Source organism: Tiliqua scincoides, chromosome 8 (assembly GCF_035046505.1).
Source record: "Tiliqua scincoides isolate rTilSci1 chromosome 8, rTilSci1.hap2, whole genome shotgun sequence".
Lineage (NCBI taxonomy): Eukaryota > Metazoa > Chordata > Lepidosauria > Squamata > Scincidae > Tiliqua > Tiliqua scincoides.
In genome coordinates, this window is record NC_089828.1 from 36,927,749 (window position 1) to 36,982,665 (window position 54,917).

At 45.6% G+C, this 54,917-nt stretch overlaps 1 protein-coding gene across 3 annotated transcripts; it reads left to right on the forward strand.

The window, feature by feature from the left end:
- The first annotated feature begins 3,102 nt into the window (after nt 1–3,102).
- On the forward strand, nt 3,103–37,272 carry MIER2 (MIER family member 2). 3 transcript variants are annotated; one of them, XM_066636370.1, is made up of 13 exons: nt 3,103–3,137; nt 9,168–9,255; nt 9,464–9,615; nt 10,655–10,780; nt 17,459–17,582; nt 19,685–19,791; nt 21,120–21,189; nt 22,163–22,314; nt 24,582–24,663; nt 28,403–28,497; nt 29,467–29,603; nt 32,011–32,147; nt 33,210–37,272. In XM_066636370.1, the coding sequence occupies exons 1-13, from the start codon at nt 3,129–3,131 to the stop codon at nt 33,668–33,670; spliced, it is 1,740 nt and encodes a 579-aa protein (XP_066492467.1). In that variant the 5' UTR covers nt 3,103–3,128; the 3' UTR covers nt 33,671–37,272. The 3 variants fall into 3 exon arrangements, with proteins under 3 accessions (XP_066492467.1, XP_066492468.1, XP_066492469.1); XM_066636371.1 differs by having other exon boundaries at nt 29,467–29,594; XM_066636372.1 differs by having other exon boundaries at nt 29,467–29,570.
- The last annotated feature ends 17,645 nt before the right edge of the window (nt 37,273–54,917 follow it).

Here is a 54,917-nt window from a genome sequence, read left to right on the forward strand (position 1 = left end):
GAGAAAATGTGACATAGGATGACACGTTTTGACATACTTACAAATCAAGACTATACATCAGTATTTGTATGATAATAGAAGTGGTTGGCATTGGCTTAATTCTGTTTATATTTTTTTTTCTGTCTTGTGAGTGAACACTGAATATTTAGTGATAATAATGGTAAATATGTAGTTTAGTGGCTTCACAAATATTTATTTTTTCACATTAAATATATTTGATTTATCTTATTAAAATTATGTTATTTAGCATGGCATATGTATTTTTATCAGTTAGTTAATTACATTTATTTTTATATCAATGTCATTAATTTGTACTTACTAAAATTAAACACTCGTTGATTGTTTTTTTCTAATTAGCCAATGAAAATCGTTCCTTTAAAACTTTGTAAATGCACACGAGCAATTACATTCTTCCATTCTTAGTCCAATTACCATGGGCACACAGGATGATTTTTTTTTTTTTAGAAGGTTATTGCCAGTTTGAGCACATTCTCTGAAAAAGGTTGGCCACCCCTCGTCTAGGCAAACCATTGGTTCTTCCAGACCTGGTTATATATATGCTTTCGGACACAGCTTGGGTCTTTGCTCGGCAAGTCAGATTCTAGTTTTCTAGTCTAAGTGGCTCCCTAATTTCTTCCTATGTGCAGAATACATGCACAGCCCTTGCTACAAGTCTATCCTCATGCAAGAAATAAGAAGAGCCCTGCTGTATCACATCAAATGTCCACTCTCTTATTTCTCACAAGTGCCAACAAGATGAATCTGGGATGTCCACAGAAAGGACATGAAGCCAATAGCTCTCTCTTGCTGTTGCGTCCAAACAACTGATATCAAGCAATGATATACTGCCTCTGAATGTTGAATTAGCACATAGCTGTCATAACTAGTTGCCACTGATAGTCTTGCCCACTCCATGAATTTGTCTAATCTCCCTGTTTGGCTATCTAAGTTAGTGGTAGCAAAGCACACAGCAACAAATTCCATAAATTATGTGCTATGCAAAGCAGCCACCTTTATAGTTCTTTACATGCATCACAAGATAATTTGCAGCTGGGGCTGCAATCCCATCCACTTTCCTCGGAAAAAGATCCATTGAACATAATGGGACGTACTTCTGAGTTGACATGCATAGGATTGTGCCATTCATGTATGAACTATCACCAAAGGAATCTCCAATGACATGAGGGGATGTGAAATTCTGTCTGGCATTTGCTTTCCAACCATTCATACATACATACAACCACCTGATTCCATATATAAATACGAAACTTGAATCTTTCCAAATTGTCAACATCCTTCCTAAGCTGTGAGACCCAGTGTTGATCACAACAGTGCAACATTTTACAGGCAGACTGCAAAGATGAAATGTCTCTGAGCATGTGCCAGGTACCATTGCTTCACCCTCAAATAACCAGTCAGTCCCCATCTGCCTTGATTAGAGAGCAGGGCATTTGTTTGTTTGTTTAGAAGAAACCATGAGGAAATTACAGGGTGACCATCTCCTTGTCATTTGTACCTCAGCCTGCTGGCCTCTCACGGCCAACAAAAAACAAACAAGCACATAAAGTGATTTTAATAAAAACCTTATATTGCCTTTCTCCATAGACATCAGGGTGGCTCCCAAAGGGAAAATAAAACAACAATGTGGAATAATGATTTTTTTAAAACCCCATAAATATTATGCATAGCCTGCATACCCCCCCATCTCTCTTTCCCCTAGTTTTTGTGTTTTGCTCTTCTGCCTCCTTTTACCTGTTGCTCCCCTCCTAGACCCTCACCTCTCTCTTCATTTATTCCTCCTCCAACTTAAGTCGCAGGGCATGGTCTGAACACACCTGATGCAACAACTGCTCTGAACCTAAGCAGGATGCAACCTGGTCAGTGCCTGGACAGGAGGTTCACTGAGGACTCTTACATATGTGGCTTTGTCTACCATGGGTGAGAGAGTCCTGCCAGCCCTTTATATCCCTACTTTTCAACCATTTTGTCACCCCAAGAGTCCATCCTCTAAATCTTCCCCCCCCCCCATTATACCGCAACTCTCTCTTCTATCACTTAGTTTCCTCTACATTTCTCTCTCTTTTCACTGGCCTTTTGGAACCATTTATTTTGCTGCTTCCACATTTTATCTCATTTCCTTTTGGCTCTCAAAGCCACCCATCTTAATGCTCTTAAGGCCCCCTATCACTTCCCATTTTACTCTTCCTCCCAATTGCTGTAGACCCCACATTTTTATCCTTACCCCTGGCTCCTTTTACCTCTCCACACATTTTGCCTCTTAGACCAGGACCTGCGGTGGGTGGTGAGGCAGGTGAGGCAGAGCCTCTCCACTGGAGTCCTTCAAAAAGCGCTGCCGCCCTGTAAGGCACCGAAGCACCCACAACCCCTGCACAGGGCACGTGGGTTGTAAGTGCTTGGGTGCCTCACACGGCAGTGGTGCTTTTTGAAGGGCTCCGGTGGGGAGGCTCTGCCTCACCTGCTTCATCTGCAGAGTGCGTGTGTTGTGGGTGCCTGGGTGCCTCACAGGGTGGTGGTGTTTTTCGAAGGACTCCGGTGGGGAGGCTCTGCCTCACCTGCTTCACCTGCAGAGTGCATATGTTGTGGGTGCCTGGGTGCCTCACAGGTGGTGGTGGTGTTTTTCGAAGGACTCCGGTGGGGAGGCTCTGCCTCACCTGCTTCACCTGCAGAGTGCGTATGTTGTGGGTGCTTGGGTGCCTCACAGGGTGGTGGCGCTTGTCAAAGGACTCAGGTGGGGAGGCTCTGCCTCACTTGTAGTGTGCGGGCTGTGGGTGCCTCACAGGACTCAGGTGGGGAGGCTCTGCCTCACCTGCCTCCCACCCACTGCACATCCCAGTCTTAGACCCATCTCTCTAAGCAGCCCACATTTCCAGCAGCCCACATTTCCTCCCACCCCACACCTCCCCCCTTCCCCTATCTCATCTGCACGCCCCTCCTTGTACCTCCACTCCCCCCACATCTCCGTCCCCTCTGCCTCTCAGCTCCCCCAGTTGCCCCCTCCCCTCTTGCCTCACTCCCCTCCCCCATCCATCGCTCGTGCGTCGCAGCCAATCAGCGGGCGGCTCCACATCCGGGGCTCTCCTCCCCCCCAGCCGTTCGCACTCTCGGCTATGGCGGAGGTAAGTGTGTGTGAGAGTGTCAAGCGGGGGGGGGGCAGAGGGGTCTCTCCTCCGTTCCCCCCCAACAGCCAAGTGGGCACTATAGCAGGGTTGGGAGGTGGGGCTTACATTTGTTGGGGGGGGGTCTTGAGGGGAGGAGGAAGTGGGGGTCTGGTTGGGGGGCCAGGTGGGACTTAGGGGGGTCTGGTTGGGGGGCCAGGTGGGACTTAGGGGGATAGGTGGTGATGGACCTGAAGCAGCTGCAGTGGTCTGGGGGGGCTTGTACTTAGCAAGAGCCAAAGGGCCACATGAGCAGTTGTGACTTTCCTGGGGTCCCCCATGATTTTAGGGGTGCCCTTGATGGGCATGCAGCAGCTGGAGTTTGGGTGGCTCAGCAGAGATGTGGGGTGCAAGAACACTAGTTACTTATGTGGGGCTGAGGAGACTTTTCTGGGAAGCCAGTGATGACTTTGGGGTGCAACTGTGGTGCTTGGAGTGGCAGGAGTTTTCTTAAAAGGTTTTGGGGCTTTTTAACTATTTAAGCTGTAGGGACGGAGCGTTGCCCATTGCGACTTCAGAGTGAGACATTTCTGGGGTTCTGCAGTGATTTAGGGGTGTACCAATGCAGCTGGAGTTTTGGGGTTCAGCAAAGATTTAGGACAAACAGAGCAATTGTTATTTTGGGGTTGGCTGGACTTTTGGGGTGCAACTTGGGGGGTGACAAAGACTTGGGGAGTTGGGTAACAGGCAAGAACCAGTTCAAATTAGGGGAGGCACAATTTACATTTGCAAGGATGTGCTGGGATGACAATGAAACTGTTATGTCTTTGTGGGGAGCAAAGTTGAAGTTGGGACTCTGGGGGGATGTTGGCCAAGGATTGAGGAATGCCATTGACAGATGATGCAGCTGGGGACTCCAGGGGATATGAGTAGGGTTAGCAAACATTTTAAGGGTGCAAGTGACAGAAGTGAAATTATTAGTCCTTTGAAGGAGTGCAGTGGGATTGTTTGGGGCCAAAGGATGCAGCTGGACTTTAGAGTTTGTGAATTTGGACTATCTTGGTTCTCCACCCTGAGATTTTTGGGATGGGCCAGCTATGAATTTAAAGAAATAGACTACATCTTTTTCTAGAAAATTGACTTTATAGGCGTGCCCATACAGCACATCTATCCGCATTCCTATTTTAAGTATTGAAATGCACAATAACTCCAATAATACATTGGGATAAAAACCTTCAGGATTCAATCCTATACACTAGGGGTGTCCAAAGTTTTTGGCAGGAGTGCCACATTGTCTCTCTGACACTGTGTCAGGGGCTGGGAAAGAAAATAATTAATTTGCATTTAAAATTTGAATAAATTTACATAAGTTTAAATAAATGAATATATTAAAGATGAACTTATATGAATGAATGAAGGTCTTGCAATAGCTCAAGGCCTATAAAAGGCTTTGCACAAAGCAAGGCTGGCCTTTCCTTTGCTGCCGCTACTGCATCACAGATGTGAAACAAAAAGCAGCGGAGTGAGCCCTTATCCCACAGCTCATGCAAGAGGTCAAACAGGCACTCTCACACTGAGAGCGGTTGCGTCGGGCCAGTGTGGGCTCCAACAAATCCCCAGAGGGCTAGAGACTCATTAAAGACTGGGGGCTCCCTGAGGGCCGCAAGTGGCCCCAGGGCCGGGGTTTGGGTACCCCTGCTATACACACTTACATCGGAGTAGGCCCAGTTTACCATAATAGGACTAATAGGACTAACTTCTGAGTAAACATGGATAGCATTACGCTTGCACTGGATCAGACACTAGATTAAACAAAAAAGATTTTGATATTGAGATAGCATGGCGTCAGGAGATCATCGCAGATCTGTTTAATCTAGTGGACCAGTTGAGATGCATGAAAATGGGCCTGCACTGTGAAGAGATGTGGTGTATGTTTTGAGATTCCACTTTGACTGAAGTTTGTATCCATAAAAACATTGATATCATGTGCTCCCAGTGGCTTGTCCCTTGTAAGAAAGGTGGTCACAAACTCTTTTCAAAGCAGCCCTCCACAGAGCACATAATGGTAATTTACTTGAAGTTACAAATACCCTGTACATAGATAATGCTTGCCAGAACTCATGTCTCCAGGAAGAAAGCGTAGTGGCCATATCTTTTTCAGTAGCTGCCATTTGTCTATTCAAGCCCGTGACAGAATCTAAGATCGGACCGAGACTCTGCACCTAACTTTTTAACAGAAGACAGGCTTCATTGGAACACAGCTGTCCTTTCTGGAGGACAAAGATAGAGCATTTTGTCCTGCTTTTTCTGGGTTCATCCTTGATTTGTTCACTTTTCTCCTTTCCATTGCTTCCAGATATTGCATAAAGGAGGTGTTTGCTGCTTCATATCCAGATCTAAATGAAAAATTGAATTGTGTATCCTCAGCATATCAGTAGTTTCGCGCACCTCATCTTTGGCTTTCCCAGTGACTTTATCAAGCTGGGATAAATTCGAACTCTCTAATGCCCCTCAAGATAAATCTCAGGAGAATAAGTACCCCAACACAATTTTGGGGTACATTCCAAAAAGAAGCTTAACACTGAGTCTGCTTTCCTTTACTTTTTCCAGTTCTTGAAGGTCATTCATTAGGCTATTATTATTATTATTATTAACAGTATTTATATACCGCTTTTCAACTAAAAGTTCACAAAGCGGTTTACAGAGAAAAATCAAATAACTAAATGGCTCCCTGTCCCAAAAGGGCTCACAATCTAAAAAGATGCCAAAAGAACACCAGCAGACAGCCACTAGAACAGACACTGCTGGGGTGAGATGGGTCAGTTACTCTCCCCCTGCTAAATAAAAGAGGAGCACCCACTTGAAAAAGTGCCTCTTACCCAATTAGCAGGGGGCTAATTGTGAATATGATCTACTGTCTCAAACACCATAGAGACACCTCTGTCCTATGGCAAGGTTGGCAGCCTTGTATTGGAATGGGCAAAAGCTGACTTGATTCCACCAATATTTATGTCATGTTGTCTCCTTTTAAGGACAATGTCAAGAGCAGTCATGAACACTGAATGATCTACATGAATGATCTCCATGTAGGACCACTTACTGATATGTGCAGGGCCTACATGTGTTTCTTTGTTCAGCTGAACCATGTGTGTGTTTTGTTTTAAAAACTTCTTAGGCTGTAATTTTATGAAACTTGCTGAATAGTGTGCAAATGTGTCTCGTACCTTTTAGCTGTTTTATAAATAATAATGTACATGTTTGTGAATGAGGAAATATAAGCTCAGTGAAGCCTCCATAATAACACTTGGTTTATTATGGAACCTCTTATTGATGGAGGTTCCATAATAAACCTCCAATAAATAAATTGAAGAATCACTGGCATCTTGTCTTTCATAGAAAATAGGAAGTTGAACTTGAGTTTTTAGTGATTGATTATTATAAAAATGTTGTATGAAGCTTGGAGCAGTCTTCTTTGTTTCTGGTAGCCGTTAGTGACTATCTGGTTTGGTGTCAAGCTTTCAGAAGAAACTTAAATTGTGCCCTAAAGTGTCTTTGGAGGGTTATGAAAACCCCTAGTCGCATCAATATCTCTTCAAATAGTTCCTGAAATTATTCTTGGATATCTCCATCAGCCAAAGTTCTTGTCAGTATCAGCTGGAATTTGAACCTTGTGATCTGCTGATTGGTTGAGATGATCAGATGTACTCCAGATTGAAAAGTTTAAGGTGTAATCCCCCCAGGTTGCATTGTGGTCTTGCAATCTCAAGAAGCATCTGCACATAAAGTTCAGTTCAACTGTAAAGTGATCCTAGTAGTGCATCCCTAAATGTAATTTTAATCATGGTAGCAAACATCAACCAGGTATTTCTAATTTGAAGAGCTGGATTTCTTGGGAGTGTCATAAGGAGATAAGAAGAGCCCTGCTGGATCAGGCCTAGGGTCCACCTAGTCCAGCTTCCTGTATCTCACAGCGCCCACCAGGGAGCACACAAGACCACAAGATACTTGCATCTTGCTGCCACTCCCCTGCATCTGCCATTCTATTTACCCTCGCACCCGCCCAATGAAGACACCAGACTGCGGCTTGGGTTTAACTTGGGCCGCTTTACTAAACCAATTTTTAAAACATGGGACCTACTGAACACACCATTCCTCCCTTGCCAGTGTGCAGTAGATGAAAAACTGCCACCCACCACCAATTCAGATGACAGAAAAAAGTTCCTACCTAGCCCTCATGTCATTTTGATTCCTTTTTTTTCTTTTCATTTGAGCATGTTCCGCATTGCATTCTGCGTTAGCAGGGCTGGAAAAAGGTTTCCAATTCCTTGAAGATGGGATCAAGAACATAAAGAGTCAGCACCTAAGTTTTGCATGCTGCCTTTGCATAGAACTGAGAAGTCATTTTAGATTCCTGTAACTGATATAACTTTTGGCCATCCCATATGTGCACACTCTTATTCCTGTGTATCTACTATATTCAAAGTATCCACCCACTGCACTGGAAATACCAGTGTATTTTTTGGCCCACTTATGGAAAGTCTTGAGTTTTATCTTGGGTTGCATTGTTCTCAATTCCTAACTTTTCGTCCTGGTATCTATTGAATTCTTCCAACAAGAGTTAAGGCAGTCTCCAATGAGAATACATCCTCCATCACTAATAAGACACTAGGGACTAGTACATTGCAGTACACATTACACTCTTGGCTTTAAGTTGAAGGCATCCTCTTTGCAAAATTTTCCTAGTAGGCAACGATCGGGTATTCCCATGGTTGACTCTTGAAATTCAGCACTCCAACTGTGCAATATCTTAGAGTATTTAACAAGGCTGTTTGGGGAGGAGGTGTAATATTTCTGGTGACGTTTTAATTCCTGATTTGTTTCCTTCAATATTAACTGCACTATTCTGTGTTATCTGTGTGCATAGTGCTCTGTGAGTGCTGAGTAACTGCTTTCTTGTGCACCTTCTAAAACTGACTGGGTTTAGAGGTGAAGAATGGGAGAGGGAAGAGAATTGAAGGGGAGGAACAAGCAAAAGGGAAAAATGAAGAAAGGATATGTAGTGGAGAGGGCTCATAGCTAAATGGAGCATAGATGGAGGACATATAAAAAGTCCCAAATTCAATCCCCAGCAACTGACCAGTACCAACTGGGGCCAAAAAAAAACTTGTGCTCTGGGTCTTGGAGAACTGATCCCGGCCATTGGTTTGTTGTTACAAGGCAGTTTCATATGAAGAGATTGCGGTATGTATTTGGGATGGGTTGTAAGGGAGGGATTTTTTAGTAAAATTGTATTTTTGCTTGCTTAGGAAACAAAAATGAAATACAGTAGGCTGCTGTTGGAGTGTGCAAGCTTTCAGACTTCAGGCAGGTGAAGAGTTCTGTGAAGTGTGGAATGGTTGTATGCTCTTCTGTATCATTTGCTGTGCTGAGGAGGATAACTTTCCTGAACGAGGAAATAATTGTCCTGAACAAGGATAACTTTTTCTTTTCCTAAAGTGGGAGTCTCACATGCAGACATTGGGCACACAGAAAGGCTGAAATGGATCCCTAGTGGTGGTGGAGTTCTGAAGGAAGACTTTTAATTGTAAATAATACCAATCCCCAGGAATGTATTGTGCCATGCATGCACAATTGGGAAATTCTGAAAACAAGCAATAGAAAGCTGACATATTGGGGGAGAAAGGCTAGAGTGCTTCTTCCTGGCACCTGCTTTTCTAGGTGGAAGGATGTTTAGGTGTGGAGAAAAGCCTGAAGTTGGTGTAGCCCGTGCACAGAGCTACCACTTCAGTGAGAACTAGATCTCAGTTTCAGTTATGCTGTGCTGAGGGGGAAATTGTAGTCTGTATGTACCCAGAAATACTTCATACCTTTTTCTTCAAATAAGGGGTGTGGCCAAAAATAGGAGGCAGTGCTATTTAATGTGCATTGCCAAAGGAAGTGAGTCTGTAAGACCATCTGTACCAGCTAGTGATTGTTTTTCTACTGATCTCACTGGTGTGGAGCGGTGTTAAGAGGAATGTGTATCTCAATAATATCTCTTCTCTTTTGAAGGCCTCAGTTGGGAGGCAGAACCCAAGGGTGGTGTCATACCCTGCCCGTAACTTATGTTCTGGAAGACCCAGCCTTCATACCACGGCAGGTACAAAGAGCTAAAATCTCCACAAACTCTCTTCTCTTTTTCCAGTTGCTGCTGACTCTTCTGTCCCTCTTCCCCACTTCCCTCCCCAACTCCCACACGTGATGTTGTTTGGGGGTATATTGCTGCTAAGTTCATGGTGGCACATGGAAGCTTATGGAGCCTTCTCTGGACTGAACCTGGCTAATGGTGCACTTTCCAATCTATGCAGTGGTGTCCATGGGCTCTGCTGATCATCGGTTCACCCTGGCTGAGATCCTATCCCAGAACTACGGGGTGCGGGAAGAAACGGAAGAGGAAGAGTGTACACAGGGGAAAGCAAAACCCTTGGAAGAGCTGGAGAAGAGCTTCAATGACTCCCAGGTAAGATTTTCTGTGAGCATGTCCCCTATTTGCCTGGACTAAGATGGAGTTTGGTCTTAAGCATGCTGAGAACTTTGGGTGTTATAAAAAAGGGGAGTTCTTAGTCTTTATGACAACAGTTCCCAACCCATACAAGTGTGCTGTACAGGAATGTTCAGTTGTGTGGTGTGGCATGATTTGAGAAATTAATACATTTTAAAAATTTAAATTAATTAGAAGGGCTACTGTGTATCTACCTTCAAATGAAGCTGTCTGCTGCATCTCTGCATGAGTCACTGTTCCAGCCTTGCAGCACTATTCCCTGCCTTCCAGAGGCAGTAAATTTTGTCCTCTCTCTGCTTTAGGTTTGTTCGTATAAATTAACCATTTGCAGAGATGTGGCCACAAAACACCTTCATCCTTAGAGGAGGCTCTTTCATCTTTGTATGAGTCACTGCTCTGAGCTTGTCTCCTTTCAATCATCATGGCAGATAGCTTTATCTCTTACCCTTTTTGTGTGTAGTAGGAATGGAGAGTACCTGCAGTTATACTTTGTTGTGCCTCACATAAGAGATGTGTGCCTTTTGAAAACATAATCTTGAAAACATGTGGCCAAAAGAACATGAGAACTGCCTTGCTGGCTCAGACCTAGAATCTACATGGCTCAACATTCTGCTTCCCACAGTAGCCAACCAAATGCATCTAGGAAGCTCACAAGCATGACATGAAGTCAGTAACTGGGTTTTCTTTCAGTATCAACTACTCAGGAGTAGACTGCTTCTAAACATGGTCCATTTAGCTATCATAACTTTAGCTATCAATAGACCTCTCGTCTGTTTGTTTAATCCATTTTGAAGGATATCTAAGCATAGTGGTCATCACAACATCGTATGACAGTGAGTTCCATAAGTAACTTTACTGTTCAGTAGGCCCTTCCTTTTGAAGCCTTGCATTTCCCCCAAAAGGCACTAGGCTGCCCTCTCTCAACAGTTCAGCATTTGTCCTGCCTGATGTCCACCTTAGGAAGTACCCTATGACACTCTACTGTCCTCTTGTTCAGAGCAGTGAAATGCCGTTTGAGGAGCTGCTGGCACTGTATGGTTATGAGGCCTCTGACCCTATTTCTGAGCAAGACAGCGAGAGCAATGATGTCACTCCCAACCTTCCAGACATGACCTTGGATAAGGTAAGTGTTTGTCCAGTGAATATTGCAGGTCGGGCAGCCCAGTCCTGAGCTGCCCGCGGGGCCCAGGTCTGGCAGGTTCCCGCCGGATCCTGCGCCTCCACGAGAGGCTCCTTGGAAGAAGAGGACATTCATCCCCTTCCTCTGAGTAAGGGAAGCAGCCCCGCAATGAGGCTACTCACTTTAGCGGCAACCTTTTAGTCACCACTAAAGTAAAGGCACTCGTGTAGGGCGAGCAGCCCTGCCCGAGTGCTTTGGATCCTGCGGAGCTTGGCTCCGCGGATCTGCCTCTCCCCAGCCCCCTGACACACCTCCCCCACACCCCTGGCCACGCCTCCCCCCAGCCACGCCCCCACCTCCTGTTCCGCAGTCTGGGAGATCGCCAAGCCACGGAACCCAGGCGCCCACCGCGTGCCAACCCAGCTCTGGCTGGCACTGGGCTAGCTCCAGCAGGAGCCCGGCAGTAAGCCCCGCAAACATGCCTTACGGCACGTTTGCAACCGGTCCATGGCGTGGAGCGCAGACCACAGGATCAGGCTCTAAGAATGCATGCTGTAGCAGATGGCTTCTAAGATAGTCTATTAGCTTTCTCTGTTTCTTGCCCTCATGGTTGTCGCCATTTGCAAGGGGAGAAGAACAAGGTACAACCTCCCTGGAGTATCCTGTTTTTTCATAGAAAAAAATTCGGAATTGAATTTCCAATTTACCATTTCTTGACTTGGTAATGAGCTCTACTGAGTCATTAATGAACACTGAAAGAGGCACAAGCATTCAGTAGTTTTACAAAGAATTGTTCTCAGCAGAGAGTCAGTTTATATGATAAAGCTTTTCCTACCCTGTATCTGTTCATCCTGTGGCATATGTGGTTTGATAGGAATAACTAAAACCTGGTGGAATGACTCTCATGATTGGAATGCACAAATGGAAGGCTATCAGTTGTTCAGGAAAAACAGATGTGGTAAAAGAGGAGGGGAGTAACATTATATGTCAAAAATGTATACAGCTGCTCAGAAGTCCAACAGAAGGTCTAGGTAGCCCTATGGAGAGCATCTGGGTGAACATTAGGGGGAAAAGTCACAAATGCAACATTGTGGTGGGCATCTACTATAGGTCGCCAGGCCAAGGGGAGGAGGTGGATGATATTTTCTTGAAACAGCTGGCAGACATTACAAGGAAACATGAGGTAGTTGTAATGGGGGACTTTAACTATCTGGATATCTGTTGGGAGACTAAGGCCCAAATCTTAACCCACTTTCCAGCACTGGCATAGCGGTGCCAATGGGACGTGTGTTGCATCCTGCAGTTGGGGGACACTCATGGAGGCCTCCTTAAAGTAGTTTGTTTCCATACCTAGGAGCTGCATTGCCCTTATGTCGGTGCTGAAAAGTGGATTAGGACTGTGCTCTGCCAAACATGGGAGCTCCAATAAATTTCTGTTGTGCCTGGAAGATAACTTCCAGAAAGTAGAGGAAGGAGCAAGGGGAGGGTCCCTCCTTGACCTGATCTTAACGAATGAGGAATTGGTTGATGAGATCAGAGTAGTAGGAACCTGAGGAAAGGTGATCACAAACTACTGGAATTCTCAATCTTATGGGAAACGAAAGGAATATGCAAGAAAGCTGTACTTTGGATTTCAGGAAGGTTGATTTCAATAAGCTCAGAGAAATGATAGGTAGGATCCCATGGGTTGATGAATGAATGGGGAAAGGGTCCCAAGATGGGTGGGAGCTCCTTAAGAAGCAGCTTCTACAGGCACAGTCAGAAACAATTCCTATGGAAAAAAAAACCTTTTGGGTCACTTCTAAGCAATGCGAAAGGCTCCATCGGATCACTCTGGGGCCACTGGAAGTGGCGCCCAGGAGGTATGCTTCCTGGAAGTGATGCTTACCTCTGTCCAGGACACCGCTTCCAGCGGCCCCAAAGCACTCCATTGAAGCCTGGGCTGTCTCCTTCCTTCCCCTTTTGTTTCAAAGGGGGGAACAGAGGCAGCAGCCACGCAGAAGTAATTGCGGTAACAATGATGTCACTGCAATTACTTCCGGGTCAGGGGCAGGGAGGGTAGCGGAGTTGACCCAGGTGGTGGAAAGCCCAGGCCTGCCTCTGGCCTGGAAGACGGTTTAGAGTGGGTTGCCCCAGGGCTCTGACTTGGGCGTGGTTCTCTTTAACATCTTCATCAGTCACTTGGATGAAGGGATAACTCATCAAATTTGTAGATGACACCAAGCCGGGAGGAGTAGCAAACACAATAAAAGACAGTAGAAGCTTTCAGGAAGCCCTAGACCAGTGGTTCTCACACATTTAGCACCAGGACCCACTTTTTAGAATGAGAATCTATCAGGACCCACCGGAAGTGATGACATGACCAGATGTGACATCATCAAGCAAGAACATTTTTAATAATCCTAGGCTGCAATCCTACCCACACTTTCCTAGGAGTAAGTCCCATTGACTTTCATTGTTAAAAGAATATTCATAGCAGCTTGTTCAAAGTACAGGCCTGTAACATTTCCCCAAATGCAGTCACATACCTCGGCAGCATCAAGTCTAAAAATAAAATACTGAAATGAATGGGGACCCACCTGAAATTGGCTCGCGACCCACCTAGTGGGTCCTGACCTACAGTTTGAGAAACACTGCCCTAGACAAAATGGAATTCTGGGCTGAAATGAATGAGATGAAGTTCAAAGGGACAAATGCAGGGAAAAATAACCAAACATGCAGGTATAGAACGGGAGATACCTGACTTGGCAGCACAACATGTGAGGGGGTCTTGGACTTGCAGTGAATCACAGGATGAACATGAGTCAGCAGTGTGATGCGGCTGCAAAGAAGGCAAATGCAATTTTAGCCTGCATTAGTAGAACCGTAGCTTCCAAGTTGTGAGAAGTCATGGTTTCATTTTACTCTGCATTGGTTAGACGTCACCTTGGGTATTGTGTCCAATTCTGGGCACCTCACCTTAAGGAAGATGCAGCCAAACTGCAGAGGAGAGCGACTAGGGTGATCAGAGGGCTGGAAAACAAGCCCCATGAGGAAAGGTTGAGGCTACGGTTTTCAAACTCTCTGGGAGTTTGAAACTCTCTGGGAGTTTGAAACCCGCAGTAAGTCTTTGTGGGGGTGGGGGGGAGGCAGCAAGGGCAGAGGGAAGGCAGCGACGCGATACCCAGGAAGCGGAGCGAGATCGCCCCACTCTCCTTTTCCCTGACCTGGGGAGCCCTGCAGGTGCTTGCACAGGGTTCCCTGCACACAGGGACAGCTGCTGCAGGGACTGGGGAATGTACCTCAGCCCCTACAGCCCCGTCAGGCGGGAAAGCAGAGTGATTGTGCTGACCTGGGGAGCTCTGCCGAAAGTTGTGCAGGGCTCCCCGCACCCCCAGGAGGCTGCAGGAGGCTTGAGCCTTCCCCCTGTCTCCTGCCTGCCCCTGCCCCTGCCCCTTAAGGGCGCAACGCCCCAGTTTGAATACCACTGGATTGAGGGAACATGGTATATTCAGCCTGGAGAAGAGAAGGCTGAGAGGGGATATGATAGCACTTTTCAAAAAACTGAAGGGCTGTCAATGGAAGAAGGGATAAACTTGTTCTGAACTGCCTCTGAAAGTAGAACTAGAACCAACAGGTACAGACTGCAAGAGAAGAGTTTCCAGTTGGAGATCAGGAAAAAATTCTGAGTTGTAAGGGCAGTTCGGCAGTTGAACAGATTGCAGAGGGAGGTGGTGAATTTTCCCTCACTAGAAATCTCAAGCAGAGTCTCCACAAGCACCTGCTGGAGATACTGTAGGAGACTTTTCTGCTACAGGCAGGGGATTGAAGGGATCTTTTAAGTCCCTTCCATCTCTATGATTCTATGATATTTGTTCATCACCAAGCAATAAAGGCTCCTTGCTCATTAGTTCAGCCTAGCTGTCTTCCTGACATACTGTGTTTCTGTGCACTAGCAGCTTTGTTCCTAAGGGTAACATTCATATAGGAAATATTACCAGAGACTGAACTGATACAATCCAGGGAAACCTTATCATTTGATTCTGCTGAATTGTATGTATTGGTCCTTAGTTCTGGTTGGCCAGGGTTTTAACATTTTAACTTTTGCTACCAGACTGAGGAACTTCATGCCAAGCTCCTTTCACTAGAAATAGGTGGAAGATTAGTTACTTTGTTATCGCCTTGGGTGCCCTTTTGGCAGAAACGCGAAATACAAATCTAATAAATAAATAAATTACTTTGCATTTAGAACAGGGGTGCTCATTATGTCGATCACGAGCTACCAGTCGATCTCCAGGCGAAATGAGTCGATCGCAGGCTTCTCTCCCGTCCACGCATCCCTAGTAGTGAGCCCCTGGCAGGCTTGTGAGCCCAGGGAGCGAGCCCTGGGAGTGAGTCCAGGGAGCCTAGGGAGTGAGTCCAGGGAGCCTAGGGAGTGAGTCTAGGGAGTGAGCCCAGGGAGCCCAGGGAGTGAGCACCTGGCAGGCTCCTCCCTGGGAGAGGAGCCGCTGGCAGGCTTTTCTCCCGTCCACGCATCCCTGGGAGTGAGCCCCATTGACTCTACTGGGGCTGACTTACCTTTCCCCTGTTTTTGCACTGGTATGTATGGAGATATGCCCCCCCCCACTTCCATCTGTTGGTTCTGTGTGCAAGGGGTTTTGCACTGGTCTTGCTGTGATGTCTATATAGAGATCTTCCCTCCCCCACACCTTTCCCCTGCTTTTGCACTGATATGTATGGAGATCTGCCCCCCACAACTTCCATCTGTTGGTTCTGTGTGCAAGGGGTTTTGCACTGGTCTTGCTGTGATGTCTATATAGAGATCTTCCCTCCCTCATTCTTTTCCCCTGTTTTTGCACTGGTCTGTATAGAGATCTGCTCCCCCCCCCCCACTTGTATTGGAATCGAGGAAGATCTGGTGAGGAGGTAGATGTGGTGTCAGCAGTGGCCCCTTTAAGGGTAAGGCCTGGGCATCCAGCAGAGTGTGCTGCACAGCTGCAGCCACTTGAAGGCAATAGGGCCCTCAGGAATATAAGAGCACCTGAGGTAGGAAGGGCTCCACTTACTTATGTGAGTCAGCCTTTTCCTACATGAAGATCATTAAGTCCAAGTACCGTTCCACCATGACTGATGAACATTTGGAAGTGTGCTTGAGGCTGGCTATCAGCAGCTACTGTCCAGACTATGCATCCTTGGCTGATTCACTTCAGTGCAAGTCATCAAAGTAAACTCAAGTAATTACAAAAAATGTTTATAGTTAATTATTTTGTGTTGTGCAATATTGGCTCATGCGGTTATGCAAGGTACACCAACATACATTGTACACATAAATGTTATATGTTATGATGGCGTGAACATTGTAAAAAAACTCTGGTAGATCTCCGGGCCTTACTGGGTTTCAAAGTAGCTCTCCAGCCAAAAAAGTGTGAGCACCCCTGATTTAGAAGATCCCAAGGTCTAATCACTGAAACATGGCCAGGGAGGTCTGGGTAGGACCCCTGCTTGAATTATTGACAGTCAGTTTAGACAGTACTGAATTTGATGAAACAGTAGTCTGACTCGGTATAAGGCACCATCCCATCTTCGTCATTCTTGTTATATGGAAAACTATGTAAACAAATGATGATACAAATGAAATATAAAATTTATGCAATTAATTATAATGACAATGCTTGTCATCTCCACCTGCTCCTCCCACAGAGTAAAACTCCACCTCTTGGGGGCTTTGGAAGCTTACGAACATCCCACAGTTGGTGCGTCATTCTCCATTTATTTTGGCCAAACCAGCAGGCCAACAGGAAGAAGGGAGAGATTGGCCTCCTCCCTTAGCATTCTGTGCTCCCTTGGGGCCCCTATGCGGTAGCTCTTCTTCTCTAAGGTCTTTGGAGATAACGTAGTCCCTAGGCCACCTGTCTTGATATGAGCTCCGCCCCAGCACCCTGAAGGATGGCTTGGGTTCCTTTGCATGTGTACCTGGCCTCTCCTCTGAGGAATTGGTCACGGGGGAGTTGGCCGCCTGTGGAGTATCTGACTGAAGGAATGCTGCTAGGCTGTTCCTGGCCAAGTCTGCAAGTTTCTCCTTGCCTCCCTTGTTCCTTGAGTCCTGTATCCACCCAAGTCAGACCAGGTCTTCCCTAGGGAAAGCTAGACCCCTCCAAGTTAGGGAGGCACCTCTCTCCTCCTCGGGTCTACTCTGTCTCTTTTGCTCTTTTGCATTTCTCTGTTCCCCTTGCTCTACTTCTTGGCCCTCTCATCTCCTTCATTGTTTCTCTTCCTCTCTGCCCTCTCTTCTTTTTCCCATGACCCTTTATAAGGCCAAGGCCAGCCCCATTCTGCTAGGTCCAGCTAACACTTATCAGCTCTTCTCTCATGCAGCTGGGAGCTGGTAGAAGTCAGTGACATCACTAGGCATCACACTTCTTTCCAACTGATTGGTGCATCCACCCATTCTCTCCTCCCCGCTTAACCAGACGAGTCCCATGCCCCACCACCTAGCTGGTCAGTGGAGATACATGCTCCATTGCCTAGCTGGCTGGCAAACCCACCCATGTACCACCTGATGGGGCCCCCTTCTCCCTGCTGGTTTTCCATGCCCTACCAGGGCCCACAATGCTAAATACTACAAACTTTCACAAAGATGAATAATTTATATGTTTAAATTATTAAAAACATTTCTTCCTTTTTTCTGGTTGTTGACAAAAGGAACAAATAGCAAAAGATTTGCTTTCTGGGGAAGAGGAAGAGGAGACACAGTCTTCAGCAGAGGATCTGACCCCTTCTGTTACTTCCCATGATGCATCAGACCTTTTCCCCAACCAGCCGGGTTGTAAGTGTGACTGATCTCTGGCTTGCTTCAAGAGAAGGGATAAAGTGCTGTTTAGATTTTTCTGAGTAAACTGAGGGGCGGTTTATACATTCCACACTATCAAGTTTTTTCTTAGCCATATCAGTACAGACTGTTGGTGAGGAGGAATTACCTATTTGGATGCTCCCCTCCACAAAAGGGGGTTATCTTTTATTGATTGATTTATATCCCGCCTTTCTATCCACTGAAGGACACTCATGGCGGCTTTAACTTAACTTTTCCAGTGCCATCTGTTTTGTGACAACAGAGTAGCATTTCTCCCAGCAGGCTTCAGCCCCCATTCCCCACCCTCCCACCCCACTGTGTAGCATTGCTTCAAGAGGCATGGGAGGGAATGATGATTGAAGGCTGCTGAAGAGAAATACTCTTTTACTGTGAAACATACAGCAGCAACTGGTAGCTCAGTCGACATGCGCTGCTGCACCAGCTTTTGAGTGATGCCATGGGAGCTGGCCACACCGGCACAACAATGTGCGCTGGCCTCCCAGCTGCAGCTCCAATCCTAGCGCAGGTGAGTGTAGCACAGGATGGCACAGGGGGTGGGAGAATGTGGAGGAAGGGCGTTCTAGGGGTGGGAAGGGGGCGTTTCTGGGCAGGGGGATGACAGAACAGCGGGGGGGGAGAATTGGGGCTAGGAGGGGTGGGATTGGTGGCAGCAGTGCACACCATATCCTAACTCCTGCTTCTAAGCCTGAAAGCCCTACATGGTCTGCTTGGATTTGCAACAGCTAAATAACTGGCACAGGTCCAAGTAGCCACATAGGGCAGGCTAAGGTGTTACACGGGGAAAAATATCCCCTTATCCTGAGGTGACCTCCAACGCTGCATTGGATACAGCACAGGTTATGTAACCTGGCTGTACCAGCGCAAGGTTAGGATTGCGCTCTAAGGGCCCAGTCCTATCCAACTTTCCAGCTCTGGTGCAACTGCAATGCAGCCCCAAGGTAAGGGAGCAAATGTTCTCATACCTTGAGGAGTCCTCTGTGATTGCCTCCCCACCACAATATGTACTGTGCACCCCAGTGGCACAGCTGTACCAGCACTGGAAAATTGGATAGGATTGGGCCCTAAGATGGCTAATTTCACTACTCATTTTGCCCTTGAACATTCCTAAATTTGGCCAAAAGTTCTCCTTGGAGAAAGAAGACTTCCTAGAATCATGCTGCAAATTTCAGACTTTGTATCAACATTTTTTATTTTATCTATTAAAAATGTTTGTTTCTTTATATCTCAGTGTATCCAGTGGGCTTGAAGGGTCGTACAGCAGGTTAGCTAAATGTTAACAGGGAGTTGCTGTCTGAAAATGCTGCTAATGGTTCTTTTGATGACCAGCTTGGTTGGGTTTTTTATTTTTATTTTTTGGTGTGTATGTGTGCATGTTTTTATTGAAAGTCAAACATGGGCATAAGTCGAATACAGGTTGAGCCTCATTATTTGCGTGGATTCCATTCCAAGCACTCATGTGGATGGCAAAAAACGCACAATAGCAAATCAATTTAAAAAACAAAGTCCCTTTGCTCTGGTGATTTACAAACAGCCTTGCTGACCTTCGTGATGTAAGATAAGAGTCATTAAGAAGACAATCCATCTATCAGTCCTCTTCCAAGAGCTTAGAAAGGTGCTTCACTCAGTCCCTCCCTTCACCAATGCAAAGTGATCACCTTTCTTTCACGTGCTCAGGGGGAAGGGAGGGGTCGCCTGGAGAGAGAAGGATTGATGGATTGTCAGCCAGCTGCTCTCTCTCTCTCTCTCTCTCTCTCTCTCTCTCTCTCTCTCATTAAGGAGGCTATTGTTAAAGGACTGCAGTTTTTTAAACTGATTTTAAAGGGATGCATTTTTCCCTTCTCCAGCGATCAGCACATTCCTTCTCATTTGCAGTGGCCATTTGTGTTGATTCAAATCCGTGTATAAAAAATCCGTGTATAACTAGGCTGGACCTGTATAATGATATTCCAGTGTTCTTGCTCATGCTTCTCTTTCAAGGATAGGAAGAGTTTGGCAATGAAACAAAACTCAGCCAGTCAGTGAATAAACCTTGGGTTTTTCTTTTCTCTTTCCAAAAGCAAACTTCCTTGCTGACGAAGACAAGGGTCCCTGCTCCTCCCCCTGTGCTTCCTTTTCGGCTGAGGACTCTGAAGAGGACTCTATCACTCCCAATGACTGCAAGAAGGTCAGTGGTTGGAAGCCACAGTGAGCATCAGTGTGGTCCTGTTCTGAGGCTATGAGAAGTCAGAATCCTTTAAGACATCTTTAACCAGGAACATCCTGTTCATGATTCTCACCATTACAGTGAGCTTTAGGATCAAGAAGGGACATAATTGCCCACCTGGATGGGCCATAGCTCAACGGTAGAGCACCTTTTGTCAGTGGAAGAGGCCAGGTTCAGTTCCCAGCATCTCCACGTAAGAGATCTTGGGTAGCAGAGTTTGGGTCCTGGGGAGCCACTGCCAGCCAGAGTAGACAGTGCTGGGCTTAAATGGGTTCAATATAATTGATATCATATAAGCCAACTTCATGTGTTCATCAGGGGCATCCATAGCCAGAGCATCCATAATGCCTGCCTTGCATGCAGAAGGTCCCAGTCCTTGGCATCCCAAATTAAAAAAGGTCCTAAGTAACAGTCCTGAGAGAGCCTCAGTTCGGAGAGCTGCCTCCAGTCAGAGTATACTGTATTGGGTTGGATGAACCAGTGATTGCTAAGGCAGTTTCACCTGTTTGTAAATTGTTGTAAGTCACCATACTTAACCACAGACATGTCACCATACATGTGAAGAAAATTTTAATTAATAGTTTATAATCATGCTAGCAGGTTTCCTAGGGTGAATCCTGTGAACATATGTATCTGCCACATACTGAACCTTTCTTGGTGCAAGTAGTTCAGTATTGTCTACACTGACTGGCAGCAGCTCTCTAAAGTTTCTTTCCTTTTCCTGTCTGAAGATGCTGACAGGGATTGAACCTGGGACTTGAACTTGCAAAGTAGTTTCTCTGCCAGTGAGCTACAGTCCTTCCCCTTGTTCATTCATATAAGCAAGAACAATGAGCCCTCCTTATCCGTGGATGAACATCTGCAGATGCAAAACCCATAGCTCAGAGGGCCTCCCAAATGCGACCAGCAGTGACTTCCGGTCATATTGGGAGGCCTTATAAGGTTGGGGAAAGCCCATGGAGTGGGCTGTAGGGCTTCCCTGACCTCAGAACATCTCCCAGACACAATCAGAACTGACTGTCAGTCATGTCCGGGAGACCTAGAGACGCTGGGGGGGGGGTAGGCGGTACAGTCTCTCTTGATGGCCCGGCGCAGCCCCCCAGGTGATCCCTGCACTGCTGCAATCCTGGCTCCCACAGATTTCATTATCTGCGGATTTTGGTATCTACAGGGGTCATGTAACCAATTCCCCACAGATACTAAAGGGCCACTGTAGTCAACAGCTGTTGTGTGTCTTTGAGAGTATGAATCGTTGGATTGTCCCAGATTTCTCCTCTTCTTATTTGCAGGAAATCATGGTTGGGTCCCAGTACCAGGCATCCATTCCCCTTCTCCACTTGAATAGGCATGGCGAAAAAGGTGGGCGCCCTTCCTCACTGGGGATTTTATTGGAGACTGTTGAGACTTATCTACATCTTTATTCTGTAAGAAGATTCAACCACATTGTGCAAACATTTGTAATTTCACTTTTATTCGTGCTGGAATGTGGATACTGTCTTTCTGGTGATATCACTTCCTCTGTGTGATAGCACTTGATATTGCCCTAGTTAGAGCCTCTGAAACTTATACTTTTATTCTGTATCTGATTGCAATATACTCATTATTGTGTAATCTGTAAGAAGTGAAAAATTCAAAAATAAACAATTTAAAGATGAAGAACCACCTTAAAGGTTTAAGGGAAGCTACATGTGGTGCCCTTTCAGAGCTACAAACCCAGACAAGGTGAGGAGAAATAAGTTACATGCATCCACAACAGTTCTGTATGGCTAAATGTAGGTCAGCTTCGGCTTCCATTTCACAGATGGAAGCTGAGGCTGTGAAATAGTGAGATGCATGCTGGTCTGGGGATGCCCTGCACTGAGGCTGTGACCAGGCAATCCAAATTATATGCCAAGAAGAACAAAATCCTGTGACCCAAGTAAATTACACAGACCCTATGATTTGTCCTGCCTTTTGCATTTGGGCGGGGGGGAGGCAGTTATTTTGCACAATTTTTATTTTGGTGGTAATAATAGAGAGCGATGGGGTAATTAAAGCCTCATTGCCAACCTCTGGATATCTTTTCTGGCCACCCTTCTGGCTTCTGAAACTTAGCAGGAATTTCCTAATTGCTTTCAAGAATACCTTCAACCATAGGGACTAGAAATATCTTTTATTTTAAAAAGGAAGAAGGGGTTCACAAAACTGTTCTGCTGATAGCACCTGCCTACAGTCCTTAATGATGAGTGTGGGTGTGTCTGAACTCTGATTTCCCAGATCCATTTCAACCTGACAAGAAATTGACTATCTGCTCAGCTAAGCCCAGTTCCGCTCACTGATGTTTCTTTTCCAGTTTATGAAAATGATGATCAGTTGCTTTGGGATCCAAACATCCTCCCTGAGAGAGAGGTGGAAGAGTTCCTATACCGCGCCATCAAAAGGAGGTGGGATGAGGTCTCCAACACTAGTCTCCCAGAGGGAGAGATGGTGAAGGACAACGAGCAAGTGAGTCTGGCAGGAAAGATTTTCCCCAAAACCATGCCACAAGGAAACTGCAAATGCATCAGAAGAAATAAATGAATTGGAAGCTCTTGTGAGCCTAAAGTAATTGCAGAGGAGGCTAACTCCTTCTCTGCATGACTGTCTGTTCTGTCCTTGCCTCCTTCTGAACCACTGCTGTGGGTTGCTAGTTTTGCCCTATCAGGTTTGACTGGATCATTCAGTCACTCCCTCTGCCTTCAGATGAGGCACACCCAGAACAGAGACTCATGCGCATGTACAGAGAGTGGGCTCCTGAGGCTGGGCGAGTACAGTAGATACTCACTTATAGTACTTTTTATTATAGTAAGTACTATAAGTACTTATAGTACTTAAGTACTTAAAGTACTATAGTAAAAAGTACTTATAGTAAAAAGGTGAAATTTTTGCCAAGTAATCAAGCTCCAATTATCACTTTGCCTGATCTCCAGGTCAATCAGAGGGCAGAGCCTCTCAACTCTGAACAGTTTCCTTTCTCAGCTGAGCTGTTGCTCAGCTCAGGCAGGCACCTTGCTATATTTACTTTCCAGGGACATTCCAGCCAAAGTTAACCTTTTATTCTCCTTCCTTCTGCTGCAGCCTGGTTCTGCTTGGCAAATGCTTGCAAAGCAGGTCTGTTTTTTGAAACACCAGGATGGGACCCTCCTTCCCAGGCTACAATTCAGTGCACCGTTACTTAAGAATAACACCCGTGGAAAGCAGTGGGTCTACTTCTAAGTAAAAAGGGCTGCAAATATCTCATCTCCCTGCTGTGAATTGAATTGCACACTCTCAGTTATGTGTTATGGGTTGTATGTTGTATGTAGAGCTTCTGGCTTAACACACCAGACACCTTAAAGGTGTCTTTGATTCATGGTTCTCCTCATGGCCACCTTAAAGGTGGATTTGATTCATGGATCTCCTGCAGTGGTTCCCAACCTTTTTCACTTGCATATCCCTTGGCAGCCCATTTCCATAAATTATACCCTTCATATTAGCAAAAGGTTTGTAATTAATAATACAAGCCCTCATCTCCTCTCAGACTTCATGTATTTATCACATATTTTCTCTTTTCATCTGTTTGAAGAGCAGAAGACTCTGCCTTTGCACTGTTATGCACCAGAAGTGTGCTGAGAAATTCTGGGTGATTGATCACTTTTCATATTATGTTTCAGTTTTTTTACTGTGATGGTTTTCAATCACTGATTCATAGATGAATTGATGACCAAAAACTAGCTATTGGTGGGGCTTTCACAGCCAACTAGCTACCTCCCTTCCTGCCTTGCTGGTCCTTGCAAGGCATTCCTGCCTTGCAAGGCATTCTGGAGCACGGCCTGCCTTTTTCTGCCATTATTTCATTCTTTTTCAATTACCCCTAAAGGTCCTGTTGAGTGTCCCTGGGAGTACATGAATACCAGGTTGGGAACTACTGTTTTACTGGTATGTAGTTTACAGTGCACTTACTCTGATAGTGTTTACAAAAAGGTGGTGAAGACCAGAATTTAAAAAAGAATAAAAATGTATCTTATCTTTTACTATGTTTTTAATAAATTAGGATTACAGTAATTCCTACCGTTGCATACTGTTAAAAGAAAACTTTTTAGCTGTAAGCGTGAGTAGTGCCTTCAGTTGTAATTTAGAGAGAACCATGTGCTCAGTGACCAGATGCCTGTAATATATTGCCTTATTCTTTGTATGATTCATGATTCGGAATTCTTTGTTATACACTTGATGCTGCCTTGTTTTGAGTCAGATCATGTCCACCTAGCATAGTATAATCTGCCTTGAATCAGCTTTCTAGAGTTTTTCAGGTAGAGAAAGACCTTGCTGTCTGAGTTCTTGGAGATATTGGAGATTAAATCTGGAACATCTACTAGTGAGCCAATGCCTTATACCAGATGAGACTATTGGTTCATCTAATTCAGTGTTGTCTCCTGTGCCTGGCAGTGATTCTCCAGGGTCTTGGTCAGAAAGGGGTCTTCCCAACTCTACTGGAGATCCTTTTACTGATGATTTCCACGCTTACACCCCAAGACCTGCATGCAAAGCCTGTGCTCTTTTACTGAGCTATGATCCTTCCTCAGTAGTCATGGTTCATTCTACCACTATGAACTGAGTTTATCTGAACAGGCTGCTGCTCATTGTATTCCCCCCCCCCCCAATTCCTGTTACATTGCCTTTCTACTATTATTCCCCAAACCAGCCAACCACCAATTCTGCAGCTAACTAGCTGTCACTGTGTACATGCTCCACAGGCATTGTATGAACTGGTGAAGTGCAACTTCAATGCAGAAGAGGCACTGCGGCGGCTCCGGTTCAATGTGAAGGTCATTCGAGGTGAGAGAGATTTCCACTGCCCTGTCCATCAAAACAGACCATTGTGTCTGAGTGTTGTAAGAGTTAACAAGGTGTTATTATGACGCCGCATGGAACCAGTAAGATATTATTATAAGTCAGCTCTGTTTTCCATTTTTAAGAGCTAATACTCATACTCCTATTCAGTTGTGTGAGTGTCATCAAGTTGGCCACTTTTTTTTTTTTTTTTGCTGGTTAGATTGGTTCGATGACCTGTATTATTCTATAGCAGTGATGTCCAAAGTTTTTGGCAGGAGGGCCACATCATCTCTCTGACACTGTGTGCCAGGGAAAAAAATAATTAATTTACATTTAAAATTTGAATAAATTTACATAAGTTTACATAAATGAATATATTAAAGATGAACTTATATGAATGACTAAAGTCTTGCAATAGCTCAAGGCCTATAAAAGGCCTTGCACAAAGCATGGCTGGCCTTTCCTTTGCTGCCGCTACTGCATCACAGATATGAAACAGCAAGCAGTAGAGGAAGCCCTTATTCCACAGCTCACGCGAGAGGTCAAACAGTTGCCCTCATGCTGAGAGCAGTTGTGTTGGGCCAGTGCAGGCTCTAACAAATCTCCGGAGGGCCAGAAGCTCATTGGAGACTGGAGGCTCCCTGAGAGCCACATTGGGAGGCCTTGAGGGCCGCAAGTGGGTTTTGGGCACCCCTGTTTTATAATAAAATGCATAAATAATGGGGAGTTACCACACCAGCTGATATCGACCCTAGTGGTGGGAAGATGGGGTGTTATTGGTCCCTGGCTTAGATGACTTTGAAGTGGATTCTGAACTTTCATAGTGGACAATAGTCTATCAGTGGTTATTAACCATGATGGCTACATTGAACCACCAAATGCAGGGGCAGTATGTCACTGAGTACTGTTTGCAGGGGAGCAGTAGCAGGAGATGGCACACCACTCTGAACTCCTTAGAGGAAGGGCGGTATAAAAATGTGAAAAATATTACTTAATTACTTAATTTTGTTGTATGGGGGGTGTCCAAAGATTATGGGCCCCAGGCATCAGATGACCTAGCTATGCCATTGTGCAACAGCCAAGCTGATATCATAAGCAGGAGATACAGTCCCCCTATCTTCCTTATCCCCAGCATTTAAGACCATTTATTCAAAGCTAATGGCTAGATATGAATTGCCATCATCTGCTAAGTGGCATCTGCTAAATTGTGGCATTTATTAATGTCATTTGGTCCAGATGCATTATCAGTTTCTCAGACACCATCACTCGTAGCAATACTTCTACAGTCAATTGAAAAATGAAGCCTGCAATATTTGTTTATAAATACTTGATGTCACAATAAATATGACACTCAACTGCTTAGAGGAAGAGGGAATATAAAGCTCGACCATCCTCTCTTGTGTATCACAGGCCTACATACATTTTGTTGTCTTAAAAGTTAAACCTATTCTTGGGTATATTTGGGATGCAAAATCCAAAAATGCCATCCATTTTGCCCAGTTGGCTCTAGTTTTGGGAGTACAGCATCATATGCTAATTCAAGCAGCTTCCTCGTGAGGAAGTTCACAAGGAAGCTGCATCACAAGCTTCTCATGCTCACAAGGAAGCAAGCTCACAAAGAACTTGCTTGAATCAGCATATAAGGTGACTATACCATTCACCCAAAACTAGACCCAGTCGAACAAAACGGATGCCATTTTTTGATTCAGCACCCCCAAAATATCCTAAATTCATTCAGATATCCTTGGCAACTAAGAAAAAAAGGGTTTTTTGCAGGCCTGTGTAAACAATGGAAAATGGTTCTACATAATATCTGCAGTATCTATGAACCTTAGGGCGTAATCCTATGTTGCGCTGGAACAGGCAAACCAGGAGGCTTGTGCTGTATCCAGCGCAAGATAGGGCACCACAGTGGCTCAGTTGAAGGTAAGGAGAAACTCTTCCACTTACCCCCAGGTAAGCCACTCCAGCCCCTATGGGTCTCCTCAGACTTGCCCCACCTCCTGAGCTGGCGCAAGTCCAAGGAGAGCAGAGCGACTTGAATCCGCTATGTGCTACTCAGGAAACAGGTTGGAATCAGGCATAACTGCTGGGTCCCAGTCCCACCTCCCACTCCCCATCCACCTGCCCACGGGGCCACCCACTGCCTGCCCTCTCCCACCCCAGAACGCCTCCCTCTTGCCTCCTCCCCGCCCACCCCAGAGCCTTGTGTTGGCCAAGCTCAGCTGACACAAGGCTCAGTCCCTCCATCAGCGCAGAGGCTGAATTCAGCTTCCCCAGGCTGGTGCTCCGCCACATGCCGGCCTAACGGACTCATGAGGAGGTGTAAACTCTAGACCTTCCCCCTTCCCTCCCCTGCCACGCCTTCCCCTGCCCTCTCCCTGCCCAGAACACCTCTCCCCTACCTCGCCCCACGTCCCCACTCTCTGCCGCCTGGTGCTCCACGTGAGCATTAGGTGGCAATCTGTTGGCCTTCGACCGGTGCTGGTCCTGAGCAGGCTTGTGCTGGGCCAGCTCTGGTGCTGGGCTGGCACTAACAGACACAGGCATGCCTTAGGTATGTTTGCAACAGTGCATGCTGGTGGGGAGCCGGCACACATTCTTCAGGATTGGACCCTGACTCTGTGCCCTTAAAATTGCAAAAAGTCTGATATTGAAAATTGGAAGGATAAGTGCCCCCCTACTACTAGTTAGTGGACTGAAGACCTTTTGACCTTATCAGCAAATGGCTTATAGATGATAATGGCTATATTTGTGGACATTTGGAAGCCTTTCCTAGACGTATACTTACAGCATGTGAAACATGCAATAGTAAATTGCTGAAATATCCTTATTCCCCTCCCCCTTTCTCTTTTCTTTTTGTAAACAGATACAACTTAGTTTCTCTTTGTAATGGTCTTCAGAACAGTAATATTTCTATTTTTGTTTGCAGTGGTTTGTTTTGTTTGCATTTATATTTTGTTCTTAAATGTATTTTTTCCTCTCACCCCTCCCCCCCCAATGTCCCAGTATTTAGGGAATGAAGGTTTAATACCTTCTACATGGAGGTTCCATTACCTATCCTGATTTATAGCTGTTGGCAGACTCATTTTCTATAAGCATTTATATGAACATGAGAACAGCAGAGCTCCATCTAGTCTAGCACCCAGCTTTCTCAAATGAGCAACTGCATACCTCCAGGAGGCTTGCAAGCAGGGCATGAAGGCAACAGCCCTCTCCCACTGTTAACTCACCAACAACTGATATGGAGAAGCAGATTGCTCCTGAACATGGAGGCTTCATATAACTGGCATGGCTGATAGCCATTGAAAGACTCATCCTCTGTATGACCACATAAGATGAGCCATGTTTGATCAGGACAAAGGTTCATCCTAGTCCAGCCTCCTGCTTTTCAGAGTGGCCAGTCGACTCCAGGAAGCCCACAAGCAGGGCATGAAGGCAATAGTGCTTTTCCTCTATTACTTCCCAGCAATTGTTAATGAGAGGTAGACTGCCTAATCAGGAAGCATGCTCAACTAGTAACTCATGCAGAAAGTTATTGGGTGGGGGGGGGGTCCTTTGGGAGGGAGGGATCATTCTTGTTCTTACACATCCTATGTCTTTGGGGTTGCATAAGTGAAGAAGCTCTCCAGTTTTAATTCAAAAAAGAAAAAAAAATTCCCTTCAGCGACCAAAATTTGAGAAATGATGTCTCTGACAATTCCCCAATCATGTTTTTGGTGTTCTTTTGGCTTTCCTGCAGATGAACTCTGTGCCTGGAGTGAAGAGGAATGCAGAAACTTCGAACACGGGTTCCGGGTCCACGGGAAAAACTTCCATCTCATTCAAGCCAACAAGGTGATTTAGAGCATGTGCATTCACTGGGCAAAACTTAGAGGACTAGCATATAGCTAAACTTGTGCAAAAGCATTGAAAACATACCATGAATCATGCACAGGCCATTTGCTTCCACACCTTTGTGAGTGGGTGTCCTGGTAGCAACTGGCTATCTGCTGTTGGGTCAAGCAGTCTATATGTACTTTTTTGAATCAGATCACAACCAATTAGGGTGCTGGAAAAATGTTTCCAGAGAGCCCAGTTACATGCTCTGTGTGTGCACACATGTGCGAGAGAGTGTAAGAGAGAGTTAGACAGACATAAATGTACACAGGGTTGTATCTTGATGGGTACAATTATCCATGATTTACTTATCATTGAGTTAAATGGTGCTTAGTCATCACTAACTTTCTTTTAAATATGAATGAAAATATAAATAAATTTAGTGTCGTTAATACTTGTCGTGCGTACAGTGCTTTCTGCATGTGCAAAGAGTTTCACGTATATACATTTGATGTAATCTTTCCAACAGCCCTGTAAAGTAAATAAGTATTAGTCATCCTCATAGTAAGTGCTGAGTCTGAGAGGGAGTGACTTCCCTAAAGCCATTAGTAAGTTCATGGCAGAGATGAGATTTGATATTTGAAATTACAGTATCTATGAACATACAAGTCTTTATTTAAGAGAGGCTTTTTAAAGCCCCATCTTTCAGTTCTGAGAAAGCTCAAAGTGACTTCTGTAAGAAGAGAAAACCAATTGAATAAATAACTTGAAGCAGAATAGATATTTTCAAATGTTCTACCTTTCCCTTTGTCTTATTTACCAAAGAAGACCTAAACATTGCTATGAAAACCCAGTGCATTGCAGAGTGTTCTGGGTAACATCCTAGGGCACCTGCTCAGTTCACCTTTCATGATTCCTGATAGACTCCCCTAGAAATACCCATACTTTTTGGCTTGGTCTCAATCTCTCTGCCATCTTTGTCCACAGGTCCGCACCCGGTCGGTGGGCGAGTGTGTGGAGTATTATTACATGTGGAAGAAGTCGGAGCGCTATGACTACTTCACCCAGCAGACGCGGTTTGGAAGGAAGAAGTATGTCCTCCACCCTGGAGCCACGTGCGTGGAGTACGATCCGTAACATTGAGCATTGCTGGGCTGTAGGTGGCCAAACACATGAGAAGCTGGAGCATGAACCTGCCAGTGTTGGAGGTAGTGGGTGGTGTAGATGGACTCAAGGAGTGGCTAATGGTGCAGATGCCCCCACACAAATGCAATCCCTCTGTTGATATGCAATCTTCTGACCCCGGCAGAAGTGTTATAACAGCTCAATCCTATCCACACTTTCCTGGGAATAAGCCCCATTGACACTAATGGGACTTAGTTCTGAGTAGACATGCTTAGGATTGGGCTGCAAATGCACACGTGCTGCTCTGTTTTGTTTTCCATATAGTTTAATACATTTTCCTTGCCAGCTGTCAGTTTCATGACACACAAAAATGAGATCATGACCTACAGTTTGTGAGCTGGAGTTTGGGGTTCCCTACCCCATGACACCAGCACCCAGCATTGTCTGCTGAAACTGACTAGCAACAGTTTCAGCAAATAACTGGTAATGGCCACTAGACTAGATGGTTTTCAATGGGGATTAGAGTCTTGAATCTAGGATATTTGCTATGAGGATCAAGAATTGATGGGTATTTTATTTTATAATGCAGCTCCTAAGCACAGGCTGCATTGAAATTATTTATGTATAAGGTATTATAAGCAAGGAGCAAAATAAAATGGCCACTAACTCATATGCACATCCTGCTTTACATATGCAGAACCTGCTTTACAGAGCTAAAAAAAGTCCTTGTCAAATGGAGAAATCAGTCTGCATTCCTATGCCTGGGAATAAGCCCCACTGGACACAGTGGGATTAACATGTCTGGGACTTCTTTCGCAAGGGGATGGCTTCCAGGCGGCAGCACCTCTTTTCTTCAGCTCTGAGGATGTGCACCTGGTCTCACTGGCCTGGATACAGTCTGAAATGTTTTTGGTAAACCAAATGGGACAAGCATTTTTGTCTTTGTCAAGGAGCAGAGGCAGTACTGGCCTGTCTGGGTACCCTCTACATCTGTGCGCACTGCTGAAAGAGCTTGTCTCTTGTTTGAGGTAGAAGAGACTCTTCTTAAAATAGGAAAACAAAGCAGTGAGAGATTTAGGCAGCAGTCCTAAACACAGGAGTAAGTAGAAGTATGCCCAGTTGAATACAATGCAGCTTACTTCTGAGTAAGCATAATTAGGCTGGAGCTGCATGTGGTTGTTCTACTCCTGCTCAGCCATTATATAGTTTGCAGATAGCACTTCATTATTGTATCCTTCAAAATTAATGGTTCTAAAATGTTTAAACTTTGGCTGAATTGTGCCCAGTTTTTTTTTCCCCCTCTCCTAGCATTGCGAGGTCTGGGGCAGGTTAGGTAGACGGGGTACATCTGGAACTGACGTTGCCTAATAGGTTGCTGTGCTTTGCAAGAATTCCGACTGCGCTGCACAGTCTTTAAAAACATGCCTCCAAGTAGAGCAATGCCAAGTTCTGTTTTGTTTGTTTGTTTTAAACTTGGCTGCTGCAGCTTCTGCCACTGCCAGCATCATACTTTACCTCAGATGCCAGGCCTGCTTCCTTGCTACACTCGTTATATTCAAGACACCTTGGAGAATAATGTACTTAATCTCATCATCTGTAACAAAGAGGCCTGGTGGTTTGTTTTACTTGGTTATACCTTTGGGGGGGGGGGTGATTCTTTTCTTCTTTTGCTTTCTGAGGAGAGGGGATGGGGGAGTAAAGAGAGGAGATGGGATGGACCCAAAACTTTGGAGCACTTTCCTCCATGGCTGCCAAAATCCCCCCACCCATCATTATTTTATTTAATTGGGATCACTCTCATCTGAATTGTTCCTCCTAGGTTTTGTGATAACTGTCCACTCTGGAGAGTTGACCTTCCTTCTGCTTTCACCTCTCTTGCGCTCACACACACTTCCTTATTTCGCCTCCTGTCCTCTCTCTCTTTTGAGCCCTCGCCCCATTTTCACACTCTCATCTTGTCCTCTCCCTTGGTGTGTCCTTATTGGGGGCAGGGGCAGGAGACTGGGGCTCAAAGTTGTCCACATCCTGGGCTTGGCCAGCTGTTGCTGCTTCCTTCCCATTTTGCTTTTTGAAAAGGCAGGGGTTGGAATGAAAGAAGAAAGTGGGGGAGGAGGAGTAGAGCTAGATAATCCTAGAGGGGATTCTCCATTGTACTACCCCCACTTCCTCCACTGACATCACTACTCACCAAAAGATCTAGGGGTGAGGGTGCACTCCAGAGCCACTACACCCCTGCTCACAGAACCACCCCTTTCCATTGCTATCTGGGAAGCATAGATTCAAGTACATTGTAACTCTTTTTTCCTGTAACTTTGCAAGGGGTTCATGAGAATACAAAGGACTACTCTGATCTGAGTCCTGTAATTGAGTGATCATGATCTCTGTGTGTATGTGTTTTTCCTGCAGAGATTATGTGGATAATTTTTTAGATGGTGGTGACCTTGAGAGTGCCAGCCGTTCACGCAACTCCCCACCCATCCCTTCGGCCACCAGCTGCCTGGACTCTCACTTCAACCCAGACCACATGACCATGGAGAGCACAGGTAATGCCTTGGGCTGGAGCACCTGGTCCATAAAGCCTCAAAAGTCTTGGCCGCAGCAGGGGTTAGGCTCCAGGAGCTGGATTTTGAACTCTGGGAATAGGCTGTCAGTCCAAATGAGAAACAAAAGAGGAAGAAGACCTCTACGGTGCACGAGATGCCAGTGTACGTATTTTGCTTCGTGTGTTCTGAGTTAAAATCTTCATCAGGATTCAGTGAAACAATCCAAAATAAAACGGCAGCAGAGACTGTGGAGAACAAAGTGTCTTTGTTCCACCTTCTTAATTCCTATATTGGTCTAAACAAGCAAAACATGTGTGGATGGTCCCAAACAGGGTTCAAGGTCCAAGATGGCAAATAAGGTAGCAGGACTTTAGACAGTGTCCTCATCCAAACGATGAACTGGTCAGGCTGAGCCGCAAGCTTTGAGGCTAGGGCTTTTTAGGGCCTGGGGGACAGGCAGTGACCCCAGAGTCATGTGGTGAAATGTTAAGACCAGCTGGTACTTCAGGTAGGTGGTGCCCTTAAATCCCAGAGGAGCACCCATGGCTCAGTGGCAGAACACCTGCTTTGTATGCAGGAAGTGCCAAGTTCAAGCCCTGGCAGCATCTCCAGATAGGGCAGGGGAAAACCCCACTTGAAACTCTGGAGATCTGCTGCTGCTAGGCCATGCTGACATCTCAGTGGATCAGGAATCTTACTTGGTAGAAAGCAATTTCTTATATGTTCTTTCCCAGCCTGACTTGGAGGTGCTGGGATTGAACTTGCTGCATGCAAAGCTGGTGCTCTGCAATGAACAATGATTCCTTCTGCCATAGGTTTCTAGCTTATGCTCTTAGCTGCTACTATCCCAGCTCTTCAAACAAAGCCAAATGAAGTCCCTTTTGTAGGGACTCACATATTTGAATGGGCCACTGCGGGTCTCTTGCCTCTGATGAAACTTCCATGTATTCTTATCACTGAAGTCAGTTTTCTTACTGCAGTTGAAGCATACCGCACTTGAGTGTATAGTGATCAAGTGATATTTGTCCCCTTCTCTCTCCTCCCCACCCCACCCCCCTCCAGAGCCTTTGAGCATCGAGAGTGCAGCTTGCAGCTTGGGCAGCACAAGTGAGTCGGGCCATGGCTACGAATGCAGCACCCCTTCAGAAACAAACTGTTCTTTTGATCCTTCCGAGGAGCCCCCTGTGGGCACCAGCGTGCCGGCTTTCCTGCAGCATCCACTGAACCCCTCTGAAGCTGGCTTCTACCAGTTGGCTGCAGCGGGCAAGCAGGAGTCCTTGAGGTGTTCGGGGGAGGCGATCGCCATGGACTTCACCCTCCCAGGGAGTGTAACGGAGGGCCTGCCTTTAATTTCTGGCCACGTGGGACTGGACAGGGGTCCAGAGCCGTTGGTGGCCCCCGCTCAAGTGTCCTTATCAGTCCCGGATTTCAGTATCCTTGGCATTGGAGATGTAAATAGCTTCCTGGCCACACAGCAGACCTGCCCAGCGCCAGCAGCTCACTCGGACTCCTTGTCACAGTGACAGGACTCCATTTACGGGTCTGTTGTAGGCCAAAAGTTGACTCTGAAAAGACTGGATTGAATTCCCTCATGGGGGCATGAGGTGGGTTAGAGCAGTCGTTCAGCTGTCAGTTTCCTGGGCTGGATGTATACGTTGGTTGGTCCTTGTCTTTCCAGACCGCAGGAGCTTTGACCACTCTTCCTGCCCATCCTGGACATTTTGATTTTTTCCCTCCAGTGAAACAAAACACCTCCATTGTACTCTCATGCAGCTTTGGAAAGCTGATGGTGGGGAACCTGTGACCCCCATGGGGTTAACGTGGATGGGGAGGCCAAAGCCATGCAGCGGCATATGGAATCTAATCCACAACCCTCAGACAAGCTGAGTGTCTTCTGTTGCCAGCTGAGGATGCTCCAGCACAAAGAAGGACATCCTGGAGAGAGGAAGAGTTATAGTGAACACTTGAGGGGGGTTGGATTGGGGGAGGAGGGTTTCAGGTACAACATGGAATGCAGCTGGCCACAGAGGTGAAAAACAGGCTGGGGGATCCCCTCTAGTTTTCACTTGCAGTGGCCAAAGCTGGTACCTCCTTTTTGTTTTGTGTTGGTTTTTTTTCCTGTATGATTTTGGGGATAACGTCTTGCCAAACTGTGGGAGCTACCATCTCTCACAGGTGGGGAAGGAGGGTAGAAAAGGAGCAGTGAAAGGGTGGCTGTGGCGAGGGAGAGCTAAGGCACTGTAGCCCTTTTTGCCAAAGTTGTGTTTCTCACAGCCCTACAAGATGGACATTCCAGTCCTGGTCACAGCCCCATTGCCTGCTGGGAAGGGACAGTAATCCTCTAAATGGAGCATCATGTGCAGCTTTTGGCTCGCGAGTGTCAGTGCGACACATCTCCGGACCTTGAGCAAGCCCCAAGGCATACATTCTGTGGCAGGAGGCAATTGGGTTTGAAGGAAGAGAGGGGAATTCAGAGTCAATGAATGAATGTGTTTACTTTCACTCAGCTGCATTTTGCTTTAAGATATGGTCTGAAGGCAGCAAGATTGGCTCCTTCAGAGTGCCAAACTGAGATTAGAGGGGGATGGGTGTGCCGGTCTGGGCATGATGAGTAGGTGTCCATGTTCGCCTCTCAGCTGCTTTGGCCAGCCTGGAATATTATGAGATTGGTCTGGGTGAAATTCTTGCATTACGCACATCCCTCATCCCTATTCATTCATTTTCTTCATTCTTCTCAACCCCAAGCATGGAGAAGATACTGCTGTTGCTGGATTTTGACAGCAGTGCAGTAAATCCTTTCTTCTTTTTAGTCAAGAACCCCTTCTGTGGGGCTGTAGTATTTGTACTGTCTCCCTAGTCTCCTTCGTCAACCACCCTGGCTCCTTCACAAATCCATACTTTCCTCTTTTTACCCCCACCCTGGGGGTTGCCGGTATATGGAGTTTTTGAAGAATTTGGGAAATGAATGGAACTGCAAGAATGGAGGGGAAAGCATCATTCCATCACTTTCTCTTGTTCCTTTCTGCACAATTTTTGTCACCCCCCCCCCCAAGGCAATCTCTAGATTTATGGGAGGCCTACAGTCTTTCTGTATTAAATCACAGCTTAATAGTTGCTCATTGTAACTGGTCACATCAGGGAACTTTCACATCTGTCCTGCACCCAATCTCTGTAAAGGTGCAGGACATTTGCCCAGAAACCTCACACTAACTGCGAGAAGCAACCTCTAACAAGCAAGATGGTGTTAGCCAACGCAGAGGCACTGAGGGAGAGCAGTGCCTCCCATGGTGATTCAGTTGTGACACGCAGGCAGGACAAGTCCACTTAAAGTAGTAATACCATTGGTGGCTGTATTCCTCCAGTTCTCTAAATCATGGTTTGGAGATTGCAAAGGAACAAGCTGGGTGTGTGTGTGTGATGAACTGGTTTCAACAGGCCTTCCAAATCAGGAGTATAAAATTTACAGTCCTGGGAGATTTCTCAAAACACGGTTTACCAGTTCAGGTGACATGACAAGCTGGGGCTTGAGTGACAAATGGACCAAGAAACTGGAGGATGGTGCACATGGACATGTGACCCATTGTCTGAATGTGGCCATTTGTGTGATACAAACAGGACAAGTTACATTGTGGCCTTTCCACCTGGTTCAACTGATATTCCCTTAAATGCCCATATAGACTGTAACAGCCTCATGAAGTTTTGTTCAGCTTACTGGAGATAAAGTAATTTTGAGGGCTGCCAGAGAAACTAAGATGGAGTAGTACTAGTATGTTCTTCCACTGCAAGGCAGCTTTGGCTGCCAGTCAATTGACTGCCAACAATTCAGTCTCCATGAGGACTGGCAGGTTGATTGCCAACTATATGGCTCAGATTCAATGTTTCCTCTTTGATCTCCATCACTGTAGAGTCAACAGCAAAACAGCATCTTGCAGTGGAAAGAGAAATCTGGTCCTGCACTCTGTTGGGCTCATACCTCTCCCTTTTTTTTTTTCTTTCTTGCACTTCAGTCCACTTTCAGGCTGTGGGTTTTGGCAGCAGTGCTTTTCCCCAGACAAGTCCATTCACAACTCTCAGGGGTGACATTTCTTCCAAGGTACTTAACACTTCCTGTGAATGCCCCAAATGCTATAGGGTTAAAAGCCAATTGTTACACTTAATGTCACTTAGATTTCTTTTGCACGTTGTGAAGTTTTTATTTTACTTCATTTTTTTTAAGGCAGTGGGATGGTTTAATATTTTCATCCTTTGCTAAAATGCTGTGTGACCATCCTATCACAAGGCAAAATCTTTAGAAAAACAGCCCATTTGGGGTAAATGAAAACTTGGTGAAGGTGAGACCCACTTTCTTGGGTGGTACCAGATGCTTTCCTCCTTGCATTCTACTGTTTGAACACTAGATAGCAGAAAAGCCGCCAATTCTTTTCCCCCTACTGGCAGGAAGTTGCAATTGCTAATGAGAGCTCCTCCTATGTGACCTCTGTTCCTGAAGGTGTCCCAGTTGGAGGGACTGTAACAAAGTGAATGGTATCCACTGTATCACATCTGAACACCGTTGGAGTTTACACAGGCTTACTAAAATGGGAGTATCCAGTCTGGGTGAATTTCAGCAGCTAGTAATAGCTGTACAAGGGAAACAGACTTTGGCACACTTAACTCCCAATTAAGAGCTCCTCTCATTTATTATATCTCTTTTCCAAGTTGAGCAGCACTGTGAGTGCTTGCTCTCTCTCTCTCTCTCCCCCCCCCCCCAGCTCTTTGGCATCTCATAATCTGGTTCCTTTTAAACAAACCTATTTCATTTTCCCTTCCATTTTAATAGTTTAATATGTATTATTTATATATAAATATATTTTTAATTTTGTTTACAGATGGCAGGGAAGTTGTCTATCTTAAAGGAATGCGGTGATAAAGGGGGGAGGCCCTGTCCCCAAAAGGCAGGGGGAGGAGTCAATGGACTTTTGCCTCCTGTGGGGGGGGGTTGGGGTGGGCATTTTGTTATGAAACATAATTCCTTTCTCCTATTTCTGATTTCTTGCTGCCCCACTGCCGCTACTACAGCTGGGAGGCCTCCACTGTGAAGTGAATATTGCCTTGAATACCCGTCACCACATTTATTTATTTAATTAAAAAGCCAATGTTGGAAGAACAAACAGAAAAGTTCAATGTTTTATTTGATTACTGTCAAAAAACAACAACCATAAACCAACCACAAATCTTTGCCATCAAAGGCATTTATGGTGCAGTGATGTGAATGGGGAAGGAGACAGTGTAGCCAGAAAAGGGAAGTGAAGTTTAGAATTTTGGCCAGACAAAGGCTTTGGGATGAGAGACCAAAGTCAGAATCTAAATAAGGCAGGGTAGTATAAAGGAAAAGGCTAATATAGGTAAAAGAGACACTGATAAATCCCCTCCCCAATCAGCATCCAGGCAAGAATCCTTTCCAGATAGGGTGCTTCACATCTTGAGCATCCTGGCTGAAGTTCTGGATAATTGGAGACCTCTGGCACAGATAGAAGCTTGGTCTTTCACAAAACTACATCCCTCTACACTGGAGGCCTGGGGCATACAAGGAAGGAGGCAAGCCCATCATTACTGTTATGCTTCCAGTGGAGAGAGAGTTCAAAGCACCCATATTCTTCCCACACCAGTTCTTTTGGTGTACACAGTGTGACAGCTTAGTGTATGCTAGATGACCTGAACTGCACTGGCTGTTCAGTTTCAGGAGAGTAGATAGTCTTTCACATAAGTCTGCCTTCTTCCAAGTCAGTCCCTTGGTCCATCTAACTTGCTATTACACACCAGGGGTCTCCAAACCCTGGTCTGTGAGCTGCATCTGGCCCTCTGAAGGATTTTATCCATCTGTGTGGTTCCCTAGCCTCTCAGGCCTAAAAAATAACTCTAAAGACATACTGCTGGGTATATATTGCATTCAACCACTAGTGCTGAATGCAATGGAAAGAAATTTATTACACTGCATTACATTCAGCACCTCTAGTGGCTGCATGAGATATATACCAATGCTGGGAGACCTGGAATATAGAGTAGAAGCAGACAAAAAAAAAATTGTGATTTGTGTTGTAGATTACTTGATGCTTTATCAAAATCCATTCCTCCCTCTTCCTGTGCAAGTCAATTTTGCCCTCTGCTCCCCTCCTTCCACCCCTTCCCACTTATTGTTATTCAATCAAACTCTCAGCACATCAGTTCTCCATGCATTTATTATTTATTTTCTGGTCTTCAAAAGCATGTCAGATATACATGCTGCCCTCATGCCAAAAATTTTGGAGACCCCTCATCCACTCTGACAGAAGATCTGTAGAGGTTGAGAGGAGGGTCCTCCCTTATCTCCCTGGAGATGTCAGAGATTGAGCCAGGGACTTTCTGCACTCAGAGAAGGTGTTCTGAGTAAGCTACCATATCCATTAGCCATTAATATTGTGTATTGCAATTCTCCCTTACTCATCATTTGAGTCAGGAAATCTCAGTACAGGTTGAGTCTTGTTGTTCACGAGGGTTCCGTTCCCAGAACTCACATGGATGGCAAAAAAATCACACTAAAGCAAATCCATTTAAAAAACATCGTTTTGCTCAGAGATTTAAAAACAGCCTTGCTTGCTTTGTAATACACACAGCCAGACTCTCTCCATGTGCTTAGAAAGGCTTCACTCTAGCGACCCCTCCCTTCCCCTGGATCCCAGCACAGGGAAAGAATGGAAGAGGTGATAGTGACTTGCATTCTTTCAGGTGCTCAGGGGAAAGGGAGGGGTCGCTTGCCTGGGAGTAAGGCAGTTTTAATTGCCTGGAGAGAGAATGGATTATCAGCCGGCTGTCCTCCCCCATTGCTATTGTTAAACATTTTTCTTTTGATTTAAAGGGCCCTTCTCATTGGGTTGAGATAAAAGCACAGGGGGAAAAATCCATGGATAATTGGTTATCCCTGTATACCCTTACTGCTTCATGATGATGCTGTGCAGTGAAATAGATGCAGCCAACATAGGAACTTAACTTTCCACACACCCTTCAGCCCCTAATACTTTGAGAATCAGAAAATCATACATATGGAAATGAATGCACACATATTTGCATGATATTATCTGCTTGTTAGCAAAACACACTTTACTCTTAAGCAGTGCTAAACTGAGTTTTATTTTGGTTACTTTCCTCTTGGGATCTTGTAGCCATCTTCTAGGGCACCTTTCAGCTTATGATCCAAGCAGCTCTATTTTTGGAGGCCCTGAACAGCCAAGAGCCAAGGAGAGGTTCCGGAAGGAAAGATGGTTGTGGAGGCATAGTTATTTTCTACACATTCAACAAAACCCCCAAAGGTGTTTTAATGTTGCATGCTTGATGCTGTCATAGCTGGGAACAATGAGAGCTAGAGTCTCACACATGCAGATCTCTCCCCCTCCCTTTTAACTTAGCCCAGTTGTTTTGTTCTGTATTGTGTTCTGCAGAATCCTCAGTTTTCATGAGAAGGTCACAGTCCTACACCATCTGAGCAACAATGGTGTATCTTAACAGCCAAAAAGGCAACTTCCATCCTCTGAAGTTGGTATTTGGGGGGTGTAAGTAGGAAAAAAACCTCGCTTGCACTTCCTGTTAGTTTGAACAAGTAACCCACCACCCCTCCCACAGCACTCCCTGTTTAGCAATTCCTCACCCTCTTTGGCCATACCTTTCCCTTAAACAGTAATGAAATCGAACAAAAACATAAGCACTTCAGCCTGCCTTTCCTCCTGTTCCTTGGCTGATGCCACCTTAGGAAGGCAGTGCACACCTCCCCACCACTGTGTGGTTGCTGTTGATTGCAGTCTGTTTTCTCATTTAGAAGGAAAGCGCTTAGGGTAGGGGTTTCCTACAGAACCCATTTGTTGTTTGCGGTGGGTTCTAGTCCCACCAAGTTCAGGAAGCCAGCAGGTATTATGGTGCACAACACAGAAGCTGCTTCCAGGTTGCTCTGGAGCATGGCCCATGTCATTAGCTGCATCATGTCACATGACACGTTCCCAATCTATGTCACAACCCATGGATGGATCACGACCCAATTTTCAATTGGTTGAGGCACAGTAGTTCAGGGTGCAATGTGGCATGACATGGCCAATTATGGGGGCTACGTGCCAAAAACTCAGAAGCAGCTTCTGTGTTGTACACCATACTGCCAGCCAGCTTCCTGGCCTCAGCAAACTGAACAGGGATGGGCAACTCAACTTAGACTCAAGTTGCAAACAGACATTTCTGGTGACATGCACATTCAACTCACACATGTTTTGAAATCAGGAGTGACTCAGGACTTTTTCCTCTGGCGCAAGTGGAGATGCCACTCTGATTGCAGTCCCTCTCTGTGTGTACTTGCTTACCTTTTCTTTTCCTGCTTCCACAACACCCCAAAAAACCTCATAAGGGATCCAGCAGCTGATTTAAGCAGCCCAAATTTACTTTGCATTGCATCAGGGTCCTTGCCTAATGCAATCCCCCTTCTTTAATTTAGTTATTTTATTTAATTTGCTGCCACCAGCAGAGATTAGAACTTGTGGCCCCCATCACTAATCCAGGGCAGTTACTGACTACTTTAGCCCCACTAGTCTATTCAAGGCGCTAGTGTCTGTCTAAGCAAAGAGAGGGGATATAGCCCCCAAAAGACAGACATTTGAGCAGAAGCTACTCCTAGAAAGACAGGAAATTCAGCTACAATTTAAAAAGTGAGTGCATGCAAAGTTTAAGAATAACCATGTTGGTTTATTTAAAGCACTGATATCCAGAGTCACTCTGAGGGCAGGTCTCACCCAGTGCAGCACTTAAGCAGCTCAACATTCTGGAAGTTATGGGGTGATGTCAGGGATGGGAACTCAAGTCAGGTGACTCAAGTCCAAGTTGCAAAAATCAGTGTTTTTTGCTGAATCATGGAGACTTGAGTCATACGCGTGGAAGACTCATCACAATACTCACGTCAGAGGCCCCCGACTCATGAGCTGCCATCTGGTTGGGTGACTCAAGTTGTCCGCCAACAGCTACTGCTTGCACCACCTCCATCTCGCCATTCTGTCTTACTAAAACAAAGGGTGCTCAAGGCAGCTTACAATAAGAACAGTTAAAACAGCAAAGACAATAAACAGCACCAAAAATTAAAATACCACAGCATATCCAAGTTAACAGGCACAACACATGCAACAAATGTAAAATACAAATAGTAGAGATTGAAAAAAACCCCAGACACCAAACATATTCAGGAGGGAGAAGCAAAACACAAAAGAAACTTTTTAGATCTCTAGAGTATGTAGCCAGGGACTCCTCCAAGTCCCAGCACTCATCTCTTTTAGAAATTAAGCAGTCTGAATCTCCTTGGAGAGAATTGCAAGAACACAGCTCAAATCTCTCTCTGCACAGAACTTCTAAAGCTTGGAATTATCTTTGAACCACTACTAAACCATACAGCACCTTGCTTCTGTCCACTCTCTGATGCCCCTGAATAGATAAGTGCAGTACATCTAATCCTAAGGAGCACTGTTGCCCAAACAAAATAATCATGTGATTATGTCAAAACATGTAACAGATTAAAAGATAATATTGCAGCTCTAATTCTCTCCCTAACTCATCCCAGTCATACTCCTAGCTTGCTCTTCCTTCTAGAAAGCTGGAAGCAGATTACAAAAATCCTTCAACACATAAAGATCACTTCCACAAGGCTACAGACATAAATATACCAGAAGCTCCTCCTCTTTACCTTTGATTGGCTAGAGGGGGAATAGGCCACTCCCCCAGAATATTGCTCAACCACCTTTTCTTCTTGCTCTCACTCACCTGTTGCTTTCTTGGGCACGCTGGGAAGGGGAGGCTCTTTTATTACAAATGCTAATAGAGCAAAACATATTCCTTGGTCTAGTGGCAGAACCAATCCAAATACCTGTTTTCAGTGCTATTGATTAACTCTAGATAATATCAAAAAGTCATGAAGATGCCTCTGAGTTAGTGCAGAGTACATCTCCTTTATTATTGAGCAATTTCAGAAAGTCTCTGGACATTGGGGATGAAGAGATAGCATCTGGGTGGTATTTCTCAAGCACTGGAATCTTTCTGTCTAGAAATTGCTGCCTGAGAGTGTGTGGAATCTCTCCTTCAGAACAGCAGTAGGAGCTCTACTCAGAGGTAAGTACTGTCTTCTAAACTGTTGCTTGTAGTTTAAAAAGTAAACAGCAGAGGCTAAAGATGGTTTTTGGACACTCAAGAGCAGTATGATAGAGGCATTGTCACACTTTTGGGGTTCCTGCTGTCATCCCCATAACAGTGGGGCGGTGGGGAGTTGAAACACTACTGTAACTGGCAAAACTTGTTTAGTAGAGTTGACAGTGGGACAAATGTGCATAGACAATACAGATGGTGATGCTGATCCTCTTCATACCAACATTTGAGACTCTGAAAATGCAATTCTCTGCTCAGTATAGGGTTATACACAAGTCCAATTTCTTGCAGTTGAGGAAAATGTGATAGGAAATATGATAGGAAAACATAGTGACTTATAAAATCCACACATGCACAGAGAGAGAGAGAATATAAATATATGTGAGAATGAAAGAGGAGGTGCAAATGCCCCTTTATAAATGTGTGCAAAAGTTAAAGAATTTGTGTATGGATGTAGGCGAGGGGAACAAAAATTACACACTTAATCTCTGTAACCAAAAAAATAAAGCATCTATTGCTACCTTCTTTTTTTTTTAATGGCTTAGCTCTAGATCTTCCCAAAACAGGTACAGGGTCAACAGGTAAAGTTTTCCCAAGAACAGCTCTTCCAGATGAATTTTCTGCTTGCCTTATGATTCTTAGAGGGGCTGGAGTGCTAGACAAGAGTGGGTATGTGCCTTAAAAGAGCTGCACTTCCAGATAGGGTGTAATCCACTGCAGGATGACTTGCCCATGCTGGTTTCCTGGAAGATAGCTGTTATTAGTGTGAGATCTGTTCAGGCTGTGCAGGATTCACAGCAACACTGATTCAATCGTAGAGGCAAACCATGCAAGTGCCTGCCTCCTTTCAGTTAGGAAAATGTGGGAGAGTTAGAGACATTGGAGGAGGCACAATGACTGCCTGACAGCAGTGGTGTAGCTAAGGGGGTAGCAGATGCACTGGGCATCAAGCTTTAAGGGGGGCAGCAAGCTGACACTAGTGACCAAAATTGTGAAAATCCTGGTGTGTATGAATAATACCATCATGTTATATATAATTGCAAAGGTAATTTAATGCAGAATGCAATGAAACAAACTGCATTGGGATGTCTGTATTCTATCAAACATTATGACCAATTAACCAGAAAATTAAAACACAACTTCCTTGTGGAACAAAAAGTGGATTTGCTTAACTCCAAACCAACCTATGAGACTGATTGTTCTCAGTGCCAGTGAGATGTTGTTATGATACAGCATTAAACCAATAACTTTTTATTTATTTAATTAAATTTGATTTTGTCATGCAGGAGGGTTACAAAATCTTTGTCAGGGGTCAGGCCCTTGTCCAACCTCTGCCTTACCTGGCTGCAGGTCAGGGGCAGAACTGCCTGGCCACAGAGCAGCAGCCGCCGCCGCCACCTCTCCTGCTGACCAGGTAAGACGCAGGGCATCTGGGTGGGAGAGACTGCCCCCCCCCCAGAGCTCACCTGACCAGAGCAGTGAGCAGGGCCAGGTCACCATTAACCACCAAAGAGGAGGGAAGCAGGCTAGGGTCAGGGACCCTTTAAGCCTGGAGAGGGAGGGAGGAGCCAAGGATGTGGCTGGGGAGGATAAAAGCAGGGAAGCCGCTGATGACAGGCAGTTCTGGAGAGAGAAGGCTGGAGACCCTGCCTGAAGACCAAGGGCCTCAGGTCCTGCCTCCAGGGAGGAGGATAAGGGTGTTGTGAACCCCCTCCCCCTGGCTTGGTCTGAGGCTTCCCCTGCAAGGAACTCCAGGCAGGTGGACACCCTGAGACCATCTAGCTGACCCTTGGCACCCTGCCAGGTGACCCCCAGAGACCCCCTTTTGGGGTACCCCTCACAATCTTCTTTGATCCCAGGGAGAAGATAGATGCCTTAGCTGTGCTACTGACTGGGGGGAGGTGGCAGAGCAAGTGGGTGGTGAGCTGGTGGGGGGAGGAGGTGGGTTCCTCCCAATTTTCACTTTTTAAAAAGCCTGGGCGTGATGTCACTTCCAGTTGTGACAGCACTTCTGGGGCAACATTTTCAGCTTGGCACCGGGCTACACAATCTTTAGCTACGCCCCTGCCTGATTGTAGATCTCTGGGTCTCGGGTGGGTCCTAGCACTACCTGAAAATGCTGCCCTGAATTAGAATTCCACATCTTTGGCAAGTAAAACAATGAAGCTACAATCCCATTCCCTAGACTGCCCATGTGCATGTAGTTGCTCAAAAGATTTTCATTCATTCATTCACAGGATTTTTATTCTACTTTTCCCCACACTGAGGAGGATTCAAGGTGGCTAACAACATAAAACCAGTACAATTCCATTAAGCCAATTAATACATGGGCAGCCCAATCCTATCCCAAACAGCTGTGTCAGATGTAGTGGTGCCAAAATTGCTACTGCTACATCCAGTGGCACTGGTGGGGCTGCCAGAGGCCTTCCCCTTCAATGGGTCTCTTCCAGTCTGCACTAGCTTTTTTTGCGGTGCAGACTGGAGTAGCTCTGTGTTGGGCTTTTCAGCCCAACATGGAGCATAGGATTTGGAGGAGCAGGACTCCCCTCCCAACCCAGTTCCTCTCCCGGCCCTGAAACACCTCCGTGTCTGGCCGGCTCTCAGCTCAGTGTCGCCTGGCGCTGGGCCAGTGCTCCTGACACTCTGGGTGCTGTAAATGTGCTTTATGGCACGTTTATGGCACCCAGTGCTGGAAATGAATAGGATTGGACCCTAAAACAGAGCAAACACCCAGGATCACATAGATCTGTGACTTGTACATCATACTTGCAGTCAGGGCCTAGGAGAGGGAGGTAAAGAGGGTAACTTGTACCCAGGGTCAGGAAGCATCCCGGAAACTTCCTGGTATCATACATTTTCCCAGACTCGCTGCCCATGTGGGATGCTGGAGGCATTACCAAGGGCACATGGCAGCGACTACTGTCACAAGCCATACACACCAGGCCCAGGAATGCATATATTCCTTAACAGTGTCACATCTGGTAGGAAACTGACCTGTTACAGTAGCTCTTTGGCTTGTGGATCTGCTTCCCATGAAGGAGAGTATAGGAGCTCAACAACATAGCTGCAGGACTACAGCTGCTGCAGAAGTCAATTTTGATGTACATAGGACACTTTCCATTCTAGTGTGAGCCTAAACGCAATGATGCTAATCTCATGCAATGATTTTCTATATTTGAAAGATTTTAGAGAGACTTCGGAGTGTGTTCGGTTTTCCCTAGTATCTAGCTGCGAACTCCGGTCAGGCAGGTAGACCTGAGCTCTGCATTGTTAGAAGACTGGTAAACCTTGACTCCAAAGACTGTTCTGGCTGTTGCTGCCTGCCTGTTTGCCCCCATTCTGTCCACCCTCATTGTCACCCCCCGCTCTGATTCACCCCCTCCGCCTTTGAGAAGGGGCCCAAAGGAAACTTTGTACCCCCTGATAAAATTCCTCTCAGAGGCCCTGCTTGCAATCAGGATGTTTCAGGAACAGCAAAAGGTTAGAAGTTGCTAGATGTACAGAATGTGCTTTTCCAGTGCATGTTTGTGGATGTAAAGGGAATTCCAATCTGTATTGGGGTAGTGCCAAAGAAATTTGTGGGTACCACTGGGAGCCCCACTCAGTGGCAGAGCTCCTGTTTTGTATGCAAATACAATAGTCTCAGGGTTAATCCTTGACAGCATCTCCTGGTAGGTCTGGAGGGCAACCCTTGATCTGAAACCTGGGGATCAATGGCCTGTCTTGGTATAGGACAGCTGTATATGTTGTGGGGAGACTCCATGTTGGAGCATATGCTTTTTATAGAGAAGGAGGTCCTAGGTTCAAATATAGGTTAGAGATTTCCAACTTCTTAGCGCTGGGACCCACTTTTTTAAATGACACTCTATTGGGACCCAACTAGCTTTATGAGACCAAAACCAAAAGGGGCACTTAACCAGCTGTTCAAGCTTCTGTTTCTTAATCCTGTTTACTATGGTGGGGGCCACCTTCTGGAGCATTTGTTGAGTTCCATGTTCATCAGATTGGGACCGCTCTGGTGGCCTTGCTGGGATTTGTGTTCATCAATCGGGACCATTCTGATGATGTTATGTTACCCTCAGCCTGCCATTTGAAGTGGACCACGGCACAGTTGCCTACTCATGAGTAAATACACATGTACTCCTGCGTTTTGGTTTCCATAGGGCTCAATACTTTTTCCTTACCAGCTATCAGCGTGTCCGTTTTATGACTCACTGAAAATTGGGGCATGACCTACAGTTTGAGAACCAGAGTTTGGGTTTCCCCCCCCCCCCATTACACCAGCACCCAGCGTTATCTGCTGAAACCAACTAGAACCAGTTTCAGGATGTCCAAAAGGAGGTGGTATTTCTCATGGCACATAATTGGTCTGTTGAATTCACTGGCACAAGATGTGGCAATGGCCACTAAACTACATGGCTTTCAATGGAAATGAGACCAATTGTTAGAGAAGAGATCTCTCTGTAGTGATTAGACATGAAGGGGAGTTGCATATATACACATATTCAGTCAAAAGGCGGTGCACCAGAATGTAACAGGTGTCTCAAAATTAAAAAAGAGAGAAAATTTAAAGATTGATTTTTAAGCTCCTTGGTGTATGATAACACGCATGTCAGAGGGGAATAGATGGGCAGCACAATGCTACCAAACTCCCCACACAGCAATGCAGAGCTGCCAATGTGGCATCCGCTGTATCCTGCAGGCACCTGGAGGCATCCTCAGGGGAAGATAATATTTGTTCTGGGATAAGAACCCGCTGCCATCATGGGTCAACTTGGACATACACCGGTGATAGTGATATTTATTTATTTATTTTCACATTTTTATACTGCCCTTCCTCCAAGGAGCTCAGGGCCTTCCTTTTGCTGCTCCCCTCCTTTTGTCCTCACAACAACCCTGTGAGGTAGTGAGGCTGAGAGAAAGTGACTGGCCCAAGGTCACCCAGGAAGCTTCATGGCTGAAGAGAGGTTTGAACCTGGATCTTCCAGGTCTGAGTCCACCTCCCTAACCACTACACCACCCTGGCTCTCACAAGACTGGGCAAGACTCACAAGATAGTACAAGACTGGGCCTGGGAAGGAGGTTAGGATTTGGTGGGCACTGCTGCTGCCAAACCCTTCCCCTTCCCAGCCCCTATCTCCTCCCCACCTAGTCACCTGCTGATCCACCCCCTCCCCCCAACCCCCGCAGGGTCTTACCATTGACAGTGGGCTTCCAGTGTCTGCTGTTGCATGAACCTGGCTGCTTGCAATGACCAGGCTGCGCTCACCGGCATTATCACATTTGTGACAGCCGTAAAGCTGTTCATGTGGCTGGAATGCTTGTTCCAGCAGTATAAATGGCCCATAGAATTGAGCTATGAATTGAGACAGGAGTGGAATCTGGGCCGGTTTCACTTTGTGGCAAGTTCCTTGCAAAGAACAGAAGTAATCTTAGAATCATACAATGTTAGAGTTGGAAGGTATATCTGAGGTCATCTAGCTCAGTGCAGGCAACTGCTTACAGCATCTCTGATGGGTGGCCATCCAGCCTCTGCTTGAAAACCTTCAATAAAGAGGAGCCCACTGCTGCACAAGGCAGCCTGCAGTGCAGCTCTTGCAAAGGGATCCTTGCTGAATCAGGGCCACAACAGAGGCAATGTGAGACATTTGTGATTGGATCTCTCAACACTTCTGTTTTTCTTTAAAAGAAGCTGCAGGTGCCTCATTCAAGGACACAGGATCCCTGCTGAGAAGGAAAAGAGTTGGCCCATCTTGCACATGAGGCAGGCAGATCACTGAATAAACTATGCTGGGAAGAGGAAGGATGGAAGGTAAATTACTAGTCTGTATTCTGAACAAAGCAGGCTGGGTGGCCTTGTATTGGGGGGGGGGGTTGAAATGGGAGCTGGGTAGCTAAACCATACATTGAAAAGGAAGGTGGGTTGCCAGGTTGCAACTGGAAGGGTAGAGCATCACCTTTTGAGAATGTTTCTGTAATGAGAGAGGGCTGCTGTTGTGCTTCATGCATCACTACTTCCAGGTCTTGTTATTCTTCCTCTGGCTCAGTTTACTGAATCCAACGGAACTTCAGTTGTACCCACTGCAGGACTGCAGTGTAGAGCAAGGGTTTCCAAACATTTTGGCCAGAGGGCTGCATCAAATATCTGGCAAGGTGTCAAGGGCCAAAAATAAATAAATTTAAATATAAAATCTACATAAATACATTAGAGATGTAACTTAGATGAATGAATAAATGAATGAATGGGCTCTGAGTTTCAGGATTTCTCCAAGCACCAAAACACACCACAGAAATAAAGCACACACTTAAATGGACTCCTATTCCCCCACCCCACAAGCAACTTACTTAAATGTACGGAAGTAAATACCTCAGAACCAGAACATCAAAGGAAACATCCGGCCCATGTTTTGAGTGCCAGGGAGGCCTTCCTCACCCTCAGAAAGCCTTCTAAGGCCGTCAGAGGGCACAAAAAGTTACTTCCAGTTTTTCGGGAAAACTAGGAAGTGATGTTTTTAACCTCCCCAACCCTCATCTTTCGGACACGACCAGAGCACAGCTCCGATCGTCTTTGGTTAAGTGAACCAGAGGCTGTCTATGGGCTGGATGGAGGCTTGCCACAGACTGCGTCTGGCCCCCAGGCCAGGGTTTTGAGACCTCTGGTGTAGAGCATGTATTTTTGCATGTGGAAGCTATTCGGTTCCATCTCTGCCATAGTATCTCCAGTTAAAAGGATCTCAAGTAAGAAGGATGGGGCCTGCTGGCAGTCGGAGTAGACAATACTGGGCTTATGTTGCTTCCTGACTTAGATGGTACGCTTAACAGAGGCCTCTGCAGCTCAGTGGCAGAGCACTTGCTTTGCCTACAGAAGGTCTCAAATTCAATCCTCCTCATCTCAGCTGGAAAAACACCTGAGTTGCTGTCAGTCAGGGTTGGCGACAGTGGTTTAGAGTTGGACCGATGGTCTGACTCAGTATATGGCAGCTTCATCTCTCTCTCAGGAGCATCTGTAGCTCAGTGGCATGCATCACGTATTTTGGATGCAGAAGGTCCTGGTATCTCTGGTTAATGGTGACCAGTGAAGGGTAAGATCTCTCTCTGCCCTGGGCCCTGGAGACCCACTTGCTAATTAAAGTAGTGTTGGGTTACATGGGCCAACGGCCTGACTTCTTATAAGGCAGCTTCATATCTCCATATTTCAGCAAGAGATTTGGCAAAATGAAAATTGTGATGAATATTTGCAAATGTTAATCTTGGCTCTAGTGTCAGCATGGGAAAAAAATGGCTAGGGTGGGTCCTTTGTTAATAGGGCATAAAGCACATCACATACCCCCACTTCTCTATTCCAAATCACCCCTTCCCTGTGCTATATTTTCATATGCACATGTGATATATTTTTTTAAAAAGAAGAAACAGAAGAGTTGTTTTTTTTTTCTTTATCTCCAGTCAAGCTGTTATGCATTGTGGCCTTCAGATTGCAGCTAACTCTGGTGCAGATTCTGGCTCTTCTTGATACAGCCTCCTGCTCAGGTAAGAGTGGAAAGGTGAAGAGCGTTGAACAGGCTTACTAGAAACTTTCCTATGTCAGTACTAAAACCAGAATTGCTTTCTATCGACCAATGTCATTGAATGATGTTAAATCCATAAAGTCCACATGAAGCTGTCACCTGTTCTTTGGGCATAATTTGATTACAAAACAACTAGAATATTGACTGATGGAACTGTTCCCTTTATGAATCCTTTCTGTTCTTCCATCTAATTTCTTGCTCCTCCTCCCAATCTTCTATGTACTTCCAAAGAACTAAACAACAACAAACTGTTTACAGCTGCACTAGTTCAATTTGACTGTAGATTATCTGGATTCCCCTGCAAAAGGGAAGGAAACTAAGGATGAATCCCTTCATCCCAACTCCCTTCATCCCAATTTCTCCCTGGCTTTTGGGGTTCCAAATTGTTTCCAATTGTGTCTTGTTTCCAAAGTGGAGCTGATGTATTGGGATTTTTACATTTTTTTTTAAAGCTTCCCAGTGTTGTACAGAGCACAGTGCATGGCTTCCTAAAACCATAAGTTTGTTTGTGCCTTTTCTCCACAGGTGAGTTAATGATGTGGACATATCCATTGTTTTATTAAAAGTCCAAATCACTGCCCCCCCCCAATGGTAATTAGTATTCAGAGAGAGACTGCTTTGGAAAGTGGAGGTTCCATACAACAATCATGGCCACTAGCTGTTGAGAGACATCTCCACTGTGAACCCCCCTTTAAAGCCATCTAACCTACTAGCAATCACCACATATTGTGGAAGCAAATTCCACAAATTAATTCTGCACTGTACAAGGAACTCCTTTTGTCTGTCTTGACATCTTGTCAATTTTCTTTGCCAGCCAGTTTCATTGCATGGTTCTAGTGTTTATAAAAAAGGAAGGAAAAGGTCTCTCTATCCAATTTCTCCACATCATGCATCATTTTATAACCCTATCATATCCCCATCCCCACCAGTCACCTTTTCTAAAGTAAAAATCCCTTTTGGTTGCCTTCTTGTGCACCTTTTTCAGCTCTATAATATGCCCTTTGAGATGCGATGACCAGAAATATAGAAAGTAACATATCAAACAACGTATGGGAAACCTGCCACCACTCATCAGGGGGTGAACTGCCCAAATGTCCTGCCCTGCTAGGACTGGCATGGAAGGAGAGCTCCACTTTCTCTTGCTTTAAGGTAGAAAACAGTCATCAGCCATGACCCCAATGTCATCCCCAATTTGTTCACATGTTCAGCATTCAACACTCATGCACAGCAAAAAGAGATCAAGAATAAATGATTGGGAGGAATGCGGAGGTGAGCCACAACTAGCGCTGGTTCAAGAAACAAAACTGAATTGACAATGCAGGATTCGGGGATGCAGCTGAAGATAAAAAAGGCAAAGGTGCCAATTGATGGAGAGACAGGGAAAGAAGCAGGGCTAGCCACAAGCTCCAGACACCTGAAGCAGCAAGACAAGTGCTGTCCCACCCTTATCCAATGAAGTGCCAGTCTCTGCTTCTTCTCATCTCCACTGCAGCCTTTATTATGCTATCTTGAACTTTAACTCCATTAGAACAAATAGGATTTATTTCAGAGAAAACACATTTAGGATAATGCAGAAAGATACCATTTCTGTCTTTTTCAGAAGTCTAACATGTAGAGCAAAACTTGCCCCCCCCAAATGCATTATGCCCTCTCTGTGCCTGCCCAATATTATTCCTTATCCCACCAGTGCCCAAGAGGAAGCGGGGGGGGGGGGCGTGACACGACACCAGTTGAGAACAGGTGCTGAGGATGGCGCTTACCCTACTACTAGGCTACAGCTTCTTTTTCTGGTGACATTTCCACAAAAACGGCACTTCACTATGAACAAATGTTACTTTTCTCTAGAGGAGAGATAAAAACTGTACACTCTCCCTTCTGCAATGTACCTGCCACATCAGGACGTTGTCATCCAATAGCTATCACACATTATAGGAGAAATCCACAGGATATCCAGTTCTGTTGTGCACTGGGCAAGGCAGGTGAAAATTGTTCTCGGTTGGAATAGCATGTTCTACATGGTGGGAGAGGCACAGAAAGGTTCAGGGGTACCAGGTGAAAGATGAGAAGCAGACAACACAAGCTGTTTCATCACAGATCAGGTTCCTTCCCCACCTCCTCTCCACCTTTGTTGACAGTTTTAAGTTGTTTTTCTGTGACAGTTGTTTATATTGATCTGCTTTGTTAACTTGCTGGGTGTACCTGTGGGATGTTGACTCCATTCTCCAGACCTGTCCCACTCACCCATTACATGTCTCCATTGTGTTGTTTATTTCCTTTCAAGCTGCATTTGGTTCCATTTCACCCATATTGTATATCTATATTTTCCTCCCTGAAGCCGAGGGAACATTGTGTTCATTATTGCAAATTACTGGAATGAGGCCAACTCTCCTCTCCCAATTCTTTGAGGAGCCAGGCTTTGTCGACCCCCTTCTTCCCTGAAGGGGTCCCATGTGGCATTGTGGGCTGAACATGAGGGGGATGGAGGGGAAAATTAGCTGGTGACACATCTGCCGAAGTGGCTGGGTCTCACCCCTAGTTTATACCTTCTGCTAAAAAGATAGGACAGTCATTCCTAAACCATCACACACTGAAGTGTGTCAAGAAAATAAATGAGCACCCATCTGTTAGAAGCTGGTCGCTAGTTCCATGGAAACAACAGGTTCCAAGTTCACTCTAAGCCATAAGTGTCCATCAGCTGACCCCTCTGCAATATTAACCTGCAATCTCTTTAACAGAGGAACAGTCAGCCAAGAAAGAAAAATTCATCTGTTACTCTAATGTGACCAAGAAAAGAAATTTGGTGAATTTAAAGGGTACTGGATGACTGAACCACTGGAGAAGAAGCAAATCTTGTTCTCCCCAAAACTGGGCTACTACATTCCTTCTCAACTACAGGTCAAATCGGGGGGGAGGGGAAGGGGGGACCTAATAGCATTTTCCTATTGTTAGTCTTCCAGGAAAGGGAGGTGAGCTGGCCAGCATAGTCAATGCAAAGTTAGAAGGCCAGATGCTGAGCAAATGGGGGGCTATCCAGAAAGTAGGTAGAACTAGGGGCTTGTCCACTGAGATGTTGCATCATCCGCTTCCAGGGATGAACTGCGGGGAGAGGGTTGCTTTGTTAGATTATGTGGCTCCCCACCCTTCCTGGTGTCCTGAAGGCCCTGACCATGATTGTTCTACGTATGAGCCCCTGAGCAGAGTTCTGGAACAATATGGCTTGTGCTGCTGGACAAATGCTATACTGTCGGGACTAAGCTTTCTGTTCAAGCTCACTTCTGCCTCTGCTCTTTAGGTCATGGTAGTCATCATGGTTGTTTTGCCCCACTAAGATTCATTTGGAAGGATAACCCTGCTTTCCTTTGTTGTAAAGAAAAAGTAGGAAAAAGTCAGGAGCCATGACACCAATCCTCACCTTCATCTCAGGCATGTTTGCATGCTCAGCAACTAACACTCATGCACAACAAAAAGAGATCAAGAATACCTGAATGTGAGCATGCAGAAATGTGCCACAACTGCTATAGGTTAGTAGTTGAGTTGGGTCCAGGTCTGAATGTGTGTGAATTCAACTGTGGCATGTTGGTTCCCTCCATTCTGAATTTTTCCTGGGTGGGACATTGTCCTGGAGTATGGTCTTGGTGGTTCCCTTAAGCTGCCATGTCTTAAGGATCATGCTCATTCTATAGGGGGAGTCCTCTGAGAGGTTCTGATTTCATACGAAAATGTAATGTTCCCTTATATGAAGTCAGATCATTGGTCCATCGAGTTCAGTAGTGATTTTACTGACTGGTAAAAGCTCTTAAGCACCTCAGACAGGGACTGCTCCTGGTTCTACCTGCAGATGTTGGGGTTAGAACCCAGGACCTTCTGTATGAAAAAGAGGTGCTTTACTGCTGACCCAGCACCCATCCTCTTGAAGCACACACATCCTGTCAAGCAGAAGTTTAATCCCTGATTCAGTAACTTGGGCTGCGTTCCTATACACACTTACCTGGGAGTAATTTCTATTTAACTCAGTGGAGCATACTTCTGAGTAGCATTGTTACTGACGTCTACAGAAGCAAGGTCCTTTGCTGCCAAAGTTAATGTGGGAGTAGAGCTACCATTGTTTTCTTAAAAAGTCATGGCATACCAAGCTTTCTTTGTTACTTGCAACAGTCCTGATTGTTGATGCAGCTTATCTGCCAGCCTTGAGTTGCGCCAAATTATTCCCCAGTGTTGCTCTTACACAGAATGGTATGGCAATGCAGAGAGCAGGTTTCCTGTTATCCAAAATTAGCACACCCTTGCCAATCTGTTGCGCCTCCACTCCCGGAGGGCAGCTGTGGCTGAGAGTGACTTTAATATCCCAATTTCACCCTTTACTTGGGTGCCCCGAGGAGCATCATGCAACACTCTGACATTTCCCCCTGAGCTAGCAACCACTAATCCTCCCATCTGTCTCTTTCTCCAGCATGGCAAGGCTCAAAGGGAACAGCTCTACCATGCAAAACCTCTTTCCCCCCCCCCTCCACCATCCCTTTCCAATCTATTATTAATTGCCTCTTGGTTATGCTTTTTAAAAACCTGGAGAGGACTTTCCTGTAATTATCACATTAATCTTGACAGCAGTCTTGGGCTGTGGCTCATTTAAAACTCTCCTTTGCAACCAGGGAACTGAACTCAAAGAGAGTGAAAGGCTCAGGGCTTGTCCGTGAGGGTCCACAGTCCTTCTTTAAAGGAATGATTTCATTCCAGTCCACACTGTATTGGGTGTATGGCTGTGAACTTCCAGCACCTGGCAAAGGACTGTGGCTCAAAGGTAGAGCAGTTGCCCGCAGAAGGTTCCAGGTTCAATCTCTGGTCTGAAACCCTGGAGAACCACTGCCACTCTGTGTTCCAGTCCTAACCTAGATGGACCAATGGTCTGACTCACTATAAAGCAACTTCCTGCTTGCAGTTTGGGTTCTGTGAGAGAAAGGATGGCTGTCTGACTGGGATTAAAAGTCACAGAGGGCCTAAGAACTGGAGTGGTTGGTGGGCAGGCTCAGGG

Excerpts from the sequence above, each read along its gene's own strand:
- MIER2 (XM_066636370.1), top strand. Across the intron at positions 17,583-19,684 it reads TTTCCCCAACCAGCCGGGTT|CAAACTTCCTTGCTGACGAA; the intron begins GTAAGTGTGACT and ends TCTTTCCAAAAG. Across the intron at positions 19,792-21,119 it reads CTCCCAATGACTGCAAGAAG|GAAATCATGGTTGGGTCCCA; the intron begins GTCAGTGGTTGG and ends TCTTATTTGCAG.